Raw genomic sequence first — 60,948 nt, forward strand, 5'->3', positions numbered from 1 at the left:
GGTGATGTGAAGAAATAAAAGATTGGTTTAAACTTAGCTAAATTTCAAGGTAACCACAAAGGAAGCTAACAAACCTACCCATCAAAATAAAAAAGGAGAAAAACATAAACAACTCAGCAAACGCAAAATCAACAATAATGAAAAAGATGAAAATACAGAATTTGACACAGAAAATTAAGTGGTACAAACTACCAACACCACCCAAAAAAAGAAAAATGACAGCACTAAACTCATGCCTATCAATAATTACACTGAATGTAAATGGCCGAAATGCACCAGTAAAGAGACAAATAGTGGCAGAAGGGATTAAAAAACAAGATCCATCTATATGCTGACTACAAGAGACACACCTTAGACACAGAGACATAAACTAAAACCCAAAGGATGGAAAAAATATATATCAAGCAAACAACAATCAAAAAAGAGTAGGGATGGCAATGTTAATCTCTGACAAAATAGACTTTAAAGCAAAATCCACCATAAAGAATAAGGAAAGACACAATACAATGATTTAAAAAGTGAATATACCGGGAGGACATAACCGTAATAAATATATATGTGCCCAATGACAAGGCTCCAAAACACACAAAACAAACTCTAACGGCACTGAAAAGAGTAATGGGCAGCTCCACAATAATAGTAGGAGGCTTCTACACACCACTTTCAGTGAAGAACAGAACATCTAGAAAAAAACTCCATAAAGACTGGGAAGATCTAAATGCCACAATCCGTCAACTTGACCTCACAGACATATACAGAACACTCCACCCAACAGCAGCCAAGTATACATTCTTTTCCAACACACATGGAACATTCTCCAGAATAGACCACATTTTAGGCCACAGCACAAGCCTTAACAGAATTCAAAACATCAAAATAATACAAAGCATATTTTTTTTATCATAATGTCATAAAAGTAGAAATCAGTAACAGAAACAGCAAGAAAAAAATCAAATAAATGGAAACTGAACACCTTGCTTAAAAAACTACTGGGTTACAGAAAAAATCAAGGATGGGATAAAAAAATTCACTGAATCAAATGAGAATGACATTCTACCAAAACCTATGGGACACAGCAAAAGCAGTGCTTAGAGGCCAATTGATAGCAAAAATGCAAACATCTAAAAAGAAGAAACGGCCAAAATCAAAACATTAACCCTACAACTTGAATAGAGAGGAGCAAAAGAAGCATTCAAGCACCAGAAGAAAGGAAAGAATAAAGATTAGAGCAGAAATAGAGAACGGAAAAACAATTGAAAAGAGTCAAGACCAACAACTAGTTCTTTGAAAAGATCACCAAAATCGACAAACCACTGGCCAAACCAACAAAAAACGAAGCAAATAACCCAAATAAGAAACAACACGGGTGATATCAAAACAAACCCAAATGAAATAAAAAGGATCATAACAGAATACTATGAAAAACTGTACTCCAACAAATTTGAAAACCTAGAGTAAATGGACAAATTTCTAGAAACACACTACCTACCAACACAAACCAAGATACAAAAATTAAAGGAGCCCATAACAAAAGAAGAGATAGAAGTGAGTAAAAAAAAAAAACTCACAACAACCCAAAAAAAGCCCTGGCCCAGACAGCTTCACTGGGCAATTCTATCAAACTTGCAGAGAAGAGTTAACACCAGTACCACTAAAGGTATTTCAGAGCATAGAAAAGGAAAGAATACTCCTGAACTCATTCTAAGAAGCCAGCATAACTCTGACACCAAAACCAGGTAAAGACACCACAGAAAAAAGAAAATTACAGACCAGCATTCCTCATGAATACAAACACAAAAATCCTCAGCATAATTCTAGCCAATATATATTTAAAAAAAAAAAATCATGACCACGTGGGATTCATACTAGGTATGCAGGGATGGTTCAGGATTAGAAAATCAATCAATGTAATCCATCACATAAATAAAAGAACCACCTGATCTTATCAATCGAAGCATAAAAGGCATTTGACCAAGTCCAACACCCAATTTTTGATAAAAACTCTCAGCAAAATAGGAACAGAAGGGAAATTCCTCGACATAATAAAGGGCATTTATACAAAGCCAACAGCTAACATCATTCTAAATGCAGAGAGACTGAAAGCATTTCCCTTGAGAACAGGAAGCAGACAAGGATGCCCCTTATCACTACTCTTATTCAGCATTGTGCTGGAGGTCCTAGCCAGAGCAGTAAGGCAAGAAAAACAAATAAAGGACATTCAAATTGGTAAGGAAGAAGTAAAATTATCCCTATTTGCAGATGATTATGATCTTGTACAAAGAATCCACAAGAAAACTACTAGAAGATTTCAGCAAAGTACAAAATACAAGATTAACGCACAAAAATCAGTAGGTTTCCTCTACACCAATAAAGAGAACTTCGAAAGTGAAATCACCAAACCAATACCATTTACAATAGCCCCCAAGAAGATAAAGCACTTAGGAATAAACCTAACCAGGGACGTAAAAGACCTATTCAAAGAAAACTACAAAACACTACTGCAAGAAACCAAAAGAGGCCTACATTAAGTGGACAAGCAAACCATGCTCATGGATAGGAAGACTCAATATTATGAAAATGTCAATTCTACTCAATCTACAGAGGTAATGCAATCCTGATCCAGATTCCAACAGCATTTTTTAAGGAGATGGAGAAACAAATCACCAACTTTACACGGAAATGGAAGAGACCCCAGATAAGTAAAGCATTACTGAAAAAGAACAACAAAGTGGGAGGCCTCACACTACCTGACTGTAGAACCTATTATACAGCCGCAGTGGTCATAACAGCCTGGTACTGGTACAACAACAGACACATAGACCAGTGGAACAGAATTGAGAACCCAGGCATAAATCCATCCACCTATGACCAGCTGATATTTGACAGAGGCCCAAAGTCCGTTAAATGGGGAAGACAGTCTAACAAATAGTGCTGGTATAATGATATCCATGTGTAAAAAAAACGGAACAGGACCCATACCTCACACCATACACAAAAACTAACTCAAAATGGATCAGAGACCTAAGTTGATGTTGTTAGGTACTGTCAAGTTGGTTCTGACTCATAGCGACCCTGTGCACAACAGAATGAAACAGCGCCCGGTTCTGCACCATCCTCACAATCGTTGTTAAGCTCGAGCTCATTGTTGCAGCCACTGTGTCAATCCACCTAGTTGAGGGTCTTCCTCTTTTCCGCTGACCCTATACTTTACCAAGCATGATGTCCTTCTCCAGGGACTGATCCCTCCTGACAACATGTCCAAAGTACATGAGACGCAGTCTCGCCATCCTCACTTCTAAGGACCATTCTGGTTGTACTTCTTCTAAGACAGATTTGTTCATTCTTTTGGCAGTCCACGGTATATTCAATATTCTTTGCCAACACCACAATTCAAAGGCGTCAACTCTTCTTCAGTCTTCCTTATTCATTGTCCAGCTTTCACATGCATATGACGTGATTGAAAATACCATGGCTTGGGTCAGGTGCACCTTAGTCTTCAGGGTGACATCCCTGCTCTTCAACACTTTGAAGAGGTCCTTTGCAGCAGATTTACCCAATGCATCTTTTGATTTCTTGACTGCTGCTTCCATGGCTGTTGATTATGGATCCAAGTAAAATGAAATCCTTGACAACTTCAGTCTTTTCTCCATTTATCATGATGTTGCTCATTGGTCCAGTTGTGAGGATTTTTGTTTCTTTATGTCGAGGTGTAATCCATACTGAAGGCTGTGGTCTTTGATCTTCATAAGTAAGTGCTTCAAGTTCTCTTGATTTTCAGCAAGCAAGGCTGTGTCATCTGCATAACACAGGCTGTTAATGAGTCTTTCTCTAATCCTGATGCCCCGTTCTTCTTCGTATAGTCCAGCTTCTCATATTATTTGCTCAGCATACAGATTGAATAGGTATGATGAAAGAATACAGCCCTGACACACACCTTTCCTGACTTTAAACCAATCAGTATCCCATTGTTCTGTACAGACAACTGCCTCTTGATCTATTGTAAAGTTTCCTCATGAGCACAATTAAGTGTTCTGGAATTCCCACTCTTCACAACATTACCTGTAATTTGCTATGATCCACACAGTCAAATGCCTTTGCATAGTCAATAAAACACAGGTAAACATCCTTCTGGTATTCTCTGCTTTCAGCCAGGATCCATCTGACATCAGCAATGATATCCCTGGTTCCACGTCCTCTTCTGAAACCGGCCTGAATTTCTGACAGCTCTGTCGATATACTGCTGCAGCTATTTTTGGATGGTCTCCAGCAAAATTTTGCTTGTGTGTGATATTAATAGTATTGTTCTATAATTTCTGCATTCAGTTGGACCACCTTGCTTGGGAACAGGCATAAATATGGATCTCTTCCAGTCAGTTGGCCAGGAAGCTGTCTTCCATATTTCTTGGCATGGACGAGTGAGCACCTCCAGCGCTACATCCATTCGTTGAAACATCTCAATTGATATTCTGTTGATTCCTGGAGCCTTGTTTTTCGCCAATGCCTTCAGAGCAGCTTGGACTTCTTCCTTCGGTACCATCGGTTCCTAATCATATGCTCCCTCCTTAAATGGTTGAACATCGGCTAATTCTTTCTGGTATAATAACTCTGTGTATTTCTTCCATCTTCTTTTGATGCTTCCCTAGAATCCTTCCCTACTGCAACTCAAGGCTTGAATTTTTTCCTCAATTCTTTGAGCTTGCGAAATGCAGAGCGTGTTCTTCCCTTTTGGTTTTCTATCTCCAGCTCTCTGCACATGTCATTATAATACTTTGTCTTCTTGAGCCACCCTTTGAAATCTTCAGTTCTTTTACTTCATCATTTCTTCTTTTTGCTTTAGCTGCTCGACATTCATGAGCAAGTTTCAGAGTCTCCTCTGACATCCATCTTGGTCTTTTCTTTCTTCCCTTTTTAATGACCTCTTGCTTTCTTCATGTGTGATGCCCTTGATGTCATTCCACAACTCGTCTGGTCTTCAGTCACTAGTGTTCAGTGAGTCAAATCTATTCTTCAGATGGTCTATAAATTCAGGTGGGATATACTCAAGGTCGTATTTTGGCTCTCATGGACTTGCTCTGATTTCCTTGAGTTTCAACTTGAACTTGCATTGAGTAATTAATGGTCTGTTCCACAGTCAGTCCCTGGCCTTGTTCTGACTGATGATATTGAGCTCTTCCATCGTCTCTTTCTACAGATGTAGTCAATTTGATTCCTTTGTGTTCCATCTGGTGGGGTCCATGCGTATAGTCACTGTTTATGTTGGTGAAAGAAGGTATTTGCAATGAAGAAGTCATTGGTCTTGCAAAATTCTATCATTAAATCCTCTGGCATTTTTTCTATCATCAAGGCCATATTTTCCAACTACTGATCCTTCTTCTTTGTTTCCAACTTTCGTATTCCAATCACCAGTAATTATCAGTGCATCTTGATTGCATGTTCAATCAATTTCAGAATGCAGCAGCTAATAAAAACCTATTTCTTCATCTTTGGCCTTAGTGGTTGGTGTGTAAATTTGAATAACAGTAGTATTTACTGGTCTCTTTGTAGGCATATGGATATTATCCTATCACTGACAGCGTTGTACTTCAGGATAGATCTTGAAATGTTCTTTTTGACAATTAATGCAACACCATCCCTCTTCAAGTTGTCATTCCCAGCATAGCAGACTGTATGACTGTCCAATTCAAAATGGCCAATACCAGTCCATTTCAGCTCACTAGTGCCTAGGGTATTGATGTTTATGCGTTTCATTTTTGATGATTTCCAATTTTCCTAGTTTCATACTTTGTACATCCCAGATTCCGATTATCAATGGATGTTTGCAGCTGTTTCTTCTCATTTTGAGTCATGCCATATCAGCAAATGAAGGTCCCGAAAGCTTTACTCCATCCACATCATTAAGGTCAACTCCACTTTGAGGAGGCAACTCTTCCCCAGTTGTCTTTTGAGTGCCTTCCAATCTGGGGGGCTCATCTTCCAGCACTATATCAGGCAATGTTCCCCTGCTATTCGTAAGGTTTTCACTGGCTGATGCTTTTCAGAAGTGGACTGCTGGGTCCTTCTTCTAGTCTATCTTAGTCTGGAAACTCAGCTGAAACCTGTCCTCCATGGGTGACCCTGCTGGTATCTGAATACCGGTGACATAGCTTCCAGCAACACAGCAACATGCAAGCCCCCACAGTACAACAACTGACAGACGCGTGGAGGGGAGACCTAAATAGAAAATGTAAAATGATAAAAATCATTGAAGAAAAATCAGGGACAAGGCTAGCGGCCCTAACATGTGGCATAAATAGTATACAAACCATAATTAACAATTCACAAACACCAGAAGAGAAACTAGTAACTGGGAGCTCCTAAAGATCAAACACTTATGCTCGTCATTATGCTCACCAGAAAACTTCACCATAAGAGTAAAAAGACAACCTACAGACTGGGAAAAAATTTTTGGCCACAACATATCCGATATGGGTCTAATCTCTAAAATTTACAAAATACTGCAACACCTCAACAACAAAAAGTCAAACAATCCAATTAAAAAATGGGCAAAGGATTTGAACAGACACTTCGCCAAAGACATTCAGGTTGCTAACAGACGCGTGAGAAAATGTTCACAATCATTAGCCATTAGAGAAACGCAAACCAAAACTACAATGAGATCCCATCTCACCCCAATAATGTTGGCACTAACCCAAAAAACAAAATAACAAATGTTGGAGAGGTTGTGTGGAGATTGGAACACTTATGCACTGCTGGCAGGAATGTAAAACAGTACAGCTACCTTGGAAAACGATATGGCGCCTCCTTGAAAAGCTAGAAATAGAAATACCATTCGATCCAGCAATCCCAATCCTTGGAATATGCCCAAGTGAAATAAAAGCTATCACATGTTCACTGCACACCCACGTTCACTGCAGTACTCTTCATGACAGCAAAAAGATGGAGACAACCCAAGTGACCATCAACAGATGAACGGATAAACAGATTATGGTGCATACGCACAATGGGATACCACCCAACAAAAAAGAAAAGTGATGGATCCAAGAAACATCTCGCAGCATGGATGAATCTGGAGGGCATTATGCTGAGTGAAATAAGTCAGTCACAAAAGGACAGATATTTGAAACCACTATTATAACAACTCAAGAAAAGATTTAAACAGAAAAAAGCATTCTTTGATGGTTACAACAGCAGGGAGGGTGAGGAAGGAGAAATCACTAACTAGATATGTAGACAAGGGTCAACTTCAGCAAAGAGGAAGACAACACACAATACAGGGAAAGTCTGCACGACTGGAGCAAAGCAAAAGCACACCAGTTTCCTGTTGTTGTTAGGTTAGGTGCCGTCGAGTCAGTTCCGGCTCATAGCGACCCTATGTACGGCAGAACTAAACACTGCCCGGTCCTGCACCATCCTTGTGATCATTGTTATGCTTGAGCCCATTGTTGCAGCCACTGTGTCAACCCACCTCCTTGAGGGTCTTTGTCTTTTTCACTGACCCTCTACTTTATCAAGCATGATGTCCTTCCCCGGGGACTGATCCCTCCTAACAACATGTCCAAAGTACGTGAGACATAGTCTTGCCGTCATTGCTTCTAAGGAACATTCTGGTTGTACTTCTTCCAAAACTGATTTGTTCATTCTTTTGGCAGTCCATGGTATATTCAATATTCTTCGCCAACACAATTCAAAGGCATTAATTCTTCTTCAGTCTTCCTTATTCATTGTCCAGCTTTCATATGAAAAGGAGACGAGTGAAAACACTATGGCTCGGCACCTTAGTCTTCAAGGTGACATCTTTGCTTTTCAATGCTTTAAAGAGGTCTTTTCCAGCAGATTTGCCCAATGCAATGCATCTTTTGATTTCTTGACTGCTGCTTCCATGGGTGTTGATTATGGATCCAAGTAAAATGAAATCCTTGACAACTTCAATCTTTTCTTCATTTATCAAGATGCTGCTTATTGGTCCAGTTGTGAGGATTTTTGTTTTATGTTGAGGTGTAATCCATACTGAAGGCAGCTTCCTAGACACATCCAAACACATTAAGGAACAGAGTAGCTGGGGCTGGGGCCTGGAGACCACACTTTTGGGGGACATCTAGGTCAACTGGCATAACATAGTTTATAAAGAAAATGTTTTACTTTGGTTATCATCTGGGGTCTTAAAATCTTGGGAGTGGCCATCTAAGAGGTATCTGTTGGTCCCATCCCACTCAGATCAAAGGAGAATGAAGAAAACCAAAGACACAAGGAAAATTCTAACCTAAATGACTTAAGGACCAAATGAACCAGAGACTCTACCAGCCTGAGACCAGAAGGACTAAATGGTGCCTGGCTACCACCAATGACCACCTTGACAGAGAACATAGCAAAGAGTCCCAGACAGTGGGGACCATGGTTTCAGGGGACATCTAAGTCAATTGGCATAATAAAATCTGTTAAGAAAACATTCTGCATCCCACTTTGAAGAGTGGCATCTGGGGTCTTAAACACTAGCAAGTAGCCATCTAAGATGCATCAATTGGTCTCAACCCACCTGGATCAAAGGAGAACACCACCAAAGACAGAAGGTATTTATGAGCCCAAGAGACAGAAAGGGCCACATAAAGCAGAGATTACATTAGCCTGATACCAGAACTAGATGGTGCCCGGCTACAGCCGATGACTGCCCTGACAGGGAACACAACAGAGAACCCCTGAGGGAGCAGCAGTGGGATGCAAATCCGAGATTCTCATAAGACCAGACTTAACGGTGTGACTGAGACTAGAAGGACCCTGGTGGTCATGGCCCCCAGACCTTCTGTTGGCCCAGGATAGGAACCATTCCTGAAGCCAACTCTTCAGACATGGATTGGACTGGACAATGGGTTGGAGAGGGACGCTGGTGAGGAATGAGCTTCCTGGATCAGGTGGACACTTGAGGCTATGTTGGCATCTCCTGCCTGGAGGGGAGATGAGAGGGTGGAGGGGGTTAGAAGCTGGTGAAATGGACATGAAAAGAGAGAGTGGAGGGAGGGAGCAGGCTGTCTCATTAGCAGGAAAGTAATCGGGAGTGTGTAGCAAGGTGTTTATGGGTTTTTGTGTGAGAGACTGACTTGATTTGTAAACTTTCACTTAAAGCACAATGAAAACTATTTTTAAAAAAGTCCCAGACAGAACAAGAGAAAAATGGAGAACAAAATTCAATTTCATGTAAAATGACCTGACTTAATCCTCAGAGACTGGAGAAACCCTCGAAATTATAGCCCCTGGACACTCTGTTAATCCTGAGCTGAAACCATTCACAAAACCCACTCTTCAGACATAGACAGGCCTATAAAACAAAACACATAGTTCACTTGAGAAACACGTCCGAAAGCAGGATGAGAAGGCAGGAAGGGACCAGAACTGGCTGAACAGACACAGCGAACCCAGGATGGAAAGGGCAAGTGTGCTGTCACATTGTGGGGCCTGCAACCTGTCACAAAACAGTGTGTGTATAAATTTTTGACTAAGACAGCTTCCGTCCGGAGGCAGAGGATGACAGGAGCTGGCTGAACGAACATGGGAAATGCAGGGCGGAGAGGAGAGTGCTGTCACATTGTAGGGAGAGCAACTAGGGTCACATGGCAATATGTGTGTTGTTTTTGTAAGAAAAACTGAATTGTAAACTTTCACTTAAAGCACAATAAAGAAAAAATTTTTTGAATGAGAAATTGAGCTGTACACTTTCACCTAAAGCACGATCAACTAAAAAAAAGTCAAAGAAAAAACTAAGGCAAAGACGAATGACACACTTGTCAGGAGCAATGTAAGCTAGAGGACAGTGGGACATCTTTGATTCATGACAATAGAATGTAAACACAGTAAAGCACTTCAACTGAAGCACAGGAACGTTTTAAAGCCCCTTCACACTCCGCCCCCAAACACCCCGGCTCCCACCGTCAGGAACTCAGCACCACCAGGTCCCCAGGGACTAAATCCCTAAAGCTGGGAGATCCTTGACCCTACACACCTGGTACAGAGTCCCTGGTCCAGCTCCTCTCTCCCTGTCACTCCCTGTCCAGGCCACGACTACTTCCCACTGGGGCCTGCCCCAGGGCCCCCCCCATTACTGAGCTGTCCTGACCCACCCAGGTGCCTGCCTTCCTCCCTCCGTCTTCGGTCACTCCAGCAGCCTCTTCTGCCCATCTCCGGGGCTCTCTCCTCAGCCTCTGCATGAACCACTAAACTGCTGCCTGCACTCATGCCCCCGCTTTCCTCAAGCAGGCTTGGTCCCCTTCAGGTGTCTGCTTAGACACCAGCCATCTACCCAGAGGCGCCACTCCCTGCAACCCTAGGAGCACTGGGACCCTGTGAATGTTAGCCTGCAGTTCAGCACCGACCCCCTCCCGCCAGGCCCCACTTGCCCTGCCCCTTCCCGTCCACATGAGACACCACTGGGATTTGATTCAAGTTTAATAAATAAAACAGCGGGGGTTCAAGGCAGTTGTCATCACTTCACAGTGTGGTCCTTGGTGGGGGGGTCAAGTCTGACTCTGAGGAAGGGGCTCAAACAGAAACCCTTGATGACCCTGGAGGCTGGGCGCCCACCCCAGAACACCCCACTCCAACGTGTGAACAGAGACATAAATAAAACCAGGGGATGGGATGGTGAGGACAAAGACCTCAGCCATCACACTGGGGCGGGGGGGTCCAACAGAAAGGAGACACCAGGAGGGGAGTGGGTAGTGCCGGCCCCCCTGGTAGTGTCGGGGAGGGGCGAAGAAAAGGGCCTAAAGCCCCGGCTCCTCACACCCACACCAAGTTTGCTGAGGGCCCCTCCAGACTGAGGGGCGCTAGGGACTGAGAGGAGGCGGCAGTGGGAGTAAAGTGCGGCTTTTCCTGAAGTGGAGAGCAGGTGGGTATGGGGTGGGACAGCGAGGTATATGGCTCCATGCCCCACGGTTTGGCACTGAGTAGCAGCTGCCCACCCGGCCCCGCGGCGGTGTGGGAGACAGAGCCGGCCGCGGGTGCCCGCGGGGCTGCTGGTGGCGGCGGAGCAGTGGCTGTCTCCCGGGGCAGGACGGTCCCTCTGCTGGCGAAGGCCCCAGTGGAGTCTGAGGAGTGTACTGGCTGCAGGGGCACCACCAGGCAGCCGGGATCCAGGATACGCAGGCCACAGCCCTATCCCCTCGAGCCATCCCCAACACACCCTGAAGCAGAGCCTGCTGGAAGGGGTCGGGAAGACAGACGGGTGGGCCGGGGCGGCAGCCCCAGTCCAGGGAAGGTTCGTGGTGGCTGCAGGGCCGTGAGCCGCCAGGCGTCGGGAATCAACAGGTCATCACGTTACAACTGCAGAAAGGACACCAAAGGAGGTTGAGGGCGCTGCCCACCTGGAGACAACTGTTCGGGGAGCCGGGTGGCGGGAGCCTGGGGCCAGCCCTACTGATACCTTTCTGAGTTTTGAGCCAAGTGAGTGTATTAGCCAAAAAGTTAAACTAATTGAATTCAAACTAGAGCACGAATGCAGAGTCACAGCCCTGTCAGCCTGCTCAAAGAGTGGGCCACAGGCAAACCCTCTGTGCCTCTCCACGGCCCACCCTGGAAGCTGGGACACAGAGAAGGGGCATGGGGCACACCCACAGGGCATGGGCCACAGAGGGCAGCACTCACTGTGACAAGGGCTCCGCATGCAGCCCCGGTGCTGGGCGGGCGGCCAGGAAGGGGTTCACATCCCCGATGCCAATGAGTCCAAACTCCGCAACTGACAAGGCCACCTGAGCAGGGGCCACGGCCTCCGTGTGGTCCTTGTCCAGACCCACGTGGCTGGAGATGAGGGGCAGCTCCTCAGGAAGGGCCCCAGGCAGTGCCAAGTCCACTGCTAGTCGTGGGCGGACGCCGGGCTCCAGGACGGCCGAGGCTGGGGGGTAGAAGGCTGGGTCGGCCAGGGGCGGGGGCCGCTGGGGCAGGGGCCCAACCTGGGGCTTGTCCAGCAGCTGGAAGGCGCAGGGACCTGGCTCCGAGGTCAGGAGGCCACCCGCTCCGGGCTCTCCGAGGCTGCTGAGACCATGGGTGGTCCCGTCCGCACTCAGCGGTTCTGTGGGGGGAAAGACAGCTGAGAGCAAGGCCACAGGCCCAGGGCCATAGGCACAGCCAAGTCGGGGGGCACAGCCAGCCAGCAGACAAATCCTCACCTGTACACAGTCCCCCTAGGGCACTCTGCTCAGGGCCCAAGCCGTTGGCGGTGGAGGGAAGGGGTGGTGAGGGGCGGGGGCGGCTGGGGCCATCAGGGTCACTACCATCCAGATCCTGGTCTGTGTCCCTGTGAGGGGAGGACACCCTGAGAGGCAGTCATATAGGACCGCCCGTGATAGGGGTGGGCCGGGGCTGTGCAGGGACCATGTGGGGAGCTGTGCAGGGGCTGGGCGGAGAAGGGGCTGGGGAACGGCCATGCAGAAGTGTGCAGCACGGTGTCTGGGTGGGGAGGGGCAGGGGGTCAGGGCCAGGTGGGGAAGCGGGGGCAGGGGCAGGGCGGACGGGCAGGGGAGCAGAGGCAGGGCAGATGGGCGGGGGGACAGGGGTAGGGCAGCCGGGTGGGGAAGGGCGGGGGGGCAGGGGCAGGGCGGCCGAGTGGGGAGGTGGTGCAGGGCCTGGGCTGCCAGAGCGGGGGCCGGGGGTAGGGCAGCACACACGTGGTCCCAGAAGAGACGCATTTCCTCCGGCCCAGGCGCGTCTGCTGGGTGAAGTAGTCGAAGCGCTCCGACTTCTTCCACAGGTAGTAGTACTCCACGCACTCACCGACCGACCGCGTGCGCACCTGGCCATGCAAGCCCGTGGACGTCACCTGGGCCCAGCCCTCCGCCTGCAGCCCCTCCGCTGTCCTCGCTCCCTGCCCGGCGCCCCCACTGTCCCCACCTTGTTGGCCTGGATCAGGTGGAAGTTCTTCCCGTGCACACGGAAGCCGTGCTCGAAGTTCCGGCACTCCTCTTCGCTCCAGGCGCACAGCCCATCTGCAACGGGGCAGTCGAGGGACAGCGGAGGGCTGGTGTGGGGACAGTCAGAGCAGTGGACGGCAGGGCGCTGGTGTGGGGGCAGTCAGAGCGGGGGACGGCAGGGTGCTGGTGTGGGGGCAGTCGGAGCGGGGGACGGCAGGGTGCTGGTGTGGGGGCAGTTAGATGGGGAGAGGGGGGCTGGTGTTAGGGCAGTCAGAGCAGGGGACGGCAGGGTGCTGGTGTGGGGGCAGTGAGATGGGGACAGTGGGGGGCTGGTGTCAGGGCAGTCAGAGCAGGGGACGGCAGGGTGCTGGTGGGGCAATCAGAACAGGGGACGGCATGGGGGCTGGTATGGGGGCAGTGAGACGGGGATAGTGTGGGGGCTGGTGTGGGGGCAGTCAGAGTGGTGGATGGTGGGGGGGCTGGTGTGGGGGGCAGTCAGTGGGGGGAACTCGTGTAGGGGGCCAATGTGTGAAAAAGCCCAGAGAGGGAAGATGGTGTGGAGGGCTGGCACTGGTGGAGCCAGAATAGGGGGAGCTAGTAGGAAGGAACCAATGTGGGGGGGACAGTGTGGGGAAAGCTGGAGGGGGGGAACAACATGGGATGGCCAGTGTGTGGGGGTGGGCAGCCCAGTGTCAGGGGGAGCTGGGTGGGGGGCTGGAGTGGAGGAAGCCCGGTGGGGCCTGGTATGAAGGGAACTGACACGGGGTTGGGGGAGCAGGGGGGAACCATTGGGGGAGCCCGGCATAGAGAGACCTGGGTACAGGGGTTGGTATGGGGGTAACTGGCTTAAGGGGGCCTGCATGGGGACAGCCTGGTGGGGCCAATGTGGGGGCTCAGGGTTGGGGAGATGGGGTGAGGCGCCATGCCCACCTCGGATCACTTTCACGTTGAAGCGCAGTCTCCGCAGGGCCTCCTCCGCGTTGAAGCTGCACCGCACCAGCTCATACAGTGCCTGGGGGTCGGCAGGTGTCACCGCCCCGTGGCAGCAGTGACGCTCACCAGCCCCACCTTGGGAGGGCACTGGGGGCTCCTCACACGCCGTCCCGGGCAGTGACCGCGGGGGTGGGGACACTGGGGGCTCACACGCCGTCCCGGGCAGTGACCGCGGGGGTGGGGACACGGGGGGCTCACACGCCGTCCCGGGCAGTGACCGCGGGGGTGGGGACACTGGGGGCTCACACGCCGTCCCGGGCAGTGACCGCGGGGGTAGGGACACTGGGGGCTCACACGCCGTCCCGGGCAGTGACCGCGGGGGTGGGGACACTGGGCGCTCACACGCCGTCCCGGGCAGTGACCGCGGGGGTGGGGACACTGGGGGCTCACACACTGTCCTGGACAGTGACTGCGGGGGTGGGGACACTGGGGGCTCACACACTGTCCTGGACAGTGACTGCGGGGGTGGGGACACTGGGGGCTCACACACTGTCCTGGACAGTGACCGCGGGGGTGGGGACACTGGGGGCTCACACGCCATCCCGGACAGTGACTGCGGGGGTGGGGACACTGGGGGCTCACACGCCATCCCGGGCAGTGACCGCGGGGGTGGGGACACTGGGGGCTCACACTGTCCTGGACAGTGACTGTGGGGGTGGGGACACTGGGGGCTCACACACTGTCCTGGACAGTGACTGCGGGGGTGGGGACACTGGGGGCTCACACACTGTCCTGGACAGTGACCGCGGGGGTGGGGACACTGGGGGCTCACACGCCATCCCGGGCAGTGACCGAGGGGGTAGGGACACTGGGGTCTCACACACCGTCCTGGACAATCACCGTGCGGGTGGAGACATTGGGGGCTCACACACCGTCCTGGACAGTGACCGCGGGGGTGGAGACATTGGGGTCTCACACGCTGTCCTGGACAGTGACCACGCAGATGGGGACATTGGGGGCTCATACAGCCATCCTGGACAGTGACCACGTAGATGGGGACACTGGGGGCTCATACAGCCATCCTGGACGGTGACCATGGGGATGGGGACATGTGGGGCTCACACACTGTCCTGGGCAGTGACCATGGGGGTGGGGCCACAGGGGCCACGCCAGCTGGAGCTCAAAGCAGGTGCCCCATCAGGCCCTGTTGGCTATTCCAGTCCCCATGCCCATCTCTGCTGCCCAACCAGCCCCCACCTGCTCGCTGTCCTTCACTGCTTCCCCGTCCGGGAGCTGGGGCCCGGCTGCCTCGTCCCACCTCCGCTTCACGGCGCGGTACAGAAACTCCTCCACCTCCCTCTCAGGCAGGATGTGGGGATCCCAGAGCAGCTGGTCGTCATTCTCATAGACTGCAGGGGGCAGAGGGGCAGGGGAAGGTCACACCGTGAACTCACACCCAGTCCGGGCACACACTCCCTCCTGCTGACCCCAAATCCCCTGCCTGGGCAGACAGGGAAAGGTGCTACTTTACACACACACCCAGCACCGGTGCCTCTGGGCCCCCGCGCCACCCTCCTCCTGGGCTCAGCTCAGTGAGACGAGGGTGCCCAGGCTAGCCTGGCGCTGAGCCAACACAGCCAAAGACATCCAGCTCAGGTAGGGCTGCAGTGCAAGGGGCCCAGACGCTGGGCACGGTTGGTCCTGGAGTCCATGCGGCCCACTGTGGGGACCATAGGCAGACAGTTTGTGTCAGGGTGGCATGTCCATGACCAGCTGTTCTGATTTACGTGTCATAACAACCACAAATCTGTCACCTCAGGCTCAATGGGGACATTTGAGGCACTGAGGAAGCTGAGAAAAAGAGGTGGAGTTTGGATGCAGACGGTTATCTGGGCAGCTCGCCTCCCTGACTCTAGCTTCAGCCCGCTGAGCACCCCAGAAAGCCATCCGCCCACCCAGGGGTGAGCAGGGCAGGCCCCTGACCTGGGCTGGGCCCTGCAGAGTCCCCTAGACTTTGGGAACAGGGTCTAGCTGGATAGCCAGCAGATTCAATCTCAGCTGCCAGGGAAGGAAGCTTCTCCTTCTCCTCCCCACCCCTTACCCAAGACATGGCTGGCACTTGGCCCACATGGACAGGGCCACCCTCCCACCTCCATAGCCACTGCCAAGTCAGCCCAACCAGGTGCTCAGCCTCAAGAGAAGAGAAGCAACACCACTTGGGGCCTTGGTGTCCCAGAAACACACCCAGCACTCAGAGGCAGAAGATGGGAGAGACAGGGTGCCGGCAACAGAAGTAGACCCACCAACCTCCAGCTGGGGCCTTGGTGTCCTAGAAACACACCCAGCACTCAGAGGCAGAAGATGGGAGAGACAGGGTGCCGGCAACAGAAGTAGACCCACCAACCTCCAGCTGGGGCCTTGGTGTCCTAGAAACACACCCAGCACTCAGAGGCAGAAGATGGGAGAGACAGGGTGCCGGCAACAGAAGCAGACCCACCAACCTCCAGCTGGGGCCTTGGTGTCCTAGAAACACACCCAGCACTCAGAGGCAGAAGATGGGAGAGACAGGGTGCCGGCAATAGAAGCTGACCCACCAACCTCCAGCTGGGGCTTTGGTGTCCTAGAAACACACCCAGCGCTCAGAGGCAGGAAGATGGGAGCAACAGGGTGCCGGCAACAGAAGCAGACCCACCAACCTCCAGCTGTCAGTGTCAGCAGACAAGGACCTAAAGGTAACTGTGACTGAGCTGTTAACAAGCACAGAGAAGGATGGCCAAAACTGATGAAAAGCAGAATTTCGATGGAGAACTGGAATCTCTATAAAAAATCAAACAGATATTCTAGAGCTGGAAAATACAGCATCTGACTTTGTGATCCACTGCTTACGTTCCACAGCAGAACACATAAAACAAGATCAGTGAAACTGAAAAGGGTTCAGTAAAGAATCCAAACTGAGGTCTAAAGAAAAAAGAATGGAAAGAACGTAGTTTAGGAGACACATACAATGGTCAAACAACCCAGCATATGTATAGTCGAATCCGAGGGCAAGAGAAGGAAAGAGGCAGAAACAACACAGCGATGGCTGAGAAGTCTCCGTTAATTGACGAAGAACATTCACAGAGAACCAAGGAACCCAGGACAAGCACAAGAGAACCACACCCACGCACACCATAGCCAAACTGCTGAAGACTAAATGAAGAAAACCACCTCATGAGCACCTTTTTTCTGAGAAAAAGGCACACCTCCAAAGGCACAGCTGATTGGACACCTTACTTTTTTATACAAACAACAGAACCCAGGAACAATGGAATGAAACCATTAAAAGAAAAAAAACCTGCCAAACCAGTGAACATAATCTCCAAAAAATGAAAGTGAAATCAAGGCTTTTTCAGACAAAAAAAAAAAAACCAAAGAACTCATCACCAGCACACTGGCCCAAGAAAACACTGAAATGGTGGCTGTTTGGGTGGAATGAGGCTGGAACGGTAGCTGTCTGGGTAGAATGAGGCGAACACTGGAACAGTGGCTATCTGGGTGGAATGGGGCATCCCAGGCCCAGGCCCACTTACTCTTCTCGCTGGGTCTGCTCAAATGAAGGCTGCTGAGGTCAGCTTGGAACTGAGGCCCCACCATGATCTCCTGTGAAGGCAAAGGTGAGGGTCAGGAGAGGAGGCCAGGCTACCTTTGTGCCATGAAGCAGGTAATGACAAGCAGGGCAGAGCTGGCTGAGGACGCCTGGCCCAGAAGCAGCCAGGACAGCATCTCGGGTGTCCACAGGCCAAGGGGCAGGCCTTCCAAGTTCCGGTTTCCAGGGAGCAGACAGGTCAGCAATGGGGCTCAGGGTCCAGGTGGCTCCTGGCCCACCTCTCACGACCAGGCACAGCACCAGGGTGGTTACTGGTTGGGCAGCCCCCACCCATGGCCACGTGCCTTCTTACACCTGTTGACAGGAAGAGCCACCCACGGCCCCCCATCCTTGGTCAAGCACCCTCTTATATTTGTTGGCAGGAAGAGCTGCCCCCCACCTACGGCCCCTTGTCCATGGCCCTCTGTCCACGACCACGCACCTTCTTACATTTGTTGGCAGGAGGAACTGCCCCCTGCCCACCGCCCCCACCCACGGCCACACACCTTTTTATGTTTGTTGCCAGGGAGAGCTGTTCCCCTGCCCATGACCCCTTGCCCAAGACCACGCACCTTCTTACATTTGTTGGCAGGGAGAGGATCCTCCTCAGTGTCGGAGGAAGCGGGGGAGCTGGGCTCTTTGTCTCCGCTGGCCAGGAAGCGGGCTGTTGGGAAAGCGGAGATCAGGAAGGTATTGCCCCAGGCAAGCCAAACCCAGGCTCCCCTTCTTCCCCCAGAATTAACTGACCGTGTGCCCCCAGCTTTAGCAGACCGCACATGTGCTTCTACGTTCTTTCTCAGGGTAACAACCCCTCTGTACTGCTCTAGGGACTCACGTCCCAGCCCTACTCAACCCACCTGACCCCACACCACAGCCCCTTCCCTGACAACCAGCGCGGCCCAGGCCTGGCCCACCGACCACCTGGCCGACAGCTGTGTGTGCACCAGCACATAACCCCAGCCGGGCAGTGAGATGGGAGCTCCCGCGCAGCCCTCACAGCAGAGGAGCCTTCTCCCGCTGAGTGCTAAGCCACCGGCCCTGAGCGCCCCCCGCTGGGGCGCCTCCTGCTGCCAGGAAAAGCCTGCCAACTCGGGGTGGTACGGTGCAGGCAGGGCAGGGGAAGAGGGTGGGCTCTGGACACTCCCCGGACCCTCTGCAACCTCAGCTGTAGGAGCCAACCCATCCCCTCACCCGAGAGGCTCGGCTCACAGCCAGGATCAGGTGGGGAACACCACCTCCAGGATGCAACCCCTGCCCCTGCCAGCCTGGGGTCCCCCCACAAGGTGGAGGGGGCACCTACATCCGCTCTGGTTGGGGAACAGGGCTGAGGCTGCGTGTGAGGTCACGGATGGGGTGAGGTCGTCAGCAGACGACTGCGTCTCTTCCTCTTCTCCTGAAAGCAGATCCTTCGCTATTTGCTCCTTTTAACAACAAAAAGGTAAAGAATGTCTCTAGGGTCTAAGAACCTCAAGATAACACCAATAATAGTAATGACGATGTGCCAGCCACCACCTTGTCCTGAGATGTACACAGGGGCTGACAGGAGGGGCACGCAGTCCTCTGTGAACTCTCCCTCTCAGAGGCCGGAGGGAGCAGGCCGGGGACCAGGGTGGGGGACGGGGACCAGGGCAGGGGCCGGGGACCAGGGCGGGAGTCAGGGACCAGGGACCAGGGTGGGCGCCGGGCACCTGGATGAGGCCAGGGGCCAGGGTGGGCGCTGGGCACCAGGGTGGGGGGCGGGGACAAGGGCGGGGCCTGGGGACCAGGGTGGGGGCCAGGTAGGGACGGAGAGAGAGAGCAAGCGGCAACAAGACCTCGGGACTTGTGGACGCCACGTCAACTCGCAGGGTTGACCTTCCAGCGCAAAAGAATTTTCCAGCAGCCCACGCCCCAACTGGCTCTGCCCTTCCTCACCTTGTCCAAAGTCATGTCCAGGAGGGGGGGTGTGGCATCAGTGCCCTCACTCTCCTGCTCCGACACGGGGTCCGAGGCCTCATAGCCGTAGAGTGCCAGCAGCTCGTCGAGGGGCATGTCACTGCTCTGGGAGGGCAGGACTCCGTCAGGGGTTTCTCAGGCTCTCCGCCCAGGACCACATGACCATAATCCGTGGTGATCCCATGTGGCAGCCTCACTTCTAACCACCCCTGGCCCAATGACTCCGTTACAACCCCCAGGAGTGGTGCAGAGGGGACGCCTGACCGAGACCAGCTGTTTGTCCAGTCCCCAGCCACTGGCTGAGGAGACTGCACTGGCCTCCACCCACACTGCCCACCTCGAAATGCCAGCTCACTTGGGCCTAACACCAGGAATGCAAGGATGGCTAGGGACCCAGAACTCCACTATACAGCCCACCACATAGGATATCAGAGACAAAAAACATGAGATCATGTTGACATATGTGAAAGAGGCATCTGATAAAATCTAGCACCCACTCCTAGTTAGAAAGGAAAATGAAATGAAGAGACCGATGCTTCCTCAGCGTAACAGGCAAGCTGTCACACACAGACTGGTGGGTATCAAGACGCTGGAGCAGTCCCTGCTCCAACCGGCAACAAAATGAACCTCAACAACACCGTCGCTACCCAACACCATGTTGAAGCTTCAGCCAATGCAATGCAACAAGAAATAAAGTAAGAAATTTAATCACTGGAACGGAAGAAACAAGAACACCATTACCTTCCTCTCCAGTGCCACTTCTCCACCCGCGTGTAACCCTCCACCCGTGTGTAACCCTCCACCCGCGTGTAACCCTCCACTCCTCCACCCATGTGTAAACTTCCACCCACATATAACCCTCCCCGAGGCTAGAGCCCTCCAGCCATCCCAAGCCTGGGGCCACTGTTGGCCACTCCCCTGGACATGCCCTGCTATTCTCAGTGTGTCAGCGCTGTCTGCCCTCCCTCACCCTGGGGGTCAAGTCCACGGGGAAAACCACTCACCTGCTCCCAGTCTGTGCTCAGGGTGGCACCCCTTACCCCCAACTTAAATCAAGCTGCCCCTTTATTCTTTCACAGGCCTTAGAGAAGACATCCTGTACGCCTACCACAGCTCCTGACTCTGTACCTCTTTGAAGGAGCTGTCTAACACGATTCCCAAACTATGACCCAAGGACGCCTGGGTTCCCTGAGGCCTTTTCAGGGACCCCCAACAGAAAACCACGTTCCCAGTAACGCTCAGATGTTATACCACCCTGCACTGTGCTGACACAGCCCTGCCTGCAGCAGCGCCATGAGACGACAGCACACAGCACCAACTGGGGCAGGCACTGGACCACCTCCATTCAGTTAACAAACTCCAACATCACTTAAGAAAATCCTTGATAAAGTCACTAATTTCACAGAAACCTGTTTCATCTCCCGTGTGACGACGGGGAGGCATGTATAAAGCCTCTACCGCACACAAGCAGGGTGGTTACAGTGCAGACAGTTCACACGCTAGACCGCTACACCACCAGCTGGAGGTTTCACTCTGCAGCTACCTTTACAAAAACATCACCTGCCGAAATCCAATGCGCTGGTAGCAAAGTATCATAAGATTATGTGCAAAAACCTGGAGTTGGAAAAGCAAAAGGAAGAACGTGCTCAGCGTTTTTCAAGTTGAAAGAACTGGAAAAAAAAATTCAAGCCTCAAGTTGCAATATTGCAGGAGTCTGTGGGCAAAACACTGAATAACCTAGTATTAAAAGAAGATGGAAGGAACACACAGTCACCATACCAGTAAGAACTGGTCAACGTTCAACCACTTCGGGAGGGAGCATATGATCAAGAACCGACGGTACTGAAGGAAGAAGTCCAAGCTGCACTGAAGGCATTGGCAAAAAACAAGGCTCCAGGAATTGACAGAATACCAGTTGAGATGTTTCAACAAACAGATGCAGCGCTGTAGGTGCTCACTCGTCTACGTTCAGAAATTTGGCAGTCAATAGCGAAGCGGAGGAGGCAGCCAGTGTGCCCATCAACAGATTAATGGTTTATTCAAACAATGGAATACCACACATCGATAAAGAACAATGATGAATCCGTGAAACACTTCATAACATGGAGGAATCTGGAAGGCATCATGCTGAGTGAAATTAGTCAGCTGCAAAAGGACAAATACTGTATAAGACCATTATCATAAGACCTCAGGAAATAATTTAAACAGAGAATATTCTTTGGTAGTTACAAGAATGGGGAAGGAGAGAGAGGGGTTTGCACTAATTACATAGAAAATGACAACTATTTTAGATGAAGGGAAAGACAATACAAGAGAGGTCAGCACAACTGGGCTAAACCAAAAGCAAAGAAGTTTCCTGAATAAACTGAACACTTCGAAGGCCAGCGTAGCAGGGACGGGGATCTGGGGACCATGGTAGGGGACATCTAAGTGAACTGGCATAATAAAATCTATTAAGAAAACATTCTGCATCCCACTTTGGATAGCGGCGTCTGGGGTCTTCAACACTAGCAAGCAGCCATCTAAGATGCATCAATTGGTCTCAACCCACCTGGAGCAAAGGAGAATAAAGAACACCAAAGACACAAGGTAATTATGAGCCTAAAAATCAGAAAGGGCCACATAAACCAGAGACTACATCATCCTGAGACCAGAAGAACCAGATGGTGCCCAGCTACAACCGATGACTGCCCTGACAGGGAACACAACGGAGAACCCCTGAGGGAGCAGGAGAGCAGTGGGATGCAGGCCTCAAATTCTCACACAACAGAGAACCCCTGAGGGAGCAGGAGAGCAGTGGGATGCAGGCCTCAAATTCTCACACAACAGAGAACCCCTGAGGGAGCAGGAGAGCAGTGGGATGCAGGCCTCAAATTCTCGTAAAAAGACCAGAGTTAATGGTCTGACTGAGGCTAGAAGGACACCAGAGGTCATGGTCCTCAGACCTTCTGTTAGCCCAAGACAGGAGCAGTTCCCAAAGCGAACTCTTCAGACAGGGATTGGACTGGACTAGGAGATAGGAAATGATACTGGTAAAGAGTGAGCTTCTTGGATCAAGTAGACACATGAGACTATGTTGGCATCTCTTGTCTGGAGGAAAATGAGAGGGCAGAGGGTGTCAGAAGCTGGCCGAATGGACATGAAAAGAGAGAGCGGAGGGAAGGAGTGTGCTGTCTCATTAGGGGGTGAGCAACTAGGAGTATATAGCAAGGTGTATATAAATTTTATACGAGAGACTGAGGTGATTTGTAAACTTTCACTTAAAGCACAACAACAAAAAAAAGAAATTTGGCAGCTAGGCCAACTGACTGGAAGAGACCCATATTTGTGCCCATTCCAAAGAAAGGTGACCCAAAACAAAGCAGAAACTAACAGTATCATTAATATCACATCCAAGTAAAATTCTGCTGAAGATAATTCAGAAGCGACTGTAGCATTACACTGACAGGAATTCAAGTCGAATTCAAAAGAGGACGTCAAATGAGGGATATCACTGCAGATGTCCGATGGACCTTGGCTGAAAGGAGAAAATACCAGAAAGGTGTTCACCTGTATCTTACTGACCTCGCAAAGGCATTCCACTGTGTGGATCATAACAAGTTACCAGTAACAATGCAGAGAATGGGAATTCCAGAACACTTAATTGTGCTCATGAGGAACCTGTACTTAGACCAAGAAGCAGTTGTTTGAACAGAACAAGGGGATACCACATAGTTTAAAATCAGGAAAAGCGTGTGTTAGGGTTGTATCCTTTCAACATGCTTATTCCATCTGTATAATCTGAGAAGCTGGACTACATGAAGAAGACTGGGCATCAGGATTGGAGGAAGACTCATTAACAACCCGTGCTATGCAGATGACACAACCTTGCTTGCTGAAAGTGAAGAGAACTTGAAGCACTTACTGATGAAGATCAAAGACCACGGCCTTCAGTATGGATTACACCTCAACATAAAGAAAACAAAAATCCCCACAACTGGACCAACAAGCAACATCATGATAAACGGAGAAAAGATTGAAGTTGTCGAGGATTTCGTTTTATTTGGATCCATAATCAACGCCCCTGGAAGCAGCAGTCAAGAAATCACTGCACTGGGCAAATCTGCTGCAAAAGACCTCTTTAAAGTGTTAAAAAGCAAAGATGCCGCTTTGAAGACTAAGGTGAACCTGACCCAAGCCTGGTGTTTTCCATCACCTCATATGCAAAAGCTCGACAGTGAATAAAGAAGACTGAAGGAAAACTGATGCCTTTTAATTGTGCTGTTGGAAGACAATACTGAATATACCATGGACTGCCAAAAGAATGAACAAATCTGTCTTGGAAGAAGTACAACCACAGTGCTCCTTAGAAGCGAGGATGGCGAGACTGCGTCTTCCATGCTTTGGACATGTTGTCAGAACGGATCAGTCCCTGGAGAAGGACTTCATGCTTGGCAAAGTAGAGGGCCAGCGGGAAAGAGGAAGACCCTCAACGAGATGGATGGACGCACTGGCTGCAACAAGGGGCTCAAGCATAATGATGACTGTGAGGATGGCACAAGACGGGGCGGTGTTTTGCTGTGTTGTACACAGGGTCGCTGTAAGTCAGAACCAACTGGACGGCACCTAACAACAACATCAAGGAATATCCACGATTATCTGAGAAGGCTGCTAGATACGCCTTCCTCTTCCAGCGATTGATCTGTGTGAGGGTTATACTCCAACCAAAACGACAGACTGATTTCTGGCTTAATAAACAAGAGCACCTCCGTATCTGCTTCCGCCTTCAAAAACACCTCAGGCGTGTAACGGAATGCCACTCTTCTACCTGAACGTTTTATATTTTGTAAAGCACGCTTCATTTTTACAAAACTTATTTCTATTAACATGTGATGACATTACTAGAGTTATGTTTAAGTGAATTAGTAAATATGTATCTTTAAAATGTCTCTGACCTAATTTTTAAAATGGTAAACACCGATGGCTACGATCCACGGAAGCTACGTCTCTCCGAGACGCTCTATCATCTCTAAGAGCAGAGACAGGTTCTGAGACCAAAACATCTGACAGCAGCCAGTTGCTGCCTAGGCCCCCCAGTGTCAAGAGCCCCACGAAGGTGGGACAGACCAGGCCTGGCCTGTCCCCACCCATCCCTGCTTGAGTCCCGTCCGTCCCACTGTCATCCTCACTGAGTCCCGTCCGTCCCACCCTCGTCCTGGCTGAGTCCTGTCTGTCCCACCGTCGTCCTGGCTGAGTCCCGTCCGTCCCACTGCCGTCCCGGCTGAGTCCCGTCCGTCCCACTGCCATCCCGGCTGAGTCCCGTCCGTCCCACTGCCGTCCTGGCTGAGTCCCGTCCGTCCCACTCTCCTCCTGGCTGAGTCCCGTCCATCCCACTGCCGTCCCGGCTGAGTCCCGTCCGTCCCACTGCCGTCCCGGCTGAGTCCCGTCCGTCCCACTGCCGTCCCGGCTGAGTCCCGTCCGTCCCACTGCCGTCCCGGCTGAGTCCCGTCCGTCCCACTGCCGTCCTGGCTGAGTCCCGTCCATCCCACTCTCCTCCTGGCTGAGTCCCGTCCGTCCCACCCTCGTCCTGGCTGAGTCCCGTCCGCCCCACTGCCGTCCTGGCTGAGTCCCGTCCGTCCCACTCTCCTCCTGGCTGAGTCCCGTCCATCCCACTGCCGTCCTGGCTGAGTCCCGTCCGTCCCACTGCCGTCCCGGCTGAGTCCCGTCCGTCCCACTCTCCTCCTGGCTGAGTCCCGTCCGTCCCACTCTCCTCCTGGCTGAGTCCCGTCCATCCCACTGTCACCCTCACCAAGTCTCCTGTCCATCCCACTGTCATCCTCACTGAGTCCCGTCCGTCCCACCCTCGTCCCGGCTGAGTCCCGTCCGTCCCACTGCCGTCCCGGCTGAGTCCCGTCCGTCCCACTGCCGTCCCGGCTGAGTCCCGTCCGTCCCACTCTCCTCCTGGCTGAGTCCCGTCCGTCCCACTGCCGTCCCGGCTGAGTCCCGTCCGTCCCACTGCCGTCCCGGCTGAGTCCCGTCCGTCCCACTCTCCTCCTGGCTGAGTCCCGTCCGTCCCACTCTCCTCCTGGCTGAGTCCCGTCCGTCCCACTGCCGTCCCGGCTGAGTCCCGTCCGTCCCACTCTCCTCCTGGCTGAGTCCCGTCCGTCCCACTGCCGTCCTGGCTGAGTCCCGTCCGTCCCACTCTCCTCCTGGCTGAGTCCCGTCCGTCCCACTCTCCTCCTGGCTGAGTCCCGTCCGTCCCACTCTCCTCCTGGCTGAGTCCCGTCCGCCCCACTGCCGTCCTGGCTGAGTCCCGTCCGTCCCACTCTCCTCCTGGCTGAGTCCCGTCCGCCCCACTGCCGTCCTGGCTGAGTCCCGTCCGTCCCACTGCCGTCCTGGCTGAGTCCCGTCCATCCCACTGCCGTCCTGGCTGAGTCCCGTCCATCCCACTGCCGTCCCGGCTGAGTCCCGTCCGTCCCACTCTCCTCCTGGCTGAGTCCCGTCCATCCCACTGCCGTCCCGGGTGAGTCCCGTCCGTCCCACTCTCCTCCTGGCTGAGTCCCGTCCGTCCCACTGCCGTCCTGGCTGAGTCCCGTCCGTCCCACTCTCCTCCTGGCTGAGTCCCGTCCGTCCCACTCTCCTCCTGGCTGAGTCCCGTCCGTCCCACTCTCCTCCTGGCTGAGTCCCGTCCGCCCCACTGCCGTCCTGGCTGAGTCCCGTCCGTCCCACTCTCCTCCTGGCTGAGTCCCGTCCGCCCCACTGTCACCCTCACCAAGTCTCCCGTCCGTCCCACTGTCATCCTCACTGAGTCCCGTCCGTCCCACTCTCCTCCTGGCTGAGTCCCGTCCATCCCACTGTCACCCTCACCAAGTCTCCTGTCCATCCCACTGTCATCCTCACTGAGTCCCGTCCGTCCCACTCTCCTCCTGGCTGAGTCCCGTCCATCCCACTGTCACCCTCACCAAGTCTCCTGTCCATCCCACTGTCATCCTCACTGAGTCCCGTCCGTCCCACTCTCCTCCTGGCTGAGTCCCGTCCATCCCACTGTCACCCTCACCAAGTCTCCTGTCCATCCCACTGTCATCCTCACTGAGTCCCGTCCGTCCCACCCTCGTCCTGGCTGAGTCCTGTCTGTCCCACCGTCGTCCTGGCTGACTATTGTCCATCCCACTGTCGTCCCAGCTGAGTACTGTCCATCCCACTGTCGTCCCGGCTGAGTCCCGTCCGTCCCACTCTTGTCCTCACTGAGTCCCGTCCACCCCACTGTCGTCCTCACTGAGTCCTGTCCATCCCACTGTCGTCCCTGCTGAGTCCTGTCCCTCCTCCTGTCGTCCTGGCTGAGTCCTATCCATCCCACTGTCATCCTGGCTGAGTCCTGTCCATCCCCCTGTCGTCCTGGCTGAGTCCTGTCCATCCCAGTGTCCTCCTGGCTGAGTCCCAGCCCCACCAAGTTCCAGCTCCCAGACATGTGTGCTTGTTGGCACTGCAGAATCTGATCAGCTAGGGGACTTATCTTTAGGCCCCGCCCCTCACACATGGGGATCCACGTGAGTACCTGGGAGATGAAGTCCTTCTCCAGCTCCTCCTCAGGCTTCTGTGGGCCCCCAGCCACTGCCTCGCGCCCCTCCCGGACACCGTAGTTTTGCGACAGAATCTCCACGAGGCTGAAGTGGTGGTCGGCAGAACCCATGGACACGGCTGTGAAGGAACCTGCTATGAGCCCCTCACCTGCCTGTGCCTGCCAGTGAGCAAAGGGCTCAGAGAAGGTGCAAGGTACCCACCACCTCCTTCCCCTCCCCACAATTCTCCATCACCGAGCACCCCCCCCCCCCCGCATCCTGCTCGAGTGACTGGCCATGTGCTGAGTCAGCAGGATCCCCAGGACACAAGCACCCTGGTCCTCTGCTGGAGGTCTGGGGCTCCTAGGGAGGCAGACTTCACAGCTTGGGCCACACACACCCACACCGGGAGCCAGTCCAAGCTGGGAATCTATTTCAACAACTGAAAAAGGCCCAGGAGCGTGGGGGTGGGAGGCAGAGCAAGGTACCTGCTGCTGTCTGTAAGCCGGGCCCCACAGGGCACAGGCCGTGGGAAAGGCAGGTGGCCACACGAGGATCCTGCCTCCCCACCGAGGAGGCCTGTGGAGAGAGGGTGGCAATCAGGCACGCATTGGTCAACACCATTCCTAGGACCTCGGGGGAGACCCCAGCTGGACGGCGGGTAAGGGGAGCTGCTGAGGGCTGCAGAGGAGTACTGCCATGGGACAGGCATAAACACACTTGCAAGGATACAGGAGACGCCGTTACATGCTCCCTGGCTGCATGCGACCAGGAGCAGGTCCCCGATTCTGACCTCAGGGCCCCGTCTGCAGAGGAACAGCAAGGCCCCTTGATTCTTACTCTGGGACCCAGCCGCCATGCTGGCAGGAAGCCTAGGCCACATGGAGAGGCCACATGTAGGTGCCCCGGCTGTGGTTCCAGCCAAGTGCCAGAGTCAACAGCCAGCACATGGGAAACACGTGAGTGAAGAGTCTCAGCAACTTCCAGCCCAGCCACCAAGTGACGGCACTGTGTGAGGGGCCTTGAGTGAGAACCGCCTGGCTGAGCCCCGTCCACCCTCACAACCACAGAATAACAACAACTATGGGTGTTTAAGTGAGAACCGCCTGGCTGAGCCCCGTCCACCCTCACAACCACAGAAGAGAACACAATGACAGTGGGTGTTTAAATGGGAACCGTCTGGCTGAGCCCTGTCCACCTTCACAACCACAGAAGATAATAGTAACAACTGAGAGTGTTTTAAATGAGAACTGCCTGGCTAAGCCCTGTCCACCCTCCCAGGCACAGAAGAGAACACAATCACTGCAGGTGTTTAAGTGAGAACTGCCTGGCTAAGCCCTGTCCACCCTCCCAGGCACAGAAGAGAACACAATCACTGCGGGTGTTTAAGTGAGAACTGCCTGGCTAAGCCCTGTCCACCCTCCCAGGCACAGAAGAGAACACAATCACTGCGGGTGTTTAAGTGAGAACTGCCTGGCTAAGCCCTGTCCACCCTCCCAGGCACAGAAGAGAACACAATGACTGCGGGTGTTTAAGTGAGAACTGCCTGACTGAGCCCCATCCATCCTCCTAGCCACAGAAGAGAACACAATGACTGCGGGTGTTTAAGTGAGAACCACCTCGCTGAGCTCTGTTCACCCTCCCAACCACGGATAACACAATAACTGCGGGTGTTTTAAGTCACTTGAATCTTGAGGGGATTCATTACACACCAACAGATGTTTAACTGGACCACCCTCCTCCCAAGAGTCATCCTGACCATCCTACCACCCATGCCCAGCCAGGGTGCTCAGTGCCTCGCTGGGCGGCCCAACATTCCACACCTCATCAGTCAATGCAGCAGGTACTGGGCGCCCGGCCATCACCCCAACAAACAGGTCCTGCCTGTCTCCACCCATGTGGGGCCACCAGTCTATCCAAGGACACAGACAACAAACGAGTGTCCATGTACAGTGCAGAGGAAATGGGACAGAATCTACCCGATGTGGGGGTGGAGGGGAACGAAGGCCTCTGTGGATGTCTCCGGACAGGGCCTGTCCCCACCTCCCCCCCCGACCCCCAAAGGCCAAGAAAACAAAAAAAGCCCAGGCGAGACAAACCACAAAGCTGGAGGTCTTGGTGGGAAGTTGCATTTTAACTTCAGGACGATGAAAGGTTTTAAGCAGGAGGGAAAGATGATTTCTAAAAGATTAATCTGGTTTCCGTGAGAAGGAACAAAGCACTCTCGTGTTCTCCTGTGGCACTTAAACAGTAATTCTCCTGACAACAATCAGGCAGCCAACACAGACCTAGGCTTACCCTTAGGCTACAAAACGCCATTTTTATTGGTTAAAAACAGTTGAGTATCAGCAATTTCACAAGGTTTAACTGACACGCGCAAGCAAGCTACTGTACCCGGATCTCGCGAGACCTGGCAGCTCTGGAAGGTCGACCGTCAACGCCCATCCTTGAGGGGGGGAAATGGAGGCTCTGAGAGGTCGGTGACCTGCTCGAGGTCACACAGACCAAGAGGCTCCAGAGGTCCCTGGGAGAGGCTGGCTGTGGCTGATATGGCCCCAAGACTCAGCTGGCACCACACTCTGGCCCTGTTGGCCCCTTAACTGACCAGTGTCTCTGACCAGACAGATGCGCCCTCAGGACCACCCGTCTGCTCTGCCCACTGCAGCCCCTTGGAGCCTAGCCTCATCTCAGGACACCACCCAGCTCACTAACAGGACACCACCCCACTGTACGACAGGTGCGGGAGCACTGGCCCCTGGCTGCTGAGGGCAAATCTGACCCACCCCCCTTCCCCACCCACTTGCTGCCACTTCACTGCCCCCGGGGAGGCCACCTGCGCCCAGAGCCAGGCACGCACACAGACTCAGGGCCAGGAGACTTGACTTCTGCCTCTGGCCTGCAGGCCAGCCACCACCGCCTTGAGGCCTCAGTTTCCCTAAATTCCCCCTAATGAAGGAGAAGGAGTTCTCTAAGAACCCTCTGGGCCCAGCCACCCAACACAAGGCAGGAACCAGCTGGTGACGTCGCACAGAGATGCCTACACCCTCTCTGGTGGCAACACCAAGCAGAAGGTAACTGGTGGGAGAGAAGAGTCAGACCTACCCTCCGCACAGCCTAGCCTGTAGCAGATATCCAGTGCTGGGCCCCCTGCCCACTAGAGGAGGGCCGCTCTGTGGACTTGGTTGGTGTGAGTCTTAACTTCTGCCCCCCCAGGGCCCAGTGTGGGTTCCATTTTGCCAGAAGAGTTGCACTGATGGGCCCCTTAGGGCTGGCCCCTTACCTCCGTGACTTCATTTCACCCTTGCTGGGACCCTATAAGCTCAGAGCACTGTAGGTGCATGCCATCTTACAAACTGGAAAACCAAAACTTTCTCTTTCCTGGTTTGACCTGACCTAAAGCTATTAGTTGTCTTTCTTTATCCCAGACAGTCCTGCGTACTTTTCTTACCTTCATGAGAGTGATCAAGCATCAGACCCCAAAACCCTCACACCAAAGCCTCAACTCTGTAAAACTGTGACTCCCAACATACACGCTGGCCCGGGATCGGGGACAGGACCTGGGCCTGCTTCGAAGATGGGGGATCCGAGGCTGGAGAATTAACTTCCTGCCCTGGGGACTGCCTGTCTCACTCTGAAGCGAGACCCCGGCCCCGACGTCCCTGGCGCCCTAGGTCAGGGGTTCGAATCCCGCCTGGGGTCTGAGCGGGTGGGCGGCTCCGAGATGCCCCGAGAAGCCGCGGGGGTGCAAGGAGCTCCCATCAGCGCGACCACTGCACTCTGCAAAGTTTGCGAACGCCGCCGGGGCGGGGGCGGAGGACGGCGGGAGGCTGGCCCGGGAGCCGCCCGCCGCAGCGCCCCCCGCACCGGGACGCAGGGTCCGGGGGCGCCGCGACCCCCGCCCGCCCGGCCCGGCCCGCCCCTCCCGCCGCGGCGGCGCATGCGCAGCGCAGCCCGCGATGTGGCAGCGGGGGGGGCGGGCCGGGGGCGGCCGCCGACGGAGCCCTGCGCCCTCGGCCCCGAGCGGGCGCAGCGTCCCGGGCCCGGCCCCAGAGCCCCGGCGCGAGCGTCTTCGCGCCTGCGGCCCCGAAGGCGGACAAGCCCGGGCGCCGGGGCCGGGGGCGCGGGGCAGGGACCGGCTCCCCCGGCCCGCTCACTCACCTCCGCCATGGCCGTGTGTGCGCGGGAGGCGGTGGCCGCGCCGGGATCCCCGGATGCGGGGCCGCGCGCTCATTGGCTGCAGCCCGCGGGGGCGGGGCCGGCGCGGGCCGGCGCGTAGTAGGTGCGCGCGCGGGCGGGGGACCCGGGGCGCCGCCTGCCCACCGCTGGGGCCTCGCTGCGCGCGGGCCCGGGTCCCCCGGCCTGACCTCGGCCCTGGGAGGAGGGGGTGTCGTTAACACAATACTGATTCCCTGCAACCGCACCTGCGTTTGAGCACGTGGCCCGGCTTCTTCCCGCCCGCGGGAACTATGGGGAAACTGAGGCCCGGCGTCACGGACCACCCCGTGCATGAGCGATAGAGCCAGGGTTAGGAAGCTGAGCAGCGTGGTTCTGGGACTTTCTGCACTTCTGCACCGATTGGGTGCACCTATTGAGCTTGGAAACTTCACCGTTAAAAAGGGCTTTGAGAAGCATGGGTACCCCATACCAGATGGTGGGCGAGGGAGGTGGATTCGAACTCGTGGTCATTTGTTGATTTAATATTTATGAAAAGCTAGAAAAAAAAAAAAATCATGTATCTGGGTCCCTGGGAGGCGCAAATCGTTAAGTGTTTGACTACTATTGGAAATGTTGGTGGTTCAAACCCGCCCAGAGGGTCCTTGGAAGGCCCAGCAATCTGCTTCATACTCACGGCCTTGAAAACCCTATGGAGCAGCTCTGCTCTGCACACACGGAGTCTCCAGGAGCCTGAATGGACTCAACAGAAACGGAGTAACAAGCTCGTGTCTGAGCCTGTGCCGAGTGGCTGGGGCGGAGTTTAAACAAGCAGGTCCTAGCCCCTGCCCTCAGGGAGCTTAGAATAGAAGGGAGGCAACGACTCACCAAATTTTAAATTTCAGACTGATGTGAAGCATGGGGACAAAAAGTTGTGGAGTTGTTATGTGCCGTTGAGTCACTTCTGACTCATAGCGACCCTGTGTACAACAGAGCAAAACAATGCCTGGTCCTGCACCATCCTCACAATTGTCTGAGCCCATGGTTGCAGCCACTGTGTCGATTCATCTAGACCAGGTTCTTCCTCTTTTTCACTGACCCGGTGTAGTGGTTAAGAGCTCGGCTATGAACCAAAAGGTTGGCAGTTTGTATCCACCAGCCACTCCTTGGAAGCCCTATGGGGTCGTTCTACTCTGTGCTATAGGGTTGTTATGAATCAAAATTGACTCGATGGGTTTTTCTGCTTTACCAAGCATGACGTCCTTCTTCAGGAACTGGTCCCTCCTAATAATATGTCCAAAATATGTGAGACCAAGTCTTGACATCCTCCCTTTTAAGGAACATTCTGGCTGTATTTCTTGCAAGACGGATTTATTTGTTCTTCTGGCAGCCCATGGTTTATTCAATATTCTTCGCCAACACCACAATTCAAAGGCATCAATCCTTCTTCATCTTCCTTATTCACTGTCCAGCTTTCACATGCGTATGAGGCGATTAAAAACACCATGGCTTTGGTCAGGTGCACCTTAGTTCTCAGGGTGACATCTTTGCTTTTCAACACTTTAGAGGTCCTTTGCAGCAGATTTGCCCAGTGCAACGTGTTTTTTGATTTCTTGAGTGGTGCTTCCACGGGTGTTGATTGTGGATCCAAGAAAAAAGAAATCCTTGGCAACTTCGATATTTTCTCCGTTTATCATGATGATGTTTTTTAGTCTACTTGTGAGGATTTTTGTTTTCTTTATGTTGAGGTGTGATCATACTGAAGGCTGTGGTCTTTGATCTTCATCAGTAGGTGCTTCAAGTTCCCTTCACTTTCAACAAGCAAGGTTGTGTGGAGATGGTTAGGGTTACAGAGGAAGCAAGGAGACAAGTGAGTAGGCACAGTGGTTGAGTCGTGGACCAGGGTGGTGGCTGTGGGAGTCAGAAGCAGAGGAGAGTTTTGGAAGGTAAACTCCACAAAATGTGATGGAGTGAAGGTGGCGGGAGGAGAGGCAGTGAAGGAAAACTCCCAGATTTCCAGCTCGAACTGATGAGTGGAGGAGTTAAAGGTGCTTCCTACGGAGACCAGGAAGAATGGAATTGGGGAAGGTGGGGGCTCAAGAGCCCCAGTGGATGCTCAGCCATCAGGCAATGGAATATTGAGAAGTTGAGATGCACCAGGCTTGATGCTGATACGGAAGGATTAGGCCAGCCCTCTGAGAACTGACCCCCTGAAGAAAGAAAAACACTCTTGAAAAGTCTGTCCCTGACTTCTACAGCTACATGAGGCAGGGAACCCCCCGCCCCGTTTATCGGGTCATTTGGGCTGGAGGTTCAGGCCCTTGTGATCAAAAGTTCACTGATACAAGGAACAGCTGGTTCATTCAGCCAATCAGTGAACTAAACTGTTCTGTGGTTTATACGTAAAAGAATGTCTTTACTTGTTCTTGCAACTATCCCGTAAGCTTGAATTTATTTCCTAATAAAATGTAAAGAAGTAAAATAAAAAGCAGTGCATTTGAGCTGACACCTAGAAGACCAGCAAAGGCACAGAGATCACCATGAGCAAACCCTTTCAAGGACACACATTTGAGCAAGTGTGTCCATTTGGGTTTTTCCTGGCACTTCTCTGCCCAGTCTTGTACCCACATATTGACCATTGGATAAGAGTGACCAGGGGTGGTGAGATAGTGCCCTTCAGGCAAGGACAATTCCCAGAGAGCTGTTCTGTCCCAGAAACTAGGGGTGGAGAACTTGGCTCCAGAGGGCAGTCTTCTGCACCACAGCCTCCACTACCTTTTGTGTTTGTGTTTTATTTTTTCTAAGAATTTGGGTTGTTGTTGTTAGGTGCTGTCAAGTCTGTTCTGACTCATAGCGACCCTGTGCACAACAGAATGAAACACTGCCCGGTCCTGGACCATCCTCACAATCGTTGTTATGCTTGAGCTCATTGTTGCAGCCACTGTGTCAATCCACCTCATTGAGGGCCTTCCTCTTTTCCGCTGACCCTGTACTCTGCCAAGCATGATGTCCTTCTCCAGGGACTGATCCCTCCTGACAACATGTCCAAAGCATGTAAGACGCAGTCTCGCCATCCTTGCTTCCAAGGACCGTTCTGGTTGTACTTCTCCTAAGACAGATTTGTCCGTTCTTTTGGCAGTCCACGGTATATTCAATATTCTTTGCCAACGCCACAATTCAAAGGTGTCAATTCTTCTTTGGTCTTCCTTATTCATTGTCCAGCTTTCACATGCACATGATATGATTGAAAATACCATGGGTAGCTTGTATTTTTATTCTAGTGATGACTTTTATAATTAAAATTTCATATAATGTACTTAGTTCTATATCCTTACACCAGTACTGTCCAATAGAAATATGATAGGAGCCACATATGTAATTTTAAATTTCCTAGTCACCACATTTAAAAAAAATAAATAAAAAGAAACACGTGGAATTGATTTTAAAAATATATTTTATTTAACCCAACATATCTAAAAAATATTCTTTTCAACATGTAATCAATATAAAAAGTTACTAATGAGATGGTTCGCAGTCTTTCTTCCATGCTAGTTTTCAAAAGCCAGTATGTATCTTACACTCACAAGTGCTGTAATTCAGATGAGTCACATTTCAAGAGCCCACCAGCCACCTGTGGCCAATGGCTGCCATTGACGCTACTATAAAAACTAAACCAGCATATTTCCCCGTGTCTCCATCCCTCTTTCTTCTTCATTACAGAATCCTAGTGATTTTTGTAAATGTTTACCATCATACTCTTAAATGTACTTAAGCTTCTATTTATTATTGGAATTATTGGTTTTAAATTATATCCTCAGATGAAGGAATCTGCTTATCCACACCATTCGCCTCTCTCCTGCCCCTCTCCATTTTTGTTAGACCATTTCTAACATCGGGATTTATAACATCTACACTTGCAGCCATTATTCTTAGATCAGACTTAGTGTTAATTCTGAAGTTATATGTACATAGTACATCTTTTGCTGTGATTTATTCATTTATCTCTTGGCTGTCTGAAGTTACTCCTCACATAATTTCTTCAGTAAATTCCTTGAAATCTGGCACATTCAAAAATACTCGTACATTTCTTAATGCTTCAGTGACAATTTGGCTAGGTATAAAATTCTTTCTCTACACTATCTTCCTTCACAGAGTCCTCAGGAACTTTCAGACATTGTTCTACTGACTTCAGTAATGAATATTGCTATAACTCTGGGTCCAGCTTAACTCTTCCCATTTTAATTCACCTGGTCTTATTGACTTGATAGCCAAGGGGTTCTCTTTTTTTATTTTATTATAGCTCTTCCAAGATATATTTTTAAGATATATTTTTGTGTCACCCATTGTCTTAGTTATCTAGCGCTGCTGTAACAGAAATACCACAAATGAGTGGCTTTAACAACCTAATTTATTTTCCCACAGTTTAGGAAGCTAGAAATTCAATTCAGGGTGCTGAATCTAGGGGAAGGCTCTCTCTCTGTGTGGGCTCTGGAGGAAAGTCCTTGTCTCTTCTGCGTTTCTGCTCTGCTTCTGGGTAATCTTCATGTGGCTCGGCATCTCTCTTCCCCCATCTCTGCTCTGCTCACTTGTTTAATCTCTTTTATATCTCAAAAGAGATTGACTCAAGACACACCTACACTAATCCTGCCTCATTAACGTAACAAAGGCAACCCATTCCCAAGTGGGATTATAACCACAGACATAGAGGTTAGAATTTACGACACATATTTTTGAAGGACACAATTCAATCCATGAGAACCATTTAGGGCACTCCAGCACATTAGATACCCTAGATGAAACGGACAAATCCTCGAAACACGTGGTTACCAAAACTGACCAAAGAAGAATTATAAAATCTAAACAGACCTATAACAAATAAATAGATGGAACCAGTAATTAAAAAAAAAAAAAAACTCCCAAGAAAGAAAAGTCCAGGATCAGATGGTTTCAGGTTCAATTCCAGGCCAATGCACCTCCTGTCCAGCCACCAGCCACGATATTCCATCCCATTACACATGGGGTCACCATGAGTCATGGGGGCGACCGGCCAGCAGCTAACAACAATGGCAGTTTCCCAGGAAGGTGATGGCAGCTTGGGTGGCGATCATGGCGGTAGCAATGGACAGAAGTCTACGGATTATCTTGAAGGTGCAGCTGATGGAACAGATTTGAGAGGTGAGGAAAAGAAAGAGGGGAATCCAGAATGAGGTCTAGGTTTTTAGTCTGAGTGCCTGGGTGAGCATTGTAAAATGAGGATTATGACAATATATTTCTGTTCGGGTGTTACGAACATGAAAGTGCTTAGAACCATGCCTAAAAAAAAAGCATTAAACCCTCAGTAAGTGCTCACATCAGAAGTGGTATTCACAGTGGCTCAAAAGTGGGAACAGCCCAAATGTCCATCAACTGATGAACCAGTGAACGCAATGTGGTCCATCCATGTAGGGGAATACTAAAAGGGATTAGATACTGATTGACCCAAGTCATTATGTTCTCAAGGGCCTCCTATGCATGTGAAAGCTGGACAATGAATAAGGAAGACCCAGGAAGAATTGACACCTTTGAATTATGGTGTTGGCAAAGAATATTGAATTTACCATGGGCTGCCGAAAGAACGAACAAATCTGTCTTGGAAGAAATACAGAGAGCGTGCTGCCTAGAAGCAAGGATGGTGAGACTGTGACTTATGTACTTTGGACATGTTATCAGGAGGGACAAGTCCCTGGAGAAAGACACTGTCAGTGACAGGATAATATCCATACACTTACAAGGAAAACTAGTTAGTACAACTATTATTCAAATTTACCCACCAACCGCTATGGCCAAGGATGAAAAAATTGAAGATTTTACCAGCTTCTGCATCAGAAATTGATTGAACATGCAATTGTGATGCACTGATAACTACTGGCAAATGGAAAGCAGAAGCTTGGTAAAGTAGATGGTCAGCAAAAAAGAGGATGACCTTCAACAAGATGGATTGACATAGTGGCTGCAACAATGGGCTCAAGCGTAACAATAATTGTGAGGATGGAGCTGGACCAGGCGGTGTTTCGTTCTGTTGTACATAGGGTCACTATGAGTCAGAACCGACTAGATGCTTCAAGCATCACAGCAACACAAAAGCCCCTACGGTACGACAAACAGACAGATGCATCTGAAAAGCTCCTAGACCAGGGGAAGATTGATGACAAGGACCTTTCTCCAGTGTGCACAGACAAAGCCTTCCCCTGGAGCTGGCACCCTGATTTTGGACTTCTAGCCTCCTAGACTGTGAGAAAATAAATTTCTCATTGTTAAAGCCATCCACGAACTGAAACTTATGCTCTCACAGTTTGCTGTTGCTGTTGTTAGGTGCAGTCAAGTCGCTTCCAACTCATAGTGACCCCACGTAAAACAAAACAAAACAAAACACTGGTCCTGCGCCATTCTCACAATTGTTGCTATGCTTGAGCCCATTGTTGCTACCACTGTGTCAAGCCATTTTCTTGAGGGTTTTCCTCTTTTTCGTTGACCCTCTACTTTACCAAGCAAGATGTCCTTCTCCAGGGACTGGTCCCTCCTGATAATGTGTCCAAAGTATGTGAGACACAGTCTTGCCATCTTTGCTTCTAACCAGCGTCCTGGTTGTAGTTCTTCCAAAACAGATTTATGCATTTTTTAGTAGTCCATAAAAAAAAAATTTTTTTATGGTTTTTTTTTATATTCAATATTCTTTGCCAACACTATAACTCATAAGCATCAACTCTTCTTCGGTCCTCCTTATTCATTATCCAGCTTTCACATGCATAAGAGGCGATTGAAAACACTATGGCTTGGGTCAGGTGCACCTCAGTCTTTAAGGTGACATCTTTGCTTTTCGAGACTTTAAAGAGGTCTTTTGCAACATATTTGCCCAATGCAATGCATCCTTTGATTTCTTAACTGCTGCTTCCATGGGCATTGATTGTGGATCCAAGTAAAATGAAACTCTTGACAACTTCAAACTTTTCACCATTTATCATGATGTTGCTTATTGGTCCAGTTTTGAGGATTTTTGTTTTCTTTATGTTGAGGTGTAATTCATACTGAAGGCTGTAGTCTTTGATTTTCATCAGTAAGTGCTTCAAGTCCTCTTCACTTCCAGCAAGCAAAATTACATCATCTGTACAACGGAGGTTGTTAACAAGTCTACCTCCAATCCTGATGCCCCATTCTTCTTCATATAGTCCAGCTTTGCAGATTGTTTGCTCAGCATACAGATTGAATAAATATTATGAAAGGATACAACTCTGACACACACCTTTCTGACTTTAAACCACGCAGTATCCCTTTGTCCTGTTCAAACGACTGCCTCTTGATCTATGTACAGATACCTCATGAGCACTATCAAGTGTTCTGGAATTCCCATTCTTCCCAATGTTATCCATAATTTGTTATGATCCACACAGTCGAATCCCCACGTGTCTGTCAGTTTGTAGTACTGTGGGGGCTTCCATGTTGCTGTGATGTTGGAAGCTATGTCACCAGTATTCAGATACCAGCAAGGTCACCCACGGCAGACAGGTTTCAGCTGAGCTTCCAGACTAAGACAGAGTAGGAAGAAGGACCCAGCAGTCTACTTCTGAAAATAATTAGCCAGTGAAAACCTTATGAAAAGCAGTGGAACATTGTCTGATATAGTGCCGGAAGATGAGTCCCTCAGGTTGGAAGGCACTCAAAAGACGACTGGGGAACAGCTGCTTCCTCAAAGTGGAGTTGACCTTAATGATGTGGATGGAGTCAAGCTTTTGGGACCTTCATTTGCTGATGTGGGACAACTCAAAACGAGAAGAAACAGCTGCAAACATCCATTAATAACTGGAACCTGGAATGTACAAAGTGTGAATCTAGGAAAAGTGGAAATCTTCAAAAAAGGAAACGGAACACACAAATATTAATATCCTATGCATTAGTGAGCTGAAATGGACTAGTATTGGCCATTTTGAATTGGGCAATCATATGGTCTAATATGCCAGGAATGACAACCTGAAGAGGAATGGCCTTGCATTCATCGTCAAAAGGAACATTTCAAGATCTATCCTGAAGTACAACACTGTCAGTGACAGGATAATATCCATACACTTACAAGGAAGATTAGTTAATACAACTATTATTCAAATTTACCCACCAATCACTAAGGCCAAGGATAAAAAAAAATTGAAGATTTTACCAGCTTCTGCATCCGAAATTGATTGAACATGCAATTGTGATGCACTGATAACTATTGGCAATTGGAAAGCAGAAGTTGGAAACAAAGAAGAAGGATAGTAGTTGGAAAATATGCCCTTGGCGATAGAAATGATGCCAGAGATTGCTTGACAGAATTTTGTAAGACCAACGACTTCTTCGTTGCAAATACCTGTTTTCACCAACGTAAATGGTGACTATACACATGGACCTCACCAGATGGAACACACAGGAACCAAATCGACTACATCTGTGGAAAGAGACGATGGAAAAGCTCAATATCATCAGTCAGAACAAGGCCAGGGGCCAACTATGGAACAGGCTATCAATTGCTCATATGCAAGTTCAAGTTGAAACTGAAGGATATTAGAACAAATCCATGAGAGCCAAACCACAACCTTGAGTATATCCTACCCGAATTTAGAGGCCATCTCAGGAACAGATTTGACACATTGAACACTAATGACCGAAGACCAGACGAATTGTGGAATGACATCAAGGATATCACACATGAAGAAAGCAAGAGGTCATTAAAAAGACAGGAAAGAAAGAAAAAACCAAAAGGGATGCCAAAAGAAACTCTGAAACTTGCTCTTGAACGTCGAGCAGCTAAAGCAAAAGGAAGAAATGTTGAAGTAAAAGAACTGAACAGAAGATTTCAAATGGTGACTTGAGAAGAAAAAGTATTGTAATGACATGTGCACAGACCTGGAGATAGAAAAGCAAAAGGGAAGAACAGGATCAGCAGTTCTCAAGCTGAACAAACTGAAGAAAAAGTTCAAGCCTCGAGTTGCAATAGTGAACGATTCTATGGGGAAAATATTAAACGGCGCAGGAAGCATCAAAAGAAGATGGAAGGAATACATCATGATAAACGAGAAAAGATTGAAGTTGTCCAAGATTTAATTTTACTTGGATCCACAATCAACATCCATGAAAGCAGCAGTTGAGAAATCAAAAAACGCATCACATTGGGCAAATCTGCCGCAAAGGACCTCTTTAAAATGTTGAAAAGCAAAGACGTCACCTTGAAGGCTAAGATGTGCCTGACCGAAGCCATGGTATTTTCAATCATCTCATATGCAGGCGAAAGCAGGATAATGAATAAGAAAGACCAAAGAATTCATGCCTTGGAATTATGGCGTTGGCAAAGAACATTGAATATACCATGGGCTGCCAAAAGAACAAACAAATCTGTCTTGGGAGAAGTACAACCAGAATGGTCCTTAGAAGCAAGGATGGCAAGACTGTGACTTATATACTTTGGACATGTTGTCAGGAGGGATCAGTCCCTGGAGAAGGACACGATGCTTGGTAAAGTTCAGGGTCATCGGAAAAGAGGAAAACCCTCAATGAGATGGATTGACACAGTGGCTGCAACACTGGACTCAAGCAAAACAATGATAGTGAGCATGGCGCAGCACTTGGCAGTGTTTTTTTCTGTGGTACATAGAGTCGCTTTGAGTCGGAACTGACTCAACAGCACCTAACAACAAAACGCAGATAAACTTCTTTCTGTTATCTGCTTTTGGCCAAGATCCATCTGATATCAGCAGTGATATCTCTTGTTCCACATCCTCTTGTGAATCCGGCTTGAATTTCTGGCAGTTCCCTGTCGATGTACTGCTGCAACCACTTTTGAATGATCTTCGGCAAAATTTTACTTGCGGGGGATATTAATGATATTGTTCAATAATTTCCATTTTCATTTGGATCACCTTTCTTGGACATGGGCATAAATATGGATCTCTTCCCGTCGGTTTACCAGGTAGCTGTCTTCCAAACTTCTTGGCATAGACGAGTGAGCACTTCCAGCACTGCATCCACTTGTTGAAACATCGCGATTGGTGTTCCATCAGTTTCCGGCGCCTTGTTTTTCGCCAATGCCATCAGTGGGGCTTGCACCTCTTCCTTCAGTACCATCGGTTCCTGATCATATGCTACCTGCTGAAATGGGTGAAGGTCAACCAATTCTTTTTGGTCTAGTGACTCTGTGTATTCCTTCCATCTTCTTTTGATGCTTCCTGTGTCATTTAATATTTTCCACATAGAATTCGTCAGTACTGAGACTCGAGGCTTGAATTTTTTCTTCAGTTCTTTCAGCTTGAGAAATGCCGAAAGTGTTCTTCCTTTTTGGTTTTCTATCTTTACCTCTTTGCACATGTCATTGTAATATTTTATCTTCTTGAGCTGCCCTTTGAAACCTGTTGTTCAGCTCTTCAGCATTTCTCCCTTTTGCTTTAACTCATTGACCTTAAAGAGCAAATTCTAGAGTTTCTTCTGATGTCCATTTTGGTGTTTTCTTTCTTTCCTTCCTTTTTAATAACCGCTTGCTTTCTTCATGTATGATGTCCTTGATGTCATTCTACGACTGGTCTGGTCTTCGATCATTAGTGTTCAACACGTCAAATCTATTCTTGAGATGGTCTCTAAACTCAGATGGGATATACTCAAGGTCATACTTTGGCTCTCGTCAACTTGTTCTAATTTTCTTCAGCTTCAGCTTGAACTTGCATATGAGCAACTGATGGTCTGTTCCACAGTCGGCCCCTGGCCTTGTTCTGACTGCTGATATTGAGCTTTTCCATCGTCTCTTTCCACGGGTGTGTTAGATTTGATTCCTGTGTATTCCATCTGGTGAGATCAATGTGTATAGTCGCTGCCCATGTTGGTGAAAAAAGGTATTTGCAATGATCAAGTCGTTGGCTTTGCAAAATTCTATCAAGCAATCTCTGGCATCGTTTCTATTACCAAGGCTGTATTTTCCAACTACCAACCCTTCTTCTTTGTTTCCAACTTTTGAATTCCAATACCAGTAATTATCAATACATCCTGATTGCATGTTCAATCAATTTCAGGCTGCAGAAGCTGGTAAAAATCTTCAATTTCTTCATCCCTGGCCTTAGTGGTTGGTGCATAAATTTGAATAATAGTTGTATTAACTGGTCTTCCTTGTAGGGACGTGGATATTATCCTATCACTGACAGCGTCGTACTTCAGGACAGATCTTGAAATGTTCTTTTTCACAATGAAGGCAAAGTCATTCCTCTTCAAGTTGTCGTTCCCAGTATAGTAGACCATATGACTGTCCACTTCAAAATGGCCAGTACCAGTCGATTTCAGCTCACTGATGCCTAGGATATTTATGTTTATGCATTCTATTTCTTCTTTTCTTTTTAATTGTGCTTTAAGTGAAAGTTTACAAATCAAGTCAGCCTCTCTTATAAAAACTTATACACACCTTGGTATGTAACCCTGGCTCCTCTATTCCTAACGTGACAGCACACTCCTCCTCTCCACCCTGTGTTCCCCGTGACTTCAATCAGCTCTTGTCCCCTTCTGCCTTCTCATCTCGCCTCCAGGCAGGAGCTGCCCACGTAGTCTGCATTCCATTTCATTTCTGATGATTTTCAATTTTCCTAGATTCATACTTTGTACATTCCACATTCTGATTATTAATGGATGTTTGCAGCTATTCTCATTTTCAGTCGTGCCGCATCAGCAAATGAAGGTCCCGAAAGCTTGACTCCATCCACGTCCTTAAGGTCAACTCTTCTTTGAGGAGGCAGCTCTTCTCCAGTTTAGGAGGCTAGAAGTCTGAATCCATGGCACAAGCTCCAGGGAAATGCTTTCTCTCTCTGTCGGTTCTTGGGGAAGTTCCTTGTCATCAATCATCCCCTGAACTAGGAGCTTCTCAGTGCAGAGACCCCAGGTCCAACGGATGTACTCTGTTCCTGACTCTTCTTTCTTGGTGGTAAGTGGTCCCTCTCCTCTCAGCTGGATTTTCTCTTTTACATCCCAAAAGAGGTTGTCTCAAGGTACAACATAATCCTGTAGATTGAGTCCTGCCTCATTAACATAACTGCCTCTAATCCTGCCTTATTAACATCATGTAGTTGTTGTTGTTAGGTGCCTTTGAGTCGGTTCCAACTCATAGCGACCCTATGCACAACAGAACAAAACACTGCACGGTCCTGGGCCATCCTCACCATTGTTATGTTTGAGCCCATAGTTGCAGCCACTGTGTCCACCCATCTCACTGAGGCTCTTCCTCTTTTTCAATGACCCTCTACTTTACCAAGCATGATGTCCTTCTCCAGGGACTGATCCCTCCTAACAACATGTCCAAAGTATGTGAGATGTAGTCTTGCCATCCTTGCTTCTAAGGAGCATTCTTGTTGTTCTTCTCCCTAGACGGATTTGTTCATTCTTTTGACAGTCCATGGTATATTCAATATTCTTTGCCAACAGCACAGTTCAAAGGCATCAATTCTTCTTCGGCCTTCCTTATTCATTGTCCAGCTTTCGCATGCATATGAGGTGATTGAAAACACCACAGCTTGGGTCAGGCACACCTTAGTCCTCAAGGTGACATCTTTGCTCTTCAACACTCTAAAAGAGGTCTTTTGCAGCTGATTTGCCCAGTGCAATGTGTTTTTTGATTTCTTGACTGCTGCTTCCATGGCTGTTGATTGTGGATTAACATCACAGAGGTAGGATCTACAACACAGGAAAATCACATCAGCTCACAAAATGATGGACAACGACACAATACTGGGAATCATAGCCTAGCCAAGTTGACATACATTTTGGGAGGACATAATTCAGCCCATAACACCAACCACTTGTAGTATGTCTGTTATAGCAGCACTAGATCACTAAGACACTGACACAGGCTGCAATGTGAATGAGCCCTGAAAACATGATGCTCCATGAAAGAATTCAGTCACAAAACTCCACATATTGTATGTTGTTTTGGGGTGCCGTCCAGTCAGTTCCAACCCATAACGACCCTACACACAACAGAACAAAACACTGCTGGGTCCTGCGTCATCCTGACAACTGTGGCTGTGTCTGAGCCCATTGTTACAGCCACGTGTAATCTCACTTATATGTGGTGGTAGAAACAGGTCTCAGGGTGGTGAGCTCTGAAGATAGAAGAGGGGGCCAAAAGCCAGAGAATGTGGTGGATACTAAACCAAAAAACCAAGCCAAAACTGCCCCATAGGGTTTCCAAGAGGCAGCCAGTGGATGCAAACTGCTGACCTTTTGGTTAGCCACCTGAGTTCTGAGTCACTAGTAGATAAAAAAGGTGAGGGAACAGATTCCTCCTGGAGCTTCTGGAAGGAACCAGCCCTGCCAACACCTTACTTTAGTCCAATGGGAATGATTCTGTACTTTCGGCCTCCAGGACTATCAGAGAATAAATGTGTGTTGTTGTGAGCCACTAAATTTGTGGTGATTTGTCACAGCAGCCCCAGGGACTCTGGGTCTTTTCCTAACCTCTCCAAGCCTCAGTTTCTACTCCTGTAAAATGGGGACAATTTTAGTCACTCCCTCATCAGCCTCTGTAAAGATCAATGAAGTCATACAGCAGGTGTTAATTGGTTTTATTGTAGGTGTTTTTCTGAGTTTGAGGTGCTTGCTGGACACCTAGGAGGGAGTTGGATAAGCAAGCCTGGATGGAAGAGATTTGGAAGGAAAAGTTCTGAAAAGTTAAGATCGTAAATGAAAGTGGTTTGGAAAATAAAGGCTGTACAAAGGGCAGGTGGGGTGGGACCACAAACACTGTTATTGTCTTCATCGTCTCCTTCTGGCCTCCCAGCCCTGCCTCCCTCCCCAGCAAAGCGCCCAGAGCTGAACACACACACAGGGATGAGATGCACTTGGGTGTTTACTGGGAACAAGGCGTCTCACAGCGCCCAGCTGGTCACACTTTTTTGGTGACATTCTTGGGGGTGGCAAGCTCATAGAGGCGAGAGGATGCCTGAGCCCCCAGGGAGGCTGGAGAAATGTAGTAGGGATCATAGCCCTCATTGAGGTCCTTGCGCACCTTTGGCTTGGCCAGGGAGATGATCCGGGGACTGGCCACTGCCTTCTTGGTGACCTCCAGCACCTCCCAGCGTGGGTCTCGGTCGGGAACACACTTGTCTGATTGGGCCTTGGGCACTGGAGGGGGTGGGAGAACGGGGCAGCCATCAGGACCGAGAGCCAGTCAATGGCCACGTGGCTGCCTCCACCCACCTGACATCAACCTTCCAGGCCAAAGGTGTCAAGTTCAAATAGTTCATCCATAAACAGACAATGGATAAACACAATGTGGTCAGCCCCTGCGGCGGAATGTTATCCAGCCGTAAGCAGAGAAGACATTCTGATACAACTTGGCCACGTGCATTTGTGTATCTGTATGTCCTCTACCTTGTTGCCATCAGGTACAATTTGACAGCAATGAGTTTGATTTATTTTTATGTACACCCAGATGGAAATATGCCAAAATGGTGGAATTAACCCAAAAAACCAATGCCATCAAGCCGATTCCAACTCACAGTGACCATATAGGACAGAGTAGAACTGCCCCATAGGATTTCCAAAGAGCTGCTGGTAAATTTGAACTGCTGACCTTTTGGTTAGCACCCAAGCTCTTAACCACTGTGCCACCAGGGATTTGAGGTGATTTTTATTCTTTATGGTTTTCTGTGTTTTCCAAATTCTTCACAATTAGTACGTATTAGTGCTTTTATCATTGGGGGAAGGGCTATGTAAAGTGCTTTAAAGAACAAGGAGGGACTCTCACCAAGAATCACTTTAAAGCCACCTTGGCAGCTCGACTTGGTTCTCTGTATCCCAACTTTCTCTCCTGCACCCACTGCCCCTACTAGGAGACCCACTCAGACAACACCCTCTGCTTTCGAACCACAAACTTTTCTAATTTTTGCTTCCAGGGCACTGGGGGAGCTCTCCCTCTGCCAGCTCCCCGAGAAGGCTGCATGGCTGTGGTATAAACTGTTCCCAGGGACTTGGACAATTGGTCTGTGATTCAGGAAGGAAATGAAGGAAGAGGGAAGCAAAAATTCAGAAGGACCAGGCTTCAAACCAAGGCTTCTGGCCCCCTGCCTAGTCCAGTGTCTGTCAGGAACACCTGCCAGAGGGGAAGGTACAAGGACACCGTAAGAGCCAGGGCGACCCTCGACTCACTGGCCAAATGAAGGAGGCGGTTATAGTCTGACACGTGTGGCTTGGGTTTCGGCATGGGGTCCCACTCTTCCAACAGGGTGGCTGGGGGCCTGGGCTTTGCCAAGTGGAGGATCCGTGGGCTGGGGATAGCCATCTGGGCTGCCCGGGATACCTGAGACACCTGGTGACAGAAAGAAGAGGGGGAGTAAGACAGCCCACAATTGCTCATAGGCCCCTGGAGCAAAAAGACCCCCTAAGCCAAGCTAAAAGAGACTAACTAAGCAGTTGCCATCAAGTGTCCTGGTGACTCTGTGAGTATCAGAGCAGAACTGTGCTCCATAGGGTTTTCAGCAGCTGTGGTCTTTCAGAAGTAGGTTGCCAAGCCTTTCTTCTGAGGTCCTCATTGTGGACTTGAACCTCCAACTTCTGGCTAGCAGCCAAGCACATTAACTGTGCCAGCCAGAGAGAGGTTATTTTGAAATGTATTCAACAAAGGATTAATAACCATCATACATAAAATGTCTATTGTTGTGGTGTGCTGTCGAGTTGATTTTTCGACTCATAGCAACCCCACGTGACAGAGTGGAGCTGCTGCACAGGGTTTCCTAGGCTGCTATCTTTATGGAAGCAGATGGCCAGGTCTTTCTCCTACAGAGCTACTGAGTAGGTTTGAACTGCCAATCTTATAGTTACCAGCTGAGCACTTAACCATTGTGCACCCAGGACTCTTTATAAATAAAGATATAAACATAAATACAGATATATATATATACCCTTCAAATCAGTAACCTAAAGAAACAACAGAAAACCCACTGGGGTCAAGTCAATTCCAACTCACAGCGACTCTGTAGGACAGAGGAAAACTGCCCCGTAGGGTTTCCAAGGCAGACTGCCACATCTTTATCCTACAGGGCAGCTAGTGAGTTTGAATCACCAACCTTTCGGTTAGCAGCCAAGTGCTTAACCACTACACTACCATGGCTCCTTACAAATGATAGAAAAATGGGCAAATTATCTAGAAGAATAAACCTAAATGAAAACTAAAGAAATGAAAATTACAGCAACAAAATTCATTCATGCCCACGAATTTGGCAAAATTGAAAAAGTCTGACATTATCAAGCACGGATGAGATCATGGGAGGAGAGACGTTCTCAGGCATGGCTGGTACGAGGGCAAGCTGCCCATCTCACTTGGAGCTGGACTTGAGCACGCCCAGCAGCCGTCATCTCCAGAAGCGCCCCCGCTGAGCGCAGGAGACGAGCACGGGACTGCAGCCTGTTGCCATGGCAAAAGTTGGGAAACGCCTAATTGCCCATCAATAGCCAAACCCATTGCCGTCCAGTGGATTCTGACTCATAGCTACCCTATAGGACAAAGTAGAACTGCTCCGTATGGTTTCCGAGGAGCGGCTGGTGGATTTGACCTGCCCCATCAAATTAATCAAAGTATATTCATATGACAGAATGCAACGCTGCAGTTAAAATACATTTTCTGTATGAATTGACATGCATCACTCTATAAAAACGTATGGAAGGAAAAGTCAAAAAAGATATGACTCCATTTATGTACATTAAAATCACAACACACTACAATTAAGGTTTATGGGTCCATGTATGTCATAAAGTATTAAAATGATGGAAATGAGGCAGATCTGGTAAACTAAGGTGAGCGACAGTAGAAAAACCCCAACAGATGCTCCGTGGAGAAACCTGCCCGCTTCCTCGACAGATAAAATCTCAGGTTTCCCAGAGAACCCATAAGCAATGGGAATTGTTGTCTTTGGCACTTTGAGCCAGTCTGCCCAAAGACAGAGTACCCAGACTGAGCTCCGCCACCTTCCCCAGCCCATTTTGGGGTGGGGCCATAACCCCCCAAGATTGGGGTGGAGGTGAGACCTGTAGGAGAGCGAATTACCTACCTCAGACATGTTTATACTCCAAATGTTATTCCGGATCCTAGGGGCGGCCAGTTCCTTCAAGCGACTAGATGGTTGGTATTCCAAGGTAGACCGAGGGATGGGCCAGATGGGAGTGGTCCTAAGGAACATGAGTATTTTAGACCACCGGCTGAGCCAAGAGGGGATGTGTCTGTGTGTCATCTCTTTCTCTTCTCTTTCTCAGCTCCTGTCTCTAGGGATAAGGGAGACCCGGGAAATGTGGAGTGGTCCTAAGGAACATCAGTATTTTAGACCACCGGCTCAGCCAAGAGGGGACGTGTCTGTGCGTTTCTGCGTGTACACGTGTCATGTCTTTCTCAGCTCCTGTCTATGGGGATAAGGGAGAACTGGGGAATGCGGAGGGTTTTAAAAACATCACCAATAAAGGATTCATAAAGAATCCCTAAGAGAAACCACCCTGAGAGTTCTCAAGGACAATCCTACCCCCTCTCCAGGTCACCCCACTCAATAAGCAAATGGCTGTCCTCAGGTTCAGTCCCTCCTCATTCTCCTCTGTGAGAACAGCTCCTTCCAGGACCCTTTCCCCACCCCCATGATCAGGAGCTTGAGTGAGGATTTAGATCCAAGGGATCAAAGTGTTTGTCCTGCATTTAACACAGGACCAAAAGGAACCTGTCCTCAGGGGGCCGAGAGGCCTGCATGGTAGGCAGGAGCTGAGAGAGCTGTCCTGCACTGAAGAAGGGAGACTTTGCTTGCTGCTTCCTAATCCGATCCTGATCCCAAGTTGTACCCTGTTCCTTAGTAAACCACTTATGGTTTAAGTATGGCCTGTGAGTTCTGTGTGGTGAATGATAACGGATTATCAGAGTCAGAAGAGCATAGAGAGTGCCGTGGAAGGGACAGCTGGAGTCAGAACTGGTGAAAAGGCTGAGAGTGAAGATGTGTCCGACCTCCACGTCACAGGAATCAGCTTTGGGCTGGTGGTGCTTCTCACCCTTTCCCCTTGTGAATTTAGACGGCTCTGATGCTCTCCTCCCCCTCCCCCCACCATTGCACAGTATGTATCTACAGGTCAGAGGGGGCAGTGGCCAGCCCATGGGCACTCAGCCAGGAAGTGGCCAACCCCAGTTTGAACTCAGGGTACCTGACCCTTGGACTTGGGAGGCTTTGTGCTGACTGTCTTCAGAGTGCCCCCTTCCCCTACCTGTTGTTGTTGTAATACTCTGAGTAGAACCTTTTAGGTCGAGCCAGCTCTTCCACACGAGGGGACACCACTACACAAAATGAGAAACAACCCAGTCATCCCAGAGCCAGTAAACCCCAACATAAACAGCCCATGCTACCCCCCAGGTTCTCTGCACACTGAGTCAGCGTCCGCAGCTCCAGCAGGAGGCCCAAGCTGAGGGGCTGTGGGCTGGCTGAGGGTGACCCAGGATGAGAGCTGCGGTTGGTACAGACCCAAGACTGTGGGTGGGAAAGTGGGTTTTGGGCTGGAGTTAATGGAGGTCTAGGGTTTCCAGGGCTCAGTGTTCACTATCATTTGCTCTAAACAAATGCAGGAACCATTGGGTAAGGAAGGGCAAAGGGCTTTTTGGAAATACTACTGCCACTTGGGCTGTGGTGTAACCAGAAATTTTCCCTGGAGGACTTGCCCCACACCCCCAACCCAGGATACACCCCCAGCTGGCAGGGGACAGAGTCCAGAGACGGAACCCTTGAAGGGGGATGGGGAGCAGAGACACCTGGGAGATGGGGGGTGCAGAGGCCCCTGGGATGTGGCGGAGCAGAGATCCTTGGCAGATGGGTGCAGAGACTGCCATAGATTGAATTGTATCCCCCAAAAAAATATGTATCAACTTGGCTAGGCCATGATTCTCAGTACTGTACAATTAACCTCCATTCTGTGGCCTGATAATAATTGCCTCCATTTTGTGGTATTGTGTAAATATCCCCCATTTTATGTGTTGTGGGGCCCTGGTAACATAGTGGTTAAGAGCTCAGGCTGCTAACCAAAAAAGTCGGCAGTTCAAATCCACCAGCCACTCTTTGGAAACCCTGTGGGGCAGTTCTACAGCTCTCCTCTGTCCTATAGGGTCACTGTGAGTCAGAATTGACTAGATGGCAACAGGTTTTCGATTTAGCTATGTGTTGTAAATCCTAAATGTCTATATGTTAATGAGGCAGGATTAGTGTGGGGTGGATCTTTGAGTCTTGATCTTACTAAAGGGCGTAACTCAAGTCACCACCTTACTCAAGTCACGCCCTTGCCTGAGTCACACCTTTATCTTACAAGAGATAAAAGGAGAGAGAAGCCAGCAGAGAGGAGGGACCTCACCACCACTAAGAGAGAAGAGCTGGAAGTGGAGAATGTTCTTTGGACCCCAGGTCCCTGTGCTGAGAATGTCCTAGACCCAGGGGAAGATTGATGCCAAGACACATGGAGATCTCCAAGGAATGGCAGGCCCACAGATGCTGAAAGGAGACAAAGACAGTCCCCCAGAGCTGACAAAGAGAGAGAGCCTTCCCCTAGAGCTGGTGCCCTGAATTCAGACTTCTAGAGACGTGGTCCAAAAGCAGAGAGGAGTTGCTGGACCTGAATCGCTGGATCCCTCAGGCACCATTCCCAGGAGTGACTGCAGCAGACTGACAGTAGCATTCAGCCACAGTTTTATCAGAGAAGCAGCCAACTGCACAGCGTACTCACACCTCCGGAGCCAGAGAAGAACGGTGCTGTCAGCAAAAGCTAAGTACTTGCGTATATTTTACCACGCTCCCCGCCCCCAAGCCAGCTTCAGTGGCTGTTGATTTCCCTGGACCTGAGACAGGCCTATCTGAGTACCCTGAGCCATGCTCCCAGACTTGGAGAAGAAGTAAATTCACAACAGGGGGAAAAGATAATTTGCCAGCTCCACTAACCTGAGGAGCTGAGGACAGAAGCCGCTCCTGACTAGGCATAAATGGTCCATGGACTTTGAGTACCTTCCCCTCCTGCATGGACCTGTGTGCACCTATTTCAGGAGAATAGGCCCTTGTTAGCAGACCGCAACTGTTTAAGCTGTGCAGTGCAGAAATGGGTGTTTGATATTTGACACCGCTTTGCCTATTAAACAGGGTCCTCACCTACCCACATCAGGGGCCTAATGACTGGTGGCTCCACTCAGGTCACTCAGCCACCTGCGGCAGAGGTCCAAAGATAACAGGTACCTCCCAGTCCTTAAAACCAAAAGCGTTGGGTGCCCATGGTCCATCTGCAGAACCCACCCACCTGTGCACTCTATGGAACAGGGGCACACTTTCCTCACAGACATGAGGAGGAAGGTTCTCAGCCCCCTGCCTTGTTCAGAGTGTGACCTCCTGCTGCTACCAGATACCAGTACCTACACCAAACACCTCTGCCCCTCTAAGACTGTAGGATAGAGCCTGTACCACACACTTGATGATCAGCTAGCTGGACACCTGAGCTGAATCCAAACAAGAAAAGTGAGAGGACTCATAAGCTCATATACCTGATAACAGCTCTAGCCATCTGGGGACAAGATGTCAGAGCTCCAAAGGTGAAAATAATCAAGCTAGCTCACTCAGGCAACCCATTTGGGCGTATCAAAACAAAACAAAGCAAGAAACTAGGATACAGTAAGCAAACAGAAAATAAACTAATACAGTAACTTACAGATGGCTCAGGGAAAACAGTCAATATCAAACCACATAAAGAAACAGACCACAATTGCTTCAACAAGCTCTCAAAACAGAGAATCAAAGGATCTTCTGGATGAAGGTGCCTTCCTCAAATTACTGGATTCAGAATTCAAAAGATTAATATACAGAACTCTTCAAGACATCAGGAAGGAGATCAGGGAATACTCGGAAAAAGCCAAGGAACACACAGATAAAACAGTTGAAGAAACTTAAAAGATTATTGAAGAACATAATGAAAAATTTAACAAGCTGCAAGAATCCATAGAGAGACAGAGATCAGAAATTCAGAAGATTAAAAATAAAATTGCAGAATTAGACAACTCAATAGAAACTCAGAGGAGCAGAATCGAGCAAGTGGAAGGCGGAATTGGTGACCTTGAAGATAAAGCACTTGGCACCAATATATTTGAAGAAAAAGCAGATAAAAGAATTTTTAAAAATGAATAAACCTTAAGAATCATGTGGGACTCTATCAAGAGAAATAACCCACGAGTGATTGAAGTACCAGAACAGGGAGGGATAACAGAAAATAAAGAGAGAATTCTTGAAGATTTGTTGGCAGAAAACTTCCCTGATATTGTGAAAGATGAGAAGATATCAATCCAAGAGGCTCATCGAACTCCACATAAGGTAGATTTTAAAAGAAAGTCACCAAGACATATTATAATCAAACTTACCAAAGTCAAAGATAAAGAGGGAATTTTAAGAGCAGCTAGGGATAAATGAAAAGTCACCTACAAAGAACAGTCAACAAGAAAAAGCTCGGACTACTCCGCAGAAACCATGCAGGCAAGAAGGCAATGGGATCACTTATATAAAGCATTGAAGGAAAAAAAACTGCCAGCCAAGAATCATATATCCAGCAAAACTGTCTCTCAAATATGAAAGTGAAATTAGGACATTTCCAGATAAACAGAAGTTTAGGGATTTCATAAAAACCAAAACAAAACTACAAGAAATACTAAAGGGAGTTCTTTGGTTAGAATATCAATAGTATCAGGCATCAACCCAAGACTAGAACACTGGACAGAGCAATCAGATATTAACCCAGACAGGGAAATCACAGAAATAAATCAAGATAACAAAAATGCTCAAAACAGGAAAACAGCAATGTCGTTGTATAAAAGAAGACAACATTAAAATAATAAAGAGGGACTAAGAAATATAGTCATAGATCTTTCATATGGAGAGGAAGGCAAGGTGATATAAAGAAATAAAAGTTAGGTTTAAACTTAGAAAAATAGGGGTAAATATGAAGGTAACCACAAAGGAGACTAACTATCCTGCTAATCAAAATAAAATACAAGAAAAAAACAGAGACTCAGCAGAAACAAAATCAACAACAACAAATAAGAGGAAAAGACAATATATAAAGATAAACTACCCAGCACAAAAAATTAAGTGGGAAAAAGAAACTGTCAACAACACACAAAAAGACAGCAAAATGATAGCACTAAATTCATACCTATCCATAATTACGCTAAATGTAAATAGACTAAATGCACCAATAAAGAGACAGATAGTCGCAGAATGGATTAAAAAAACACGATCCGTCTATTTGCTGCCTACAAGAAACACACCTTAGACTTAGAGACACAAACAAACTAAAACTCAGAGGATGGAAAAAAAATACATCAAGCAAACAACAATTAAAAAAGAGCAGGAGTGGCAATATTAATTTCTGACAAAAGAGACTTCTAAGTTAAATCTACCACAAAGGATAAGGAAGGACACTATATAATAATTAAAGGAACAATATACCAGGAGGATATAACCATATTAAATATTTATGCACCCAATGACAGGGCTGCAAGATACATAAAACAAAGTCTAACACCATTGAAAAGTGAGATAGACAGCTCCACAATTATTGTAGGAGACTTCAACACACCCTTTTCAGTGAAGGACAGGACATCCAAAAAGAAGCTCAATAAAGACACAGAAGATCTAAATGCCACAATCAATGCACTTGACCTTATAGACGTATACAGAACACTCCACTCAACAGCAGTCAAGTATACTTTCCTTTCTAGTACACATGGAACATTCTCTAGAATAGACCACATATTAGGCCATAAAGCAAGCCTTAGCAGAATCCAAAACATTGAAATATTACAAAGCACCTTCTCTGACCATAAGGCCATAAAAGTGAAAATCAATAACAGGAAAAGCAGGGAAAAGAAATCAAACACTTAGAAACTGAACAATACCCTGCACAGAAAAGACTGGATTCTAGAAGACATCAAAGATGGAATAAAGAAATTCAGGGAATCCAACGAGAATGAAAACACTTCCTATCAGAACCTTGGGACACAGCAAAAGCGGTGCTCAGAGGCCAATTTATACCAATAAATGCACTTATCCAAAAAGAAGAAAGGGCCAAAATCAAAGAATTATCCCTATAACGTGAACAAATAGAAAGAGAGCAACAAAAGAAACCTTCAGGCACTAGAAGAAAGGAAATAATAAAAATTAGAGCAGAACTAAATGAAATAGAAAACAGAAAAACAATTGAAAGAGTTAACAAGGCCAATAGCCGATTCTTTGAAAAAATTAACAAAATTGATAAACCATTGGCCAAAGTGACAAAAAAAAAAAACAGGAGAGGAAGCAAATAACATGAATAAGAAATGAGGTGGGCGATATTACAACAGACCCAACTGAAATTAAAAGAATCGTATCAGATTACTATGAAAAATTGTACTGTAACAAATTTGAAAACCTAGAAGAAATGAATTCCTAGAAACACACTACCTACCTAAACTAACACAAACAGAGGTAGAACAACTAAATAGGCCCATAACAAAAAAAGAAGTTGGAAAGGTAATCAAAAAACTCCCAACAAAAAAAAAGCCCTGGCCTGGACGGCTTCACTGAAGAGTTCTACCAAACTTTGAGAGAAGAATTAACACCACTACTAATAAAGGTATTTCAGAGCATAGAAAAGGATGGAATACTCCCAAATCCCAAACTCATTCTATGAAGCCACCATATCCCTGATACTAAAACCAGGTGAAGACACCACAAAAAAAGAAAATCACAATAAAAGAATCTGATACGATTCTTTTAATTTCAGTTGGGTCTGTTGTAATATCGCCCACCTCATTTCTTATTCATGTTATTTGCTTCCTCTCCTGTTTTTTTTTTTTTTTTTTTTTGTCACTTTGGCCAAAGGTTTATCAATTTTGTTAATTTTTTCATGAACTTAGATGCAAAAATCCTCAGCAAAATTCTAGCCAATAGAATTCAACAACATATCAAAAAAATAATCCCCATGACCAAGTGGGATTCATGCCAGGCATGCAGGGATAGTTCAACATTAGAAAAACAATTAATGTAATCCATCATATAAATAAAACGAAAGACAAGAACCACATGATTTAGCAATTGATGCAGAAAGGCATTTGACCAAGTTCAACACCCATTCATGATAAAAACTCTCAGCAAAATATGAATAGAAGGAAAATTCTTCAACATAATAAAGGGCATTTATGCAAAGCCAACATCATCCTAAATGGAGAGAGCCTGAAAGCATTCCCCTTGAGATCGGGAACTAGGCAAAGATGCCCTTTATCACTACTCTTATTCAACATTGTGCTGGAGGTCCTAGCCAGAACAATTTAAAAAAAAAAAAAAAGGATTAGGCTAGATAAAGAAATAAAGGGCATCAAGATTGGTAAGAAAGAAGTAAGAGTATATCTATTTGCAGATGACATGATCTTATACACAAAAAACCCTAAGGAATCCTCAAGAAAACTACTGAATCTAATAGAAGGATTCAACAGAATATCAGGATACAAGATAAACATACAAAAATCAGTTGGATTCCTCTACATCAACAAAAAGAACATCGAAGAGGAAATCACCAAATCAATACCATTTACAATAGCCCCCAAGAAGATAAAATACTTAGAAATAAATCTTACCAGAGATGTAAAAGACTTATACAAAGAAAACTACAAAATACTACATCAAGAAACCAAAAGAGACCTACATAAACAGAAAAACATACCTTGCTCGTGGATAGGAAGACTTAACATTGTAAAAATGTCTATTCTACCAAAAGCAATCTATAGATACAATGCTATGCCAATCCAAATTCCACTGACATTTTTTAATAAGATGGAGAAACAAATCACCAACTTCATATGGAAGGGAAAGAGGCCCCGGATAAGTAAGGCATTCCTGAAAGAGAAGAACAAAGTGGGAGACTTCACACTACCTGATTTTAGAACCTATTATACCACCACAATAGTCAAAACAGCCTGGTACTGGTACAACAACAGATACATAGACCAATGGAACAGAATTGAGAATCCAGATATAAGTCCAACCACATATGAGCAGTTGATATTTGACAAAGGCCCAAAGACAGTTAAATGGAGAAAAAACAGTCTCTTTAACAAATGGTGCTGGCATAACAGGATATCCATCTGCAAAAAAATGAAATAAGACCCATACCTCACTCCATGCACAAAAACGAGCTCAAAATGAATCAAAGGCATAAATAAAAAATCTAAAACGATAAAGTTGATGGAAGAAAAAATAGGAACAATGCTAGGAGCCCTAATACATGGCATAAACAGTATACAAAACATTACTAACAATGCAGAAGAGAAACTAGATAACTGGGAGCTCCTAAAAATCAAACACCTATGCTCATCCAAAGACTTCACCAAAAGAGTAAAAAGACTACCTACAGACTGGGAAAAAAATTTTAGCTATGACATTTCCGGTCAGCATCTGATCTCTAAAACCTACATCATACTGCAAAAACTCAGCTACAAAAAGACAAATAACCCAATTAAAAAATGGGCAAAGGATATGAACAGGCACTTCACCAAAGAAGACATTCAGGGAGCTAACAGATACATGAGGAAATGTTCACGATCATTAGCCATTAGAGAAATGCAGATCAAAACTACAATGAGATTCCATCTCACTCCAACAAGGCTGGCATTAACCCAAAAAACACAAAATAGTAAATGTTGGAGAGGCTGTGGAGAGACTGGAACACTTATGGACTGCTGGTGGGAATGTAAAATGGTACAACAAAATCAATTTGGCGCTTCCTTAAAAGACCAGAAAAAAATAGCAATCTCACTCCTTGGAATATATCCTAGAGAAATAACAGCCCTTACATGAACAGATATATGCACACCCATGTTCATTGCAGCACTATTTACAATAGCAAAAAGTTGGAAGCAACCAAGGTACCCATCAACGGATGAATGGATAAATTATTGTATATTCACACAATGGAGTACTACGCATCGATAAAGAACAACAGTGAATCCGTGAAACATTTCACAACATGGAGGAATCTGGAAGGCATTATGCTGAGTGAAATTAGTCAGCTGCAAAAGGACAAATATTGTATAAGACCACTATTATAAGAACTCAAGAAATAGTTTAAACAGAGAATATCCTCTGATGGTTACAAGAGGGGGGAGGGAGGGAGGGAGGGAAAAGGGTGTTCACTAATTAGATAGTAAATGAGAACTATTTTAGGTGAAGGGAAAGACAACACACAATACATGAGAGGTCAGCACAACTGGACTAAACCAAAAACAAAGAAGTTTCCTGAATAAATTGAACACTTCGAAGGCCAGCGTAGCAGGGACGGGGATCTGGGGACCATGGTAGGGGACATCTAAGTGAATTGGCATAATAAAATCTATTAAGAAAACATTCTGCATCCCACTCTGGAGAGTGGCATCTGGGGTCTTAAAAACTAGCAAGCAGCCATCCAAGATGCATCAACTGGTCTCAACCCACCTGGAGCAAAGGAGAATGAAGAACACTAAAGACACAAGGTGATTATGAGCCTAAAAATCAGAAAGGGCCACATAAACCAGAGACTACATCATCCTGAGACCAGAAGAACTAGATGGTGCCCAGCTACAACCGATGACTGCCCTGACAGGGAACACAACAGAGAACCCCTGAGGGAGCAGGAGAACAGTGGGATGCATACCCCAAATTCTCGTAAAAAGAGCAGACTTAATAGTCTGACTGAGACTAGAATGATCCCAGAGTTCATGGTCCCCAGACCTTCTGTTGGCCCCAAACCAGAACCATTCCCAAAGCCAGCTCTTCAGACAGGGATTGGACTGGACTATGGGATAGAAAATGATACTGGTGAAGAGTGAGCTTCTTGGATCAAGTAGACTGATGAGACTATGTGGGCATCTCCTGTCTGAAGGGGAGATGAGGGGGTAGAGGGGGTCAGAAGGTGGCGGAATGGACACAAAAAGAGAGAGTGGAGGGAAGCAGTGTGCTGCCTCATTAGGGGGAGAGCAATTAGGAGTATATAGCAAGGTGTTTATAGATTTTTGTATGAGAGTCCGACTTGATTTGTAAACTTTCACTTAAAGCACAATAAAAATTTTTAAAAAGCCGTCCACTTGCAGTATTTCTGTTATAGCAGCAATAGACGACTAAGACAGACTCCTAGAGGCAGGAAACGGGCAGGTGCAAAGACCCCCGAGGTCCTGGGCACCTAGGTTGGGCCCACGGTGGGGATAGGCAGTACCCCTTCTAGGACCCCACCCCACAAGGCGATGGTTGACACCAGGTGCACCCTTCTTACCTGGCACTGTGATAGATAAGGTGGTATCCTGGAGAAACCTCTCTGTCCAGTATACAGATGGCCTGGAATACACCAGCACAGCCCAGTGGGAGGGAGGCATGGGGTGCTCTGCTCGGAAACAGAAGCTCAGGGGCTCCCCGCACATACCCACAGAATGGGGGACAGTGACAGGGGAGAAGGGGCAGGAAGGGGAGCAGCTCCAAATGAGGGGCGGGGGCAGGTCAGAGAGGACAGTGGGGAGAGTGTCTCAGCCCCATGGGTTGTATGTTATTGTGAGCAAAGGCCCTGTTTGCGGGGCGGGGGAGGGGGGGTGGAGGTGTAACTAAGAACAGGGACGAATCATGAAAGTCGGCCCCCTTGGGGTGAGGAATGGCCCTGAGGAGAGTGAGCCTCCATCCTTGCCCTGGGGAAGAGAAGGGGGTGGCTCCAGCAGAGTGACCCCGGGAACCTGGCACGTTCCCCCACGGGATGGGGGTGGGGAGGGACAGCACTTACCAATAGAGGGAGAAGTGCAAGGTCATGTTGCAAGGGGAAATCCAGGCATAGCCCTGGCAGCAGCCCACCCTGCGATGAGAAGGTCCAGCCCCCACTGCCCTCTGCTCTGGGGCTCGCCTTGGGCCCACACTCCCAAATCTCCTGGACACCCACCAGGGGCACCTGCCCCCCAACGAGCCCCACCTCCAGTATCTTAACTGCTTATCCTCCCTCAGCACCCTTCCTAACTGCCTGGTCCCCACCTACCCTAACTCTGTCATGGGTGGGAACCTGGGGAGGGCCTGGGAAGATGCAGAGGGGACCCCGGGGGGGCACTTCCCCAGCTCGCTCCCCCAGGCCTCTAACTGGCATGCCCTCACCTGTCTTTCAAGACTTGCCAGTTGGTCTTGGGTCTTGCCAAATCGAAGACCCTCCTCTTCTTCCTCCCTCTGGGCACTGGCCACTCGTGGCTGATGGACAGCCGGCTTTGGGAGAATCAGAGCAGGCTTGGAGCAGGATTTTCTCCCCAACATGTTGGGGAGCCCAGAGCCACTTTTAGGTCTTGCTCAAGCATCTTGAATCTGCTCTCACCCCACCTAAGTGAGTCTTCTCCCTCAAAGGCACCTCTTTGGGGCAGCATTCTGGGGTCAAGAGGACTTGGGTATGTGGGCTTGGTCTTGTCACCTGACTGCCCAAGCCTCAGCTCCCTCCCCTCTGAGGTGGATGTGAGAATGGGTCCCATCTTCCAGGAGTGTGGTTGTGATTGAATAAGGTAATGTTCACTATCTCGCAAACATTTATCAAGCACCTACTGTATACCAGGCCCCGAAGGTGGAACTGAACCAGGACCCCTCGCTCTAACCTCTCCCCTCTGGCATCTGAATGCTGTCTGCAGACTCTACCATTGGCCACCTAGTGAACAGGGGGCTGTGTTCTCCCACTTTTGCCTCAAAGGCTAGTGGAGGTGCTGTCACCTGGGCCTATGGCCTTCATTCCCAGAACCACATTCAGAGGCCCCAGGAGGCAGCTCAGCCTCCTTCTGGTATCCAGGAGATGCGGTCTGGTTGTCATGGGTGTGGAGCTGGTGCTCCTTCTCCGTGTCCCCCCACTGCCCTGTGCCCCCCCACTGCTACATCCCGCTGCACCCCGCTGCCCCACTCCCCCCCCACTGCTCCATCCCTCCCCCACTGCCCAGCCCTCCCTTCCCCATCTCCCCTCCCCCGTCCCCCCCCCGTTGCCCCTACTCCCATGGCTTCCCTGTTCCCCGCCCCCGCTGCCCCGGTACCCCCGGTGCCCCATACTCCCCGCCCCCCGCTGCCCTGTACTCCCCTGTTGCCCCCTCCCCCGCCTACCTCACTTCAGGAACGTCCTCGTCCTCCTCCACGTCTTTCTGCAGGACCCTCTCCAGATTGGAAAGTGCCTCCTCCGCCTCCTGGCCCTGGAGGACTTCCTCTCCGGCCACCTCCTCTAGGGGAATGTCCTCCTCGTTGTCCCCCAGTCCCAGCGCAGCATCGTCGGGGTCCTGGTACTTGGGGTCCAGGGCCCCCTGGCTCTCGTTGGCGGAGTCCTGGAAGCCCAGGACATCACGGTCCTGTTTCATTTCTGCCTCACTCGCAGCCTCAGCGACATGGTTGTTGCTGGTCAAACTCGGCCTGTGGTCCCCCATGGGACCTCCTGGCCTTGCGCCTTCCTCCCTCAAAACCCAAGTGGCTCTGCCGTCGTCATGGCAACAGGAGAATGTCCCAGCACATTCTTGGGGCATTCTGACCTGTGCACTGTCCAGCCACCCGCACAGGACTGAAACTCCTCTGTGGCCTGGAGCTCAGACCTCCACCTCGGCCTCGCTCTCCCCTCCAGCCTCACTGGCCTCAGGGAGGCAGCCACTCCCTCATCTGTCTCTCTGCATCCCAGCTTCTTGCTTGATTTCTCCATGGCATTTGGCATTGCCTAAACAATGTCACAGGTTTTTCTTCCTCAGTGTCTGTCTCTGTCTTCCAGAAAGTTGTCTCCTGAGACCAGCGGCTGAGGTGAGCTACTCACTGCCGCTTCCCTA

At 49.0% G+C, this 60,948-nt stretch overlaps 2 protein-coding genes across 6 annotated transcripts; both read right to left on the reverse strand.

The window, feature by feature from the left end:
* Positions 1 to 10,422: 10,422 nt before the first annotated feature.
* On the reverse strand, positions 10,423 to 31,119 carry MIER2 (MIER family member 2). Of its 5 annotated transcripts, none has more exons than XM_049876047.1 (15): positions 31,083 to 31,096; positions 29,319 to 29,370; positions 27,413 to 27,503; positions 26,921 to 27,063; positions 19,366 to 19,491; positions 18,752 to 18,872; positions 18,024 to 18,115; positions 17,396 to 17,465; positions 15,084 to 15,235; positions 13,824 to 13,905; positions 12,874 to 12,968; positions 12,651 to 12,775; positions 12,153 to 12,280; positions 11,632 to 12,055; positions 10,423 to 11,310 (listed from the first exon to the last, which is right to left on the reverse strand). In XM_049876047.1, exons 2-15 carry the CDS (start codon positions 29,367 to 29,369, stop codon positions 11,289 to 11,291), a joined length of 1,722 nt encoding a protein of 573 aa, XP_049732004.1. In that variant the 5' UTR covers position 29,370; positions 31,083 to 31,096; the 3' UTR covers positions 10,423 to 11,288. The 5 variants fall into 5 exon arrangements, with proteins under 5 accessions (XP_049732004.1, XP_049732003.1, XP_049732005.1 ...); XM_049876046.1 differs by lacking the exon at positions 29,319 to 29,370 and adding an exon at positions 28,748 to 28,836 and having other exon boundaries at positions 31,083 to 31,090; XM_049876048.1 differs by lacking the exon at positions 29,319 to 29,370 and having other exon boundaries at positions 31,083 to 31,119.
* A 32-nt stretch (positions 31,120 to 31,151) lies between these two features.
* THEG (theg spermatid protein) lies at positions 31,152 to 60,561 on the reverse strand. Its single transcript, XM_049880851.1, has 10 exons — positions 60,248 to 60,561; positions 59,276 to 59,380; positions 58,917 to 58,985; positions 58,422 to 58,483; positions 49,338 to 49,407; positions 48,155 to 48,272; positions 46,257 to 46,416; positions 45,086 to 45,230; positions 44,979 to 45,051; positions 31,152 to 31,295 (listed from the first exon to the last, which is right to left on the reverse strand). The coding sequence occupies exons 1-10, from the start codon at positions 60,559 to 60,561 to the stop codon at positions 31,152 to 31,154; spliced, it is 1,260 nt and encodes a 419-aa protein (XP_049736808.1).
* Between the last annotated feature and the right edge of the window lie 387 nt (positions 60,562 to 60,948).

The sequence above is a fragment of the Elephas maximus genome, chromosome 3 (genome assembly GCF_024166365.1).
Source record: "Elephas maximus indicus isolate mEleMax1 chromosome 3, mEleMax1 primary haplotype, whole genome shotgun sequence".
NCBI lineage: Eukaryota > Metazoa > Chordata > Mammalia > Proboscidea > Elephantidae > Elephas > Elephas maximus.

What these genes read in the sequence shown, in the direction of transcription:
- MIER2 (XM_049876045.1), bottom strand. Translation starts at nt 29,056, where the DNA reads ATGCAACTTCCCACCAAGACCTCCAGCTTTGTGGTTTGTCTCGCCTGG. An exon ending in GTTCCCCAACCAGAGCGGAT is followed by an intron (nt 18,116 to 18,751) that starts GTAGGTGCCCCC and finishes CTTTCCCAACAG; the next exon opens with CCCGCTTCCTGGCCAGCGGA. An exon ending in CTGCCAACAAATGTAAGAAG is followed by an intron (nt 17,466 to 18,023) that starts GTGCGTGGTCTT and finishes TTGCCTTCACAG; the next exon opens with GAGATCATGGTGGGGCCTCA.
- THEG (XM_049880851.1), bottom strand. Translation starts at nt 60,561, where the DNA reads ATGGGGGACCACAGGCCGAGTTTGACCAGCAACAACCATGTCGCTGAG. An exon ending in TGGCAAGTCTTGAAAGACAG is followed by an intron (nt 58,986 to 59,275) that starts GTGAGGGCATGC and finishes TTCTCATCGCAG; the next exon opens with GGTGGGCTGCTGCCAGGGCT. An exon ending in GACCTCAATGAGGGCTATGA is followed by an intron (nt 45,052 to 45,085) that starts TCCCTACTACAT and finishes TCCCTGGGGGCT; the next exon opens with CAGGCATCCTCTCGCCTCTA.